A 72,089-nucleotide genomic window follows, 5' to 3' on the forward strand; every position below is an offset into this window, starting at 1 on the left:
AGTAAGTGGAAAGAGTACACTGAAGGCCTTTACAATGGGGAGGAGCTGTCTGATGAGGTGATGGTAAGAGAAACAGGAGACAACAAGGAAGAGATTCGAGATCCGGTATTAAAACCAGTATTTGGATGACATTTGGACAACTTAAGCTCAAATAAGGCAGCGGGGATGGATAATATTGCATCTTAATTTCTAAAATCTTTGGGGAAGTGGCAACAAAACTACCACTTAAGTCCGATATTCCTGGTATGGTCAATGTGGGAGCAATTTGCAGTTTATGGTAACTGAAGAAAATTTCCAAAGCCAAGATCGCTAAAAAGGCATTCTACTGGATGGCAAAGGTATGCTGTCTTCATAAGATCTTATGTTCTGAAAGGTTTACAACATATTGTCTGTCAGTGTTGCAAAAAAATTGTAGCTTTGATTTGCATGAGATCGGCGACAGACCATCAGATTTTCGGAAGGACATCATCCACACAATTCTGAAATTAGCAAGAGGTGACAAGACCGAAAATAATCAAAGAGTCAGTTCGACAACTGATGCATCCAAGTTGCTGACAAGAATTACTGAGTAACAACCAAAAATGAAGAGAATCGAAGCATTTGAGATCTGGTGCTACAAACGAATGTTGAATATCAGTTGGAATGATAACTTATGCAATGAGGAGGTTCTCTGCAGAATCGGCGAGGAAAGGAATATATGGAAAACACTGACGAGAAGAAGGGATATGATGACAGGACATTTGTTGAGATATCAGGGAATACCTTCCATGGCACTAGAGGGGACTGTAGAGGGTAAAAACTATAGAGAAGGACAGAGATTTGAGTGCATCCAGCAAGTAATTAAGGACATAGGTGGCAAATGCTACTCTGGGATGAAAAGGTTAGCGAGTTGCATCAAACCACTGAGATCGCAGACAACAATGAAACCAAATAAAATTTTTTTCTACGGTGTCTATAGCTCTTCCATTTCTTTCTACTTTTGGGACGGTCAAATTAGAATTATCGAATAAAGAGGTAATGTTACGGAAAGGAAAGAAATTAGTGAACATTTTACCACTCGGTGACGCTGTAAGCGTCATAACATAGATGGATTCGGATAGAAACGACACATGAATCGCAACACGAAGGCTTTGGTGTTGGTTGCACATTAAACCAACCGCACTATGCAATGTGCATGACCGAACAAGTTTGGCATTCAACAGTTGCACCACTGTTAGGTAGGTAAGCCCTTCCACCATGGTAAGATCGTACCACATCGGATGGGAAAAATTGGTTTTTAAATGTCTTGAGGCCAAAAACCGCATAAAAAGCAACAACGGAGTCGGTTTTTAACCGTCGTGAGACAGGCGCACGGCGTGTTCCCTATGCTGTCGATCTTTTTATTCCACAAGTTGATGTTGATAAACAGCTTCTTCCACAACAGGTGGGAGAGTCGCCGGCGTCACGTTCGAGGTGCCTCGCGCGTGTGTCTTCAATTCAGCTACGTTTGTGGAAGAGGAGATTAGTGTTTAACGTCCCGTCGACAACATGGTCGTTAGAGACAGAGCACAAGATCGGATTAGGAAAGGATGGGGAAGGAAATCAGCCATGCCCTTTCACAAGAACCATCCCGGCATTCTCCTGAAACAATTTAGAGAAATCACGGAATACCTAAATCCGGATGACCGGAGACGGGATTGAACCATCGTCCTTCCGTATGCGAGTCCAGTTTGCTAATCACTGCGCCACCTCATTAGGCGCTAGTTTTGTAATCGGTGCATTGAACACAGCATCTTTCAGACAATCTCACAGCCAGAAGTCGCACGGATTAAAATTAAGTGACCTGGACTGCCAGGCTGTAGCGAAATAAAGGATGATAATTCCAGCATTTCCAGAATGCCCCTGCAACAGCCACTTCACTGTCCATGGCAATGTGCTGGGAAGCGCTATCTTACACAAAAATGATTGTGCCCATAGATTCACGGTGTTGAAGGGCTGGAACAACTATGGTGCGCAATATACCCTCATAACATTTACCAGTGTTAGTCATCTGAAATCTGGCCACAAAAAAGAGGGGCGGACCATCTAGGTGCTCTGTAGCTCTTGGCAGTAACTGTGCGACTGCGCGCCTTCTGTTTGTGTAAGTGTGCACTACGCTTTCGTGCACTCTTATTACTATCGGCACAAACTAAATTGGAGCGACCACAACGAAATCGCGCGTCTATGGAAATGACCGTCAGACCTCGGTATTTTTCTGTGGCAGTTATCGTATACACTCATAGTTCTTGTTCTCCGGGAATTAACGTGCTACCACTGCACGTAACCTAGAAACTGGTACATGTGTTCCGGACTCCAGTTAAAGGTCGTGAAAGCCGATGGTACTTTCAGAGATGATAGTTATTGAAGTGAACAGTATTTTCATTCTGCTACCTCTGGCCAGAAATCATACAGCTGTGTATAATTTTGTAAGAATATATTGTGTTAATTTTGGACAGTATAGGAAACTCATGTCAGTAATAATACAAGATGTAGCACATCTCCAACCTTCTCAAAAAATGTACTTAATAATTTGTGACGTTACTGAGAGGAAAAACTCCCTGCGTTTTATCTCGTACACAGTATGGAAAGAAACGAAATGTTGTAAAGAGTATGCAACGTGTTAATAATTCTTAGAGATTTTACACTTACTAAATTTTTGTGAGTATGGTAGGCGATCTGAAATGGAAAACTGTTGACAGTCTTCTCGAAGCATACCGTATCCCTAGTGCTTAGTGGCATCATTGATGAAAATGTGCCAGTGCTGTATCACAGATCAATCTCATCAAGGGTATCTTACGAAATTACGAGTACAAAAAGTTAAAAAAGTTGTGTAATTTGGCGGTACTTAGCTTTGTGACATTTTTAAGTGAAAAAAGGGATTCCTCAAATTTCAAACCTGCATATTTTTTGTTTTTAATTGGTCTTTGGCCACTGACTTGGAAAAATTTTCTCCGACGTATTGGGCACATCAGTTTTATACAGGAAAATTGTACAATGGAATATTTACACTTCAGACAAGTATGGAAAATTAAGCATTTGGAATGAATACAGGTTTTTACAATAATAATATGGTCAGATACTTGTCAGTGGTATTTAAATAAAACTGTAGATTAACTCACTTTAGGGCCTACTAGTACTTGTGCATACTACATCGACATATTTGAATGATATATCCCTTTTTGTTTTCAAGGAGCTCAAGTCAGCTCGAAAATCTTTCTGCCTGATTCACGCATTATCGTGTTTTGGTTTAGTTGTACACAAAAATTATCCCTTCATTATGAGTAGTTATCTGTCTCATACATGACGTATCCTGTTATGTATTTAGACACTTACTATCAGGATATTAAAATGTAAAAAGAAAGAAAAATATCATAGCAGGCAGGTGACATTGCCGAAGTGTACCGGAAAGGGTGCATATTATTGCCTCACATATTTGACGAACTATGTACGCTATCATCACATTTAAGATTTAAAAAAAAAGGCAAAACGTGGAATCGACAACTAAGTATTCCCCAGGACAGGAAATTTTGTTATTGAGAAATTTCTGAAAACTCTGCATATTCGTATTCCCCCACACCAATACTATAAATTCAGAATCTTACAATGTGGATACCCAAAGAAGAATTAAATCAACAGAGCAAAAAGTTGTGGTAATGACATCTGAGGCGTTTATATCTGTTACTCTTACAAGGTTAACACAGTCAGCCATCCACTGGAATTCTGCGTACAATAACGCAAAATAGAAGAGATACGTAACAAATTGAAGACTTGGAGATACTTATTTAGCCGCTCTCTCAACAAAAAAGTAAGACCCTCTCGATAGCAGAAGAAATCGAGCAGTTTTCCAGAACTGACATAGAACTTCGCTCAGATGGGCTCTCTTGTACAGGAGTAAGAGAATCTATCACGTTGCATATATTTTTGTGTTGTATTACAAGGCCCTGCACTTTTTCCATTAAGCGAACAGCATCTCAAATTAAGCTTCGAATTTTACCTACAGTATTCAGCTTACATATTAGTTCCTACATGAAAAAGCGCGTTTATAACATTTCACTCTAACAGTGCTGTAGCAAAGTTCCGTGTATTTCCTGTTGCAGCTCCGAGGGTAATATTTCTAATAGCGACCGATAACCTATATACGTACTATATGAAACACCAATAATCGTTTAGTCATCAACTGATATGTACTGGACCGTTAATTTTCTATAGATGCTTCCACACGATGCCGAGCCGGCCGCGGTGGTCTAGCGGTTCTAGGCGCTCAGTCTGGAACCGCGCGACTGCTACGGTCGCAGGTTCGAATCCTGCCTCGAGTGTGGATATGTGTGACGTCCTTAGGTTAGTTAGGTTTAAGTAGTTCTAAGTTCTAGGGGACTGATGACCACAGATGTTAAGTCCCATAGTGCTCAGAGTCATTTGAACCATTTGAACCACGATGCCGTTTTTGTGTTCAATTTTGCGACTGTCCATAAATTTCCAACAGTGGAGATATGCACACGCATTTGTACATGCGTCATTTCCTGGAAATGGAAAAAATGAACAAATGTGTGTGAATTCCTAAGGGACCAAACTGCTGAGGTCATCGGTCCCTAGACTTACACACTACTTAAACTAACTTATGCTAAGAACAACACACACACCCATGCCCGAGGCAGTAGTCGATCCTCCGGCGGAAGGGGCCGCGCAATCCGTGACATGGCGCATCAAACCACGCGGCCATTTCGCGAGGCCCTGGAAGTGGAGGCCGTGTGTAAAGAGCATTGCTGCCCGCCTTCGGTGGGAATCTTTGCGCTTTTCAGCAGACGACAAGCAGCTGGGGCCCATAGGTGTTTGATTGTGAAGTGTGTTGTGGTTATACTGTGAACCGATTTATGTGCAATAATGTCTGTTGACTTCAAAGGAAGTACGTTTAAGTTTGTAGATGATTTCAGACAAAGAAAAAAGTCGTATGGAGTGCCGCTTCTGAAGAGTATTTGAATGAAAATTCGAGATGTGTTGCCCTGTACTTCACGTATTAGATAAAATGTCTCCGATTATATTTCTGTAAAGAATAAGATACTAGAAGTATCTATACGTTGTAAGTAAAGCGTACTGTAAATTTTGTGTATGAAAAGTATATACGAAAAATGGACGAATATTCATGCGATTTAAAAGCACAGCAACTGACGAGTCTGACATTTGAAAAGAAGAAGTGTTGGGAAATGTGTAGCTATTCAACAAACTACTAAAAGAGAAATGAAGCACACTGATGATGCAAAAAATATGAAACTGAAAAACGTAACCGTTTTTTTTGGATTCTGTATTATATGAAATTTCCAAATTTGTCGAGTCCGAGAATGTAATCACCATATCATATTTCATCATTACATACAAAAGACGTGCTGAAATTTATTAACCTTCACATAACGACTATGAACCTTCCTTAAGTATTTCACTGTTACTTTCATTTATTGTGCCTGTTCCGTTGATCCAGTATGCAAGATAATTGCATGGTAATGGAACGAGTCATAATTATACATGAGATCAGTACTTACAGATCCTAATAGCCAAGAGCCAATGAAAGTGGTACATCTGCCCAGTTTCGTGTGTGGCCCCCGCAAGCACGCAGGAGTGCCGCAGTACAATGTGGAATGGACTCGACTAATGTCTGAAGTAGTGCTGGAGGGAATTGACACCATGAATCCTGCACGGCTGTCCATAAATCCGTAAGAGTACGAGGTTGTGGAGATCTCTTCTGCAGGCATCCCAGATATACTCAATAACATTCATGGTTGGGGAGTTCGGTGACCAGCGGAAGTGTTTAAATTCATAAGAGTGTTCCTTGAGCCGCTCTGTAGCAATTCTGGACGTGTAGGGTACTGCTGTAATTGCCCAAGGCCGTCGGAATGCACAATGGACACGAATTGATGCAGGTGATCAGACTCGATGTTTACGTGTCACCTCTCAGAGTCGTATCTAGACGCATCAGGGGTCCCATATATCTCCAACTGCACACGCCCCACACCATTAAAGAGCCCCCACCAGCTTGAACAGTCCCCTGCTGACATCTAGGACCCATGAATTCATGAGGTTGTCCCCATACCCGTACACGTCCAGCCGCGCGACCCAATTTCAAACGTGACTCGTCCGACCGGGCAACATGTTTCCAGTCATCAACCGTAAAATGTCAGTGTTGACGGTCCCGAGCGAGGCGTAAAGGTTTGTGTCGCGCAGTAATCAATGGTACGAAAGTGGGCCTTTGACTCCAAAAGCCCATATCGATGATGTTTCGTTAAATTGTTCGCTTTTTAATGGTCCAGCAACGAAATCTGCAGCAATTCGTGGAAGGGTTGCACTTCTGTCACATTGAACGACTCTCTTCAATCATCGTTGGTCCCGTTCTTGCAGGCTCTTTTTCCGGTCACAGCAATGTCGCTGATTTGTCGTTTTACCGGATTCTTGATATTCACGGTACACTCGTGAAATGGTCATACGGAAAAATCCGTATTTCATCCCTACGTCGGAGATGCTGTGTCCCATCGCTCGTGCCCCGACTATAACGCTACGTTCAGGCTCACTTAAAGCTTGGTAACCTGCCATTGTAGCACCAGTAACCGATCTAACAACTGCGGCAGACGCTTGTTGTCTTATATAGGCGTTACCGACCGCAGCGCCGTATTCTGCCTGTTCACATGTCTCTGTATTTCAATATGCATGCCTGTACTAGTTTCTTTGGCGCTTCAGTGTAAATACAATTTGTAATATGTGTATAAGAACAAAATATGCTAATAATTACAAGCTTAGGCATTTCCTAAAGGGAAAAGAGGTACAAAAAATTTAAATAATAAATTACAATTATTCCACTTTACACGTTACAAACTTGATAGAACTGAAATGCTTTGCCCTAAAATGAGGAATAAATGATTCAAACTAGTATGTAAGCCGCCAGTTGCTAGCTAACAACATTTTTTGCCAGCCTTATCGCTGCAGTTTCCCGAGCACAAAATCTAAAATCTCGTTATGACCTCGCTCTGAAATACAAACACAAAACTTTGTCATCACTTTGTAGTTCTCTTACCTCTGTTGTTTACATACTTTTTTACCCACAGTCGCATATTCGTTTTCTTATTCTGTCATCTTTTCATCACAATAAACATCATTTCTGGAAACCAAGAATCTACTCTGTAGGAATCAACATGGATTCCGGAAACAGCGATCGTGAGAGACCCAACTTGCTTTATTTGTTTATGAGACCCAGAAAATATGAGATACAGGCTCCCAGGTAGATGCCATTTTCCTTGACTTCCGGAAGGCGTTCGATACAGTACCGCACTGTCGCCTGATAAACAAAGAGCCTGGGGACTATCAGACCAGCTGTGTGGCTGGATTGAATAGTTGCAGCATTAGAAAATTGCAGCGAAATGCACGAAGATCTGTAGCGGATAGGCACTTGGTGCAGGGAGTGGCAACTGACCCGTAACATAGACAAATGTAATGTACTGCGAATACATAGAAAGAAGGATCCTTTATTATATGATTATATGGTAGCGAAACAAATACTGTTAGCAGTTACTTCTGTAAAATATCTGGGAGTATGCGTACGGAACGATTTAAAGTGGAATGATCATGTAAAATTAATTGTTGGTAAGGCGGGTGCCATTTTGAGATTCATTGGGAGAGTCCTTAGAAAATGTTGTTCATCAACAAAGGAGGTGGCTTACAAAACACTCGTTCGACCTATACTTGAGTATTGCTCATCAGTGTGGGATCCGTACCAGTTCGGGTTGACGGAGGAGATAGAGAAGATCCAAAGAAGAGCAGCGCGTTTCGTCACAAGGTTATTTGGTAAGCGTGATGGCGTTACGGAGATGTTTAGCAAACTCAAGTGGCAGACTCTGCAAGAGAGGCGCTCTGCATCGCGGTGTAGCTTGCTGTCCAGGTTTCGAGAGGGTGCGTTTCTGGATGAGGTATTGAGTATATTGCTTCCTCCTACTTATACCTCCCGAGGAGATCACGAATGTAAAATTAGAGAGATTCGAGCGCGCACAAAGGCTTTCCGGCAGTCGTTCTTCCCGCGAACCATACGCGACTGGAACAGGAAAGGGAGGTAATGCAGTGGCACGTAAAGTGCCTTCTGCCACACACCGTTGGATCGCTTGCGGTGTATAAATGTAGATGTAGATGTAGAAGACAAGCTCCCAAGCAAAGAAGGGGACTCATACCAAACTGCTCGCGCATTGAGCAAACGTGTTGACACGAGAACATCCATGCGTACATGCGTTCTTTCCACAAAGTTTTGTTTGTGCCCTTTTATTCCCGTTGTAGCCACTCACTATTCTCCGAAGTAACTGGATTAATAGACGTGTCGAACCAAAAAAAGACTGAACTATCGTCCCTGGACTACTGTCACTGTGATACGTCCCCCCCCCCCCACCTTTTTTTATTTGGGGCATACGGGTAACAATTTGTGTCGTGTGTCGACTCTCTGGAGAATGTGGTTGCTGTTTCATCTCTTCCGACTGTAAAAATGTTCCGGAACCCTGGTGCGCGTGGACCTCTGGACGCGTAGGATAAATGCGACGTGCAGGTCGGGAGAACACTTCACTGCGCTGTCCAGTTGTTGATCGAGGTGTCTCAGTAGGGACTGCAGCCGGTGCCCATGGCCTTCTTTGCTGTTCCTGAGTCTGCGGCTGACTTGCTGGCGAGGCGTCTGGAGTGTAGGAAGCCGAGGTACGACTTTTCTTCCTGCCCGCGTTCTATGTTCCTCTCGGACTGCGTGTCCAACTGGCTGCTCGTCCTCTTCCTTCTGACATGTCTGTGAACTTTTCTCCTCTCGTGAAGACCACTGTATTATGAGGTGATAATGTTTCTCCACCTTGTCGATTGTTTGTGGTTCCTGATTTTGCAGGCTGCACTGTGTCCTCCTACTCTGCCACATACTCTGGTTTTAGTTTCGCTATAGATACTGCCGTGGTCTTGCCTTCTTGCTCTATGACAAAAGTATGTGTCTTACGCTTCAAGACTCGGCATGGTCCCTCATATGGCGGGCATAATGGTGGTTTGACTGCAACTCCTAGTCGTAACCACACAACAGAACATTGATGAAGATGTTTATGAATAAATACAGGTATTATACAGTGACGCAGAGGAGCCTATGGGGGAAGTTTTTGGATTGAACGCTAGCTGAAGGTATCATTGTATTATGAAGCTCAATTAAATCCGCGGGAATACAAATCTGTTTGCCGAGAACCATTTGACTTGGTGCTAGGTCGATATCTGCTTTAACAGCTGTTCTTAACCCAAGCAGCACTACAGGGAAAGCTTCGATCCATGTCTCCTGGTGACACATGAATGCAGCTTTACGAGTTCTATGCAGTCTTTATACCATGCCATTGTTGGCAGGATGATAGCTTGTAGTCCGCAAACGGGAAATTCGACCTAATCCCTTAAGCTCTGAAAACCGTTCACACTCGAACTGACGTCTCCGGTCAGTCGACACCGTGGACGGACTCCAATATAGGGGCGAATTTGACCACGAGCTGTCTCGCACCACGATGTCATATGCCTCCCGCCGGAGGTTCGAGTCCACCCTCAGGCATGGGTGTGTGTGTTGTTCTTAGCACAAGTTAGTTTAAGTTAGTTTAAGGAGTGTGTAAGTCTAGGGACCGACGACCTGTGGAATTTGGTCCCTTAGGAATTCACACACACACAGTTTTGATGTCGTATGCGCGGCCGGTACGTAAGTTTCTTTCAATTGATAACTCGAATTTTTTTTCTTCCTTTAATCTCTGCAGTTCATCGTCTACTTTTTGTGCCGGGGCTATAGCTGGCCATGAAATTCCTTGAATCGCTGTACACGTTTTTGATATACAGCCCGCCACAATATCGACATAACCACTGATGTGATGAACGTCCTATGAATTCCAGATGTCTGATGAGACGTGAGGTACTCTCCTGGTGAATCCTCTCAAGGCGTTGACCAGTGGGCGGTAGAGAAGGGTCTTGCCTCTAAATCTGTACTGACATATTTTGCATCTTTGTATATTGCCAATAACTCGCTATTGATAGCTGACCACAGAGTTTGAGCTGGTAAGAGCTTTCTTGAAAACAACACCAATGGCTGCCATATCGCTGCCACCCGCTGCTGCATTGCTGCACAAACGTCGCTCTGCCTTGCGTCAGCCATTAGAGCCAGCTCTGCAGTATGAGTTGGATGATATAACAGTAGCCAACACTAAGGAATCCTTGAGTTTAGAGAAGGCTCTTGTTATCTGCTGTAACCACGGCACCTGACATTTGCCACTGGTATGTTCCCCTGCTAGATTTGTATAAAGAGGCTCTAGAATCTCAGCTACATGTGGTAAGTGACGTCTGTAAAAATTTATCAGTCCCAATAAACGACGTAACTCTTCGTATGTTTCTGGTTGTCGCACGTTTACTATTGCATTTACTCGATCTGGAAGGGGCTTATACCTTCTGCTGTAGCCTCGTACCCCAGAAATTTGATCTTCCTTTTTCCTAATCTACGTTTATCAGGGTTTAAAAGGACGTCAGATTTTTGCAAACGATCAAACAACTGTCGTAAATGTCTCTTGTGTTCTTCCTCGTTTCGTGAATTATTCCAAGTGCATTGTGGCATTTGTTTACGAGAATATGTTTGGTTCGCTTCTCTTGCGTGTTTTTGAAGTTAGACAACAGTCAAAAAATCTGACAAAATGAAGGTGCGGACTACAACAGAAATTAGATCAGACCTTAAACAATGAAAATCAGGAATATACAAAATAGCATATAAAACTTGCTCAAGCTACTGCATTGGACGAACTAGCAGAATTTTCAAATTAGATACAATGAACATATCAACTGCTACACGCATGACCAATTTACAAAATCAGCAATAGCAAAACAGATTAAAAAACACTGATAAACGCTGTACACACATTCGAAAACATAGAAGATTTTAAAACACTTCACCTCTTCCAAAAACCTCATGCAATGGATTTGATAGAGGAGCTTGAAATTTTTGTACATCATAAAAAGCGAGGAGACTACATTCTCAAAGACAAACTATATGGTGAATCACTCTACAAATGTTTCTCTTGTATATGATAAGTCCAACAATTTTGATAAATATGTACTTTTCGTCATCAGATGAAAGAGTCGATAATTTAGGGCAACAGTGCTAAAAGTATGTTTTGTAATGTACAACCCAATAACCCTAATAACTGCGACTGAGTACAAACCTTTTGTGAAGTCATATCATCGTAATATCTTTGTGGCATGTTTTGTAGACAAACAGTGTAAGTGTTAACTTACATCTGTGTAGTGGAGTAGACACCCAAAGATTGAGTTTGTCCGATTTTCCGATTGCAGTCTAACTTCAGAAACGCGTAAGAAAGGTAGAAAATCACACATGCAAACATCACCAAATATATTCATGTTATTTAATGCACTTTAAAACGAGAATAAGTTCTCACGACGCGTTGTGCTAAGCAAAAAAATTAAGTAACTGGTGCAGTTATCGTTATTTAAACCAAGAATGACACAAATACAGACTTATCTGAATCATATAATATGATGAACGATATAAAAACGATTGATTGTCTTGCAAGCCAGATCTTCCGCGTATGACACACAACCAATATTGATTTAAACAGCATCGTTATTGCGAAACATGGCGCTTTATGTACTCGAAGAACTGAATGTTACCGACAGGGGATCGCAAGTTCAATTTATATTTCTAGACTTCCAGAAGGCTTTTGGCGCCTTTTCCCACAACCGGCTTCAAATCAAACTGCGTACCTCGATTACAGTCTCAGTTGTGCGACAGAATTTTTATTTTCCTGGCAGAAAGATCAAAGTTCGTTCCTGGGGTTCCCCAAGGAAGTGTTACAGGCCATCCGCTATTCTTAGGCGATGCAACCGATTTAGGTGTCAATCTGAGCAGCCGTCTTACAGTGTTTGCAAATGATGCTGTCGTCTACAGTCTGGTAAAGTCATCAAAAGAACAAAACCAATTGCAAAATGATTTATGGTGCGAAGAGTGGCAATGATCCCAAGCTATAAAAAGTGTGAGGTTCTCCACAATTGAAATACTGCCGATTAAACTGTAAGGGGCGATCAAGAAGTTTCCGTTTGAGGTCGTTGTTGCAGATTATATACAACAGAGCGCGACTCCGATGCTGGTATATAAGCACCGACATGTAGGCAAGGGATTAGTGTGGCTTTAGTGTCTTTCCTCCATGTGTTCACTGAAACCGGTATTACCTCGGCGCATCATAAAACTCCCAAATGACTAAGCAGGGCAGGGGAGCATTCACCTATTATCGTTCACAATATTTATTAACGTCAATGAACAGAAATAAGAATTGTCATGAAGCCCATCAGTTGGCTTCAGTACCCAACCAAATATAACAACTCTTCAAATGAGAGACACAATACCTTTAAAGAAGGATAACTTTACACATGAACGGTGAATAATTGTATTTTGTATTAAGAAATAGTGAAGAAACAACATTTATAATAATCTCCCAATCAGAGAACATTTATATGTAAAGCCCATGAGTTTGCTTTAGTTACTAACAAACGTATAACAACTTGTCAAATGAGAAATTTAATACCTTTCTATAGAAAATAGAAAACATTGCACGTCCAAAGGGCTACCGTAAGTGCAGTTACAGAGAGTTGTAAAACCTTGCCCAAATATGTTCATTTAAAAAAAAGAGTAACCTTACATACGGCCTCTCAATCTGACAGGCAATAATCTATATTAGACACTTCTCTTACAAGTAGTTCCCAGCTCACGGCATCCGCCAAGTGCGGCCACGAACATCCTGAGGAGCGGCCAACACGGTCCACACCTGGTTGTGCCGCTCTGACCCGATTTATCCGCCCGACCGATGGCGCGAAGTACAGTAGTTGTATCCGACTTCACTTCCCGGTTGCGCCTCTTCCTCAACCGGTTAATTCAGGGGCCTGAATTGGGTGCATCTGGGTCTTAACGGAACGTTCAATTGCCGGCCGGGGTGGCCGTGCGGTTGTAGGCGCTACAATGTGGAACCGAGCGACCGCTACGGTCGCAGGTTCGAATCCTGCCTCGGGCATCTATGTGTGTGATGTCCTTAGGGTAGTTAGGTATAAGTAGTTCTAAGTTCTAGGCGACTGATGACCTCAGAAGTTAAGTTGCATAGTGTTCAGAGCCATTTGAACCATTTTTGAACGTTCAATTCCGTAAGTTTCAAGAACAAGCGTGGACCCGAAGGTGTAGCCCAGACCCGTCCGCAGCTCGTGGTCGTGCGGTAGCGTTCTCGCTTCCGACGCCCGGGTTCCCGGGTCCGATTCCCGGCGGGGTCAGGGATTTTCTCTGCCTCGTGATGACTGGGTGTTGTGTGTTGTCCTTGGGTTCGTTAGGTTTAAGTAGTTCTAAGTTCTAGGGGACTGATGACCATAGCTGTTAAGTCATCAACAACACGATACAATCAAATGTCTCAAACAGTACGATGTTAGTAAAAGCAAAATCAGTCACTTAAAACAACTTTAAATAAAAAGGCATAGCAACAGTATCGCAAGATTTAAAACAAATTGGGACTGCTAATTTTAGCTTAAAAGTAACCTTTAAACTCAGGGTTGTGATATTTTAAGTAACCGATTGAGCTCACTTCCACATGTGAGACCCCCCAGCCCCCCCCCCAAAAAAGAAAAAAACACCAAATGATATTTTATGCTTAAGATAATCGACTCCTTGGTGGACGCCGACATTCAAACCTCCGCACAAGTGTCTCACGGAGTTAGCGTACCTTCGTGCATCATACAGTTCAAGATCCACCAGTTGGGATGGTAAGGCATAACGCCGACGTTACCAGACACCAAGCAACAAGTGTTCCATCAAAATGGTGCAACAAACTGCGTACAGTCCGACCACAACATGAATTACTAACAGATTCCCATAGCTCAGCACTCGCTAATAGTTTGTCTCAGGTGAGGTACACTTGCAATTCGTGAGGCAGAAGGTGCATGGCCAGTGAAAAACATGAATAGAAAGACGTCACCTTATCAGTCCAGCGAAATAATCATCCAACAGCATCAGAGAAGCAGGTCGCCACTACAATCTCCCAGTAACATGTCATCGGTGAACGTCCACCAACTGCTTGGCTGCACAGACCATCTCATGACACAGCCGTTACAACTGGCGCCTGTACAACGCCTTTTCAAAAACACCTCTTCACCGACCGGGTTACCTCCCCTCCTTGGGCAATCGCACCATCTCCTCTCTCCTCCCAACTCAAACTCACGTCTTTCCGCTGACCGCCGCGCCACCTGGCGACCGACCCACCAGCGCCGAAAGATAGCATCTCTGAACAAGTATCGATAGCCGCAAAACCGGCATGGCTCGTGCACTAAATCCGTAAATGTCAACTATGGCGACGTTATTGCCAAATGTGTTCAAATAGGACCAACGTGCTGTTATACTTTTCTAAGCTGGCGAAGGACCATCTACGATAGCTATTCGTCGGAGAATGAAGAATGTGTATGGGGCAGTATGACTGTAGAAAACCACCATTGTGGATATCGCAAATGTCATAACGCAAAAGTTACGCCAACTCACAGAGGGAGGCGCCGAGCACTCGTCCTATTGTCGTTATCCCTGCCCATGCGTTTAGAACGCTTTCAGTCCCTTAGAAAAGGTCTTGAATGGTCGTCATTTCCTGTAGGACGAAGATGTGCAGCAGGCACTTACGACCTTCTTCATGTACTAGGATCCTCAACGTGGTGCGTCGGTGGGACGATGTCCTCAATGCTCACGGCAGTTTTGCCTGATTGGCATACCGATTCTATACTGTGCGGCCTACGAACGGAAATTTTTTGATAGCCGTTAGAAGTATCTAGGAATTACTGTCACTACCAACTTAATTTGGAGCTGTCACTAGGAAACGTTCGGGGGAGACGATTTTTTTTCTTTTTTTTTGCGTAACATTTACAAGATGCAACGTGTCTACAAAAAAGACTGACCACACTGGACTTGTGCGTCCTCTTTGGAATACTGCTGCGCATTATGAAATTCTTAGCAGATGGGACTGACGGAGGACACCGAAAAACTTCAATTTCAGAGAAGGGCAGCTCGTTCTGTACATCACGAAGCAGGTGACTGAGTAACATCGATATGATAGTCGAATTCTGGATGCCACTCATTAAGAGAAAGCTGTTTTTTCGTTCTGCCGAGAGCCCTTTCCAGGAACTTCAGTCACACATTTTCTCTTCCGAAACCATCTACGTAGGGAGAAATGACAATCGCTATGAAAGAAAGGAAATCAGAGCTTGCACGGGAGGACTGAGGAGTGCTTTCTCCCTATGTGATATTCGAGAGCGGAATGCTCGAAAAATAGTGTAAAGGTTGTGCTATGAAGCGTCTGCCAAACATGTAAGTATGAAATGCAGAGTAATCACGCAGATGTTGATGTAAAATGAATTATACCGCTGCAGGGGTTTTTAAAGGGTTCCCAGGCTGGCATCTACTGTTCCCTCAAGTCGCTTTAAATCATCGCTCACTTCAGGTCACTCCTAGCTGTCTTACATTTTTTGCTGCTTCCAGGGATTTCTCGCTGATAGTCTAATCGAATGGTAATCCATCTCATCGTCGCAATGCCTTTCGTTCATTTATGTTGAGCGTCAGCTGCTCATCACTGCATCAAACATCGATCATCGACCCTCTACAGTTCTTACTGCAATTGGCTACAGTCTTCTGATCTTGCAACTTCCCTACGGTCGACAGCACCATCTGCGGACATCCTCATCATGCTTACTATGTTTGTCACCTTATCATTTATATGAATTATGAACTGTATTCTTTACGATCTATCAGGTTTTCTCTGCATAATAAATTAATGGTGCAGCTCTAGTACAGTCAGCCAATGACTCAGTAGATGAGTTTCAACCGTTAACTAACATCAGGTGAGACCAGTGCGTTGACTTATCGATGGGGCCATCGGTAAAATTTTGCTTTCAAAGTAGATTGAAAACTTTAAGAGACAACACTCTCGTAATGGCTTAAAAATGCAGTTTATTGCAGTTTCTTTTCAGAAGGAAAGGTATGAGAGAAATAATACTTATGATAGATACTGAGCATATATTTAAGTACATGATGATTATAATTAAAGTTTAGCTTTCAAGCCCGCATCTCGTTGTCGTGCGGTAGCGTTCTCGCTTCCCACGCCCGGGTTCCCGGGTTCCATTCCCGGCGGGATCAGGGATTTTCTCTGCCTCGTGATGTGTTGTGTGCTGTCCTTAGGTTAGTTAGGTTTTAGTAGTTCTAAGTTCTAGGGGACTGATGGCCATAGATGTTAAATCCCATAGTGCTCAGAGCCATTTGAACCATTTTTTTAAACTTTCAAACCGCTGTAGAAATAACACCATTGGTCAGAATGACGTCAAATTGCAACGAAAGATTATCGGAGAAAGGGGAAATGGTATGGCAGAATAAAAAAAAAGGTACAAAATATACGAATAGATGGCGCTGTAAGCGTCATAATTTAATAGTGACAAATGAATCATACAACAATACCTATGGTGTACGTTTGACGTTAAACAAACTGTAGTACTCAGTGTGCCTGGGTGTACAGGTGTGATATTGTTAGTTACGTTAGCCCATCCACGATTGCAAGGTCATATCAAATTGGATGGGAAAAATCGGTTTTTAATTTTCCTGACGCAAAAAAAAGTGCTTCAAATGACTCTGAGCACTGTGGGACTTCACATCTGAGGTCATCAGTCCCTCAGAACTTAGAACTACTTAAACCTCACTAACCTAAGGACATCATACACATCCATGCCCGAGGCCGGATTTGAACCTGCGACCGTAGCGGTGGCGCGGCTCCGAACTGAAGTGCCAGGAACTGCTTGACCACATGGGCCGTCTGAGGTCAAAAAAACCACATCAAAAGCATCAATCGCATTTTAACTCTCCTGAAGCAAAAAACCACATAAAAAAGATAAAACACATCTGTTTTTAATTCTCCTGAGGCCAAAAACCGCATAAAAAGCATCAATTGAAATCAAATTGGATTATTAATTTCCGTGTGATTGGCGCAGAACATGTTCTGTATGCCGTCCGGCGTTATCTGCAACAAGCTCAAATCGAGAAACAGCATGTTTCACAACTTACCGAAGTGTTTCCGGAAGGACGTTCGAAATATGTTGCGCAATTCGTCCCTCCGATGTAGCTAGATGTGATATTCTTGACTGAACAGTACGCTTGTTAATTTAGTGACGACAAAGAAGTCCATCACGGAAAATTCTGTACATTTTGGAGCACGTCCGTCTAACTACATAATATTGCTATTATTTTGCCATGTTGAGTTATACGTACTCGTGTGTGTAAGCCATACAAAAGGGGTCATACACAAGAAATGATAACGAAGCAAACCTTTATTAGGCCTGCTCAGATATCTCATTAGGGGTTCAAATAATGATCACTGTATCAACTAGGAACAATTTATTTTCGAATCACCTAAGGCGGCTACGGGATAAAGCGCCTTGTGATCAACAATACGCAGAAGGTATACTGTGTATGTGGGTTTCTGAGAACACTTTAGTTTAATGAGAAACAGGCAGCTTGGTGTAGGCCTGTTTAAATTAAACTTAAGAGCACCGTGAAGGAAAAGTGCTACAGCGCCACGCCTGTGGTACCAGTTGGAGCCAAAAAGAATCCGTGAATCGTCAGTGAGCGTCTCTTTCGGTGCCACCACGGCTGTACTTTCTCCTGCACGACGCTTTGCAGCGACCATTTGAATAGTTAGCTCACAGTGAAAGAAATACATGCCCCTAGTTCGCTATTCATTATCGGTCTCTGTAAGGTGGTGAGTGGCAATGATAAGCAGTTTTACATTGTCTTGTTTCCATAAATAATACATGCTGTGCGGCAACAAATTTGAAGCATTAGTGTATTTGTTTAAATATCGATTTCAGATGTTGACACTTTTAAATTACTTACGTTTAGTATTTCTACGTGTATTTAGACGTAATACAGTGAAAAATAGTTACTAAAAGAAGTACTGAGCTCCAGCTTCCTTGAGACGTGCCCTGTTTTAGACCATCAACATAAATATGTATTCAAATAGATATATTGGCATACACTACAAATGTTTAGTATGGCAAATCTCTATATACAAAAGACAATGTCCTGAGTGACTGACACATCACCGCCATGCCCAAACCTGTAAGGACAGAAACTTGAAATTTGGTGAGGGTGATAATCTTATACTATGGGCAACGCAGATGAAGGAATGTATCGAAATTCCACCTCTAAGAGATGAAATAGGAGACTAAAGGTTTTTCTTGAAAATACGTCTCTATTAATCTAATTTTGAACGTAGAACGATGGAAATTGGTATTTGGTTTCTCGGTCATAAATAAAGAAACACTTATTTCCATATTTTTTCAATTTTAACCCCTATTGGGGGGGGGGAATAGTTGGTGAAAGATTTTTGGCAACGAATCATTATTGAAGAACTACTGAAGAATTTTTGAAAGGCACATTTACAAAATGTGTATTTGACTTCTAGGCCAGAAATGAAAAGTACGTGTTTCAGTGTTTTTGGAGTTTCAACCCCTGCAGGATTGAAATAGCACCTGAGTGAGTCATTGAATCATCATCACCCAGCCTAAACTGCTAAGGACAAAAACTTTAAATTTCGATAGGGTGTTGATTTTATATTGTAGGCATCATTTAGTAAGGGGCTATTTGTAATTCCACCCCTAAAGGGATGAAGTAGAGGATGACAGGATTCTTGAAAATATGTCGGTATTAAGACAATTTTGTGGTTAGATATACGAAAACTGGAGTTTATCTTATCGGTCAAAATCAAAAAAATGAAAGATGCGTACTTCAGGATTTTTGGATAGTCAACAAATAAGAGGGTAAAATATTAGGTGAAAGATTTTTAGAAAATAAATAATTGTTAACGTTTTCTTGTAGAAACATTTAACAGCTAATCAGGTGCAAACTGGAAGGTTTATTAAAACCGCTTTACCATGGTTTCAACTTTTATATACACGTCTTCTCCACAAGGAGATATAGACAACTGGATTACATGTTGTGGCAAAGGTATTTTAGAACACAGCCGAAAGGCATCAGTTAAATATATAACTTCACATCCATAATAAATTAAAACCTGCATATCATGGTAGTTGTTATGTCGTGCTTCCTCGCCAAAGTACAGCTGGTGCACACGTTGAAACCATGGTAAAGCCATTTCAATAAACTTTCCAATATGTTGCTGACTGGCTGTTTACTATTTCTCCAAGGAGATTTCATTTTATGGTTGCTGCTCCAACCATGTACAAAATTTTGAAACATTGTTAAAGTACCAATGAAGCATTTTCAAAGCTACATCAATGAAAATTGGTATTGAACATCCCAGTTAGATTTTAAAAAATCGTGTTTTCACTGTTTTTGGAATTTTTATGAGAATAATTCGTTATATTTAAATATTTTTGAAGTTAATTCTACGAAAATTTGTATTTGAAAACTAAAGAAATATATATTAAGGGATGAAAGTTGTTACAGAAATATCACTACAAAAACTCAAAAGAGAGGACTAACTAAGGCTTCATACTCTAGCTGCGAGAATCCCATTTTGGTCGGAAGTACACTCGGAAAATACAATGCTTCTATGGCCTTATTTAGAGCGCAAAGTTTAGTGGATCCTGCAAATTGTGAACATAAAAATTCGATTAAAGGAAAAATAAAAAAAAAAACCAACATTGTCCAGAGTGTACAGTCGTCACAAGCAAAGCAGTGGGCGCTAAGCTAGTTTTTGTTTTGTTGTTGTGGTCTTCAGTCCAGAGACTGGTTTGATGCAGCTCTCCATGCTACTCTATCCTATGCAAGCTTCTTCATCTCCCAGTACGTACAGCAGTCTACATCCTTCTGAATCTGCGTAGTGTATTCATCACTAGGTCCCCTCTACGATTTTTACCCTCCACACTGCCCTCCAATACTAAACTGATGATCCCTTGATGCCTCAGAACATGCCCTACCAACAGATCCCTTCTTCTAGTCAAGTTATGCCACAATTTTCTCTTCTCTTCAATTCTATTCATTACCTCCTCATTAGTTATGTGATCTACCCACCTAATCTTCAGTATTCTTCTGTAGCACCACATTTCGAAACTTTCTATTCTCTTTTGTCCAAACTATTTATCGCCCATTATTCACTTCCATACATGGCTACACTCCATTCAAATACTTTCAGAAACGACTTCCTGACACTTAAATCTATACTCGATGTTAACAAATTTCTCTTCTTCAGAAACGCTTTCCTTGCCATTGCCAGTCTACATTTTATATCCTTTCTACTTCGACCATCATCAGTTATTTTGCTCCCCAAATAGCAAAACTCCTTTACTACTTTAAGTGTCTCATTTCCTAATCTAATTCCCTCAGCATCACCCGACTACATTCCATTATCCTTCTTTTGCTTTTGTTGATGTTCATCTTATATCCTCCTTTCATGACACTATCCTTTCCGTTCAACTGCTCTTCCAAGTCCTTTGCTGTCTCTGACATAATTACAATGTCATCGGCGAACCTTAAAGTTTTTATTTCTTCCCCATGGATTTTAATACCTACTCCGAACTTTTCTTTCGTTTCCTTTACTGCTTGCTCAATATACAGATTGAATAACATCGGGGAGAGGCTACAAACCTGTCTCACTCCCTTCCGAACCACTGCTTCCCTTTCGTGTCCCTCGACTGTTATAACTGCCATCTGGTTTCTGTACAAATTGTAAACAGCCTTTCGCTCCCTGTATTTTACCCCTGCCGCCTTCAGAATTTGAAAGAGAGTATTCCAGTCAACATTGTCACAAGCTTTCTCTAAGTCTATAAATCCTAGAAACGTAGGTTTGCCTTTCCTCGATCTATTTTCTAAGGTACGTTGTAGGGTCAGTATTGCCTCACGTGTCCCAACTTTTCTATGGAATCCAAACTGATCTTCCCTGAGGTCGTGTTCTATCAGTTTTTCTATTCGTCTGTAAAGAATTCGTGTTAGTATTTTGCAGCCGTGGCTTGTTAAACTGATAGTTCGGTAATTTTCACATCTGTCAACACCTGCTTTCTTTGGGATTGCAATTATTATATTTTTCTTAAGTTTGGGGTATTTCGCGCGTCTCATACATCTTGCTCACTAGATCGTAGTGTTTTGTTATACCTAGTTCTCCCAAGACTGACAGTAGTTCTAATGGAATTTTGTCTACTCCCGGGGCCTTGTTTCGACTTAGGTCTTTCAGTGCTCTGCCAAACTCTTCATGCAGTATCGTATCTCCTATTACATCTTCATCTACATTCTCTTCCATTTCTATAATATTGGCTCTGAGCACTATGGGACTCAACTGCTGTGGTCATAAGTCCCCTAGAACTTACAACTACTTAAACCTAACTAACCTAAGGACATCACACACATCCATGCCCGAGTAAGGATTCGAACCTGCGACCGTAGTGGTCGTGCGGTTCCAGACTGTAGCGCCTTTAACCGCTCGGCCAATCCGGCCGGCTCTATAATATTGTCCTCAAGAATATCGCCCTTGTATAGACCCCCTATATACTCCTTCCACCTTTCTGCATTCCCTTCTTTGCTTAGAACTGGGTTTCCATCTGAGCTCTTGATATTCATGCAAGTGGTTCTCTTTTCTCCAAAGGTCTCTCTAATTTTCCTGTAGGCAGTATCTATCTTACCCCTAGTGATATGCGCCTAACGTCCTTACATTTGTCCTCTAGCCATCCCTGCTTAGCCATTTTGCAGTTCCTGCCGATTTCATTTTTGAGACGTTTGTATTCCTTTTTGCCTGCTTTATTTGCTGCATTTTTATATTTTCTCCTTTCATCAATTAAATTAAATATCTCTTTTGTTACCCAAGGATTTCTATTAACCCTCGTCTTTTTACCTACTTGATACTCTGATACCTTCACTATTTCGTCTCTCAAAGCTACACATTCTTCCTCTACTGTATTTCTTTCCCCAATTCTTGTCAATCGTTCCCTAATGCTCTCCCGGAAGCTCTCTACAACCTCTGGTTCTTTCAGTTTATCCAGGTCCCATCTCCTCAAATTCCCATCTTTTTGCAGTTTCTTCAGTTTTAATCTACAGTTCATAACCAATAGATTGTGGTCAGAGTCCACATCTGCCCCTGGAAATGTCTTACAGTTTAAAACCTGGTTCCTGAATCTCTGTCTTACCATTATATAATCTATCTGAGACCTTCCAGTATCTCCAGGGTTCTTCCATGTATACAGCCTTCTTTTATGATTCTTGAACCAAGTGTTAGCTATGTTGATCTCACAATATTGCTCCAGAAGTTGGACCATTACGGAATAAGGGGAATAGCTCAGAATTGGTTCACCTCTTATTTCAGCAACAGGCAGCAAAAGGTCATTATTCACAATGTTGATAACGGCTGTGATGTGCGATATGAGTGGGGTACTGTCAAGTGGGGGGTGCCCCAGGGATCAGTGTTGGGGCCGCTCCTGTTCCTTATTTATATAAATGATATGCCCTCTAGTATTATGGGTAACTCTAAAATACTTCTGTTTGCTGATGACACTAGCTTGGTAGTAAAGGATGTTGTGTCCAACATTGACTCGGTTTCAAGTAGTGCAGTACATGACCTCAGCTCATGGCTTGTAGAAAATAAACTAACGTTAAATCACAGTAAGACTCAGTTTTTACAGTTTCTAACACACGATTCAAAAACACCTGATGTTTTGATCTCACAGAACGGGCATATGAATAGTGAAACTGAACAGTTCAAATTCCTAGGTGTTCAGATAGATAGTAAGCTGTCGCGGAAAGCCCACATTCAGGATCTTGTTCAAAGACTTAATACTGCCATTTTCACTATTCGAACGGTATCGAAAGTGAGTGATACTTCGACACGTAAATTAGTCTGTTTTTGAAACTTCCTGGCAGATTAAAACTGTGTGCCCGACCGAGACTCGAACTCGGGACCTTTGCCTTTCGCGGGCAAGTGCTCTACCAACTGAGCTACCGAAGCACGACTCACGCCCGGTACTCACAGCTTTACTTCTGCCAGTACCTCGTCTCCTACCTTCCAAACTTTACAGAAGCTCTCCTGCAAACCTTGCAGAACTAGCACTCCTGAAAGAAAGGATAATGCGGAGACATGGCTTAGCCACAGCCTGGGGGATGTTTCCAGAATGAGATTTTCACTCTGCAGCGGAGTGTGCGCTGATATGAAACTTCCTGGCAGATTAAAACTGTGTGCCCGACCGAGACTCGAACTCGGGACCTGTTTTTGCTTATTTTCATTCACTTATGTCGTATGGTACTATGTTTTGGGGTAACTCTTCCCATTCTAGAAGGATATTTTTGGCTCAGAAACGGGCGGTTCGAGCAATAAGTGGTGTGAGTTCACGAACCTCTTGTCAGCCTCTGTTCACGAGTCTGGGTATTTTGACATTGACCTCTCAATATGTATATTCCTTATTGTCGTTTCTTGTTACCAATATTAGTTTATTTCCAACAATAAGCAGCTTTCACTCAGTTAATACTCGGCAGAAATCAAACCTCCATTTGGATCGGACTTCCTTAACTCTTGTGCAAAAAGGTGTGTAGTATACTGCTGCATCCATTTTCAATAAGCTGCCTGCCACTCGAATTCAAAAATCTTAGCAGTAATCCACGCGCTTTCAAATCGAAACTGAAGAGTTTCCTCATGGGTCATTCCTTCTATTCTGTCGAGGAGTTCCTTGAAAAATTAAGCTGATTCTCATTGTACTGCTGATAGCGTTTGCTTAAACTTATGGACTGATTTTCTTTCTGGTTCATGAACATTTATTTTTATCTGTTATTACTTTTATGTTGTAAGTTCATGTACTGACACGTTCCATGACCTTGGAGATTTGCTCCTCAATTTGGTCCTACGGAACTTGACTTGTCAATAAATAAATAAATTAATTAAGTTATGCTCTGTGCAAAATTCTATCAGGCGGCTTCCTCTTTCATTCCTTACTCCCATTCCATATTCATCTACTACGTTTACTTCTCTTCCTTTTCCTACTATCGAGTTCCAGTCATCCATGAGTATTAAATTTTCGTCTCCCTTCACTATCTGAATAATTTCTTTTATCTCCTCATACGTTTTACCAATCTCTTCGTCATGTGCTGAGCTAGTTGGCATATAAACTTGTACTACTGTGGTAGGCGTGGGCTTCGTGTCTATCTAGGCCACAATAATGCGTTTACTAAGCTGTTTGTAGTAGCTTATCCGCATGCCCATTTTCCTATTCATTATTAAACCTACTCCTGCATTACCCTGTATTCACCTGACCAGAAGTCTTGTTCCTCCTGCCACCGAACTTCATTAATTACTGCTATATGTAACTTTAACCTATCCATTACCCTTTTTAAATTTTCTAATCTACCTGCCCGATTAAGGGATCTCACATTCCACGCTCCGATCCGTAGAACGCCAGTTTTCTTTCTCCTGATAACAACGTCCTCCTGATTAGTCTTGGCCCGGACATCCGAATGGGGGACTATTTTACCTCCGGAATATTTTACCCAAGAGGACGCAATCACCATTTAACGATATAGTAAAGCTGCAAGGCCTCAGGAAAAATTACGGCTGTAGTTTCCCCTTGCTGTCAGCCGTTCGCAGTACCAGAACAGCAAGACCGTTTTGGTTAGTGTTACAAGGCCTGATCAGCCAATCGTCCAGACTGTTGCCCCTGAAACTACTGAAAAGGCTGCTGCCCCTCTTCAGGAATCACACGTTTGTCTGGCCTCTCCACAGATACCCCTCCGTTGTGGTTGCATCTACGGTACGGCTATCTGTATCGCTGAGGCATGCAAGCCACGCCACCAACGGCAAGGTCCATGGTTCAGGGGGGGGGGGGGAGGGGGGAATTTCTTAATAATTGTGAATCTATGAGTTGAAGAATCACTCTAACCATATGAAACACTTGTATTGACGACATTCAATAGGCGTCAACATAGAAAATTACAAGCGAAAAGAAACTGTGGTGCAGATTGCTCGGTCATCAGGATAAAAAGGATTGAGCGATTGATTGAGGTTAAGCCTCATATTTTACATAAAACATTTATCGAAAGTCTTATTAGATATAACATTAACCAATTCATCAAGATAGCTTTAGTCTAATAGCCTTTCAAATATTTAAAAATGTTTGCCAGTAATAGTGAATTCCGAAAACTGTTACAATAATAGAAGAAAGAAAGGCTGGCACCTAGTGCAACTGTCGAAAATTCTTATGTGAAGAACGAATTAATAGCCTTCCGGAAATAGTCTTTAGTCAAGACTGGCCAGCAGGTGGGGCTTAATTTTAAAAGATTAAAGCAGGCAGTACACACATGCAACCACAATTACCAAAGGTAGTTATGGTTCTCTTCGGCACATCATTACGCAAACGTAGAGAATGGAGCTGCTTAGAGACTGTTAAAGCAATCTTTCAATACATTCAAGTAAGATTAGAAAATGCTGTTATAATAGATACGGTACATTCATTGTAATAGAAGGCACAAACAACATTAGCTTCACTTATTCAATGCGTGTTGCACCAGCGTCACTCTCCTTCCTACATGTGACAGACCATTCGGCGCATCGTTTCTTTCAAGTAATGGCTGTAAAGGGAATCTAACCAGCAACAGACTATAATTAATAACCACTAATCACTGTTCTTAAAGTCAAGGCTGTTTAGCACTTCTTCGTTTCACTACAAATGCCGGCCAACGTAAATATCAGTACACATCCCACTAACTTACAGTTAATCACGTGAGCTAACCGGCATTCAGCAAACAGCACGCAGAAATGTCGGCGCCCAAAGAAACACTATGTGGTGAAACGTTCCAATAAATAATTTTGGTGCCAGCTGGAATATTATGGTCTCTGTAGAAATACTATAGATATGTTAAGGTTGATCTTGTTTTGGTCACAATCTTTAATTTTTCAACGTTGAATAGATTTTGGGGAGAGGGGAGTAAGTTTGGTCATTATTAAATAATAACCATTCAAGTGAATAAACCGGTGTACACAAACATTATTACAGTCCGGTGACAACTATGAGTGTAGAGAAGCGAAGGAGTTTAGCAGATTTTCGAGGTAGTAAAAGGTCAGCTCATCCGAGAAGCCCTCTGCTTCCTGCATACCGATCTACAGCGAGGCAGGTGTTCTTTTTCTAGATCGTAAAACTAACCATAATCATGAAATATGGCACTAGGAAATAACCCGTTCGTACCTCTCTCGGTAATGTTAATCCCTTTTGTGTGGTGCGACTAACGATTTCATAGAGAATCATCCTCAAATTGCGTGCGTATCTCATTTTCAAAATTATGAAGATATGAGTCTCTCACTAAGCAGTCAACAATGTTTCTATCGTTTCGATACTTGTCAGTAAATGCAAGTCACACAAAGGGAGGCTTTACAGTGTGCTTTAATACAGGAACGCAATCTGCCGGTGGACTCAAGTAAACTTACTGCCATCCAAAATGGAACTCAGAAAATATGACAGTACCTTTAAACACGAAGAGCAAGCGCAGCCCAGGTACGCTACACACACCACAGATACAAACCCTTCCACAGAAGGGGCCCAGCAGGATACAGACGTCCGATGTACAGGGAGCGGCGCTTAAATCCAGACAAATTTCAATTTGAATTTCCCGCCATATCGTAATTCCGCCGGAGGTCACGATTGGCGTTCTTGAAAGCCATAGGCATCTAGTGAACAGTCATGGCCTCAAAATGACCGAGATGTGACGGACAAGCGCGGCGTACAACCGAAGAGCCGCGATTATCGAATGTCTTCGCGCTGGGCGTCCGTCCACTGAAATAGTTAGATTCTTCGGGTAGCCGAGATCAACTGTTTACGATATTCTGGCCAAGTATAATGGTTTGGGGAAGTGAGGGGAACGTTCTGCTAACGCGGCGAGGAAACGCCATTCGAGGAAACGCGTGTGACGAACTGTGGCAGTGTTAGAAAAGGCTCAGGCGCTGATTTCGGAGCACCTGGGGCCATCGTTGAGGAATCTGGCGTCAGTAGTGAATGTCAGCAAGCGAACAATGCCTCGAATGGCAGAGGAGGACCTCATACGAGCCGTTTAGTTCAAAACTGGCTCTCGAATAACGTTGACATGCTTTCTGGTCAAAGAAGTTCTGCCCCCCCCCCCCCCCCCCCCCCCAACAGCCGGGATCTGAACCCTTTCGACTATTATGTTTGGAGCGTAGTCGAAAGAGTTATCAATAACGCGAGACATCCTAACGTCGCATCTCTACGCACCGCTATCGAAGCAGCATTCGTGAATATGGAGAGCAATGTTATTAGAGTGCTCGTGTGATGGCTTCAGGACAAGACCGGTGGCGGTCATTTCGACTGTAGCAGATCATTTCAACTAGTATCATACGATTATAGTTGGTGGTGGCTTCAATGTACCCTCAATATGTTGGCGAAAATACACGTTTAGTTCTGGAGGTACGCATAAAACATCATCCGAAATTGTGCTAAACGCATTCTCTGAAAATTATTTGTAGCAGTTAGTTCATAAGCCCATGCGAATAGTAAACAGTTGTGAAAACACACTTGACCTCTTAGCAACAAATAATCGTGAGTTAATAACAAGCATCAAAACGGATACAGGGATTAGTGAACACTGGGTTGTCATAGCGAGACTGAATATTGTAAGCCCCAAATCCTCCAAAAATAAACGAAAAATATACCTATTCAAAAAGCAGATAAAAATTCACTTAACGCCTTCCTGAGAGACAATCTCCACTCCTCCCAAACTAATAGTATAAGTGTAGACCAGATGTAACTCGAATTCAGAAAAATAGTATCGGCAGCAGTTGAGAGATTTATACCAAATAAATTAACAAACGACGGAGCCGATCCTCTTTGGTACAAAAAACGGGTCAGAACACTGATACAGAAACAACGAAACAAACACGCCAAATTTAAACAGACGCAAAATCCCCAAGTTTGGCGATCTTTTACAAAAGCTCGAAATTTAGCGCGGATTTCAATGCGAGATGCTTATAACAGTTTCCACAACGAAACATTGTCTCGAAAAATAGCAGAAAATCCAAAGAGATTCTGGTCGTATGGGAAGTACGTTATCGGCAAGAACCAATCAATGCCTTCTCTGCACGATAGCAATAGAGATACTATCGAAGACAGTGCTGACAAAGGAGAGCTACTAAACGCAGCCTTCCGAAATGCCTTCACAAAAGAAGACGAAGGAAATATTTCAGAATTCGAATGAAGAACAGCTGCCAACATGAGTAACGTAGAAGTAAATATCCTCGGAGTAGTGAAGCAACTTAAATCACTTAATAAAATCAAGCCTTCTGGTCCAGACTGTATACAAATTAGGTTCCTTTCAGAGTAAGCTGATGCATTAGCTCCATACTCAACGATCATATACTACCGTTTTCTAGACGAAAGATCCGTACCCAATGACTGGACAGTTGCACAGATCACACGAATATTCAAGAAAGGTAGTTGGAGTAACCAACTTAATTACAGGTCCATATCATTAACGTCGATATGCAGCAGGATTTTGGAATATATACTGTGTTCGAACATTAGGAATTACCTCGAAGAAAACGGTCTATTGACACACAGTCAACATGGGTGTAGAAAACATAGTTCTTGTGAAACGCAACCAGCTCTTTATTCGTATGAATTGTTGAGTGCTATTGATAAGGGATTTCAGATCGATTCCGTATTACTGGATTTCCAGAAGGCTTTTGACACTGTGCCACGCAAGCGGATAGTAGTGAAATTGCGTGCTTATGGAATATCGTCTCAGTTATGTGACTGGATTTGTGATTTCCTGTCAGAGAGGTCACAGTTCATAGTAATTGCCGGAAAGTCATCGACTAAAACGGAAGTGATTTCTGGCGTTCGTCAAAGTAGTTTTATAGGCTCTTTGTTGTTCCTTATCAATATAAACGATTTGGGAGACAATCTAAGAAGCCGTCTTAGGTTGTTTGCAGATGACGCTGTCGTTTATCAACTAATAAAGTCATCAGAAGATCAAAAGAAATTGCAAAACGATTTAGAAAAGATATCTGAATGGTGCGAAAATTTTCAGTTCAACCTAAATAACGAAAAGTGTGTGGTCATTCATTTCAGTGCTAAAAGGAATCCGTTAAACTTCGGTTGCACGATAAATCAGTCAAATCTAAAGGTCGTAAATTCAACTACATACCTAGAAATTACAATTACGAACAACTTAAATTGGGAGGAACACATAAAAAATGTTTTGGCGGAAGGCTAAGAAAAAACTGCGTCTTATTGGCAGAACACTTAGAAAATGTAACAGACCTACTAAGGAGACTGCCTACACTAGGCTTGTCCGTCCTGTTTTAGAATACTACTGCGCAGTGCGGGATCCGTATCAGATAGGACTGATGGGGTACATCGAAAAAGTTCAAAGAAGGGCAACATGTTTTGTATTATTGCTAAATATGGGAGAGGTTGTCTCTAAAATGATACAGGATTTGTGCTGGACATAATTAAAAGAAAGGCGTTTTCGTGCGACGAAATCTTTTCACGAAATTCCAATCACCAACTTTCTGCTCCGAATGCGAAAATATTTTTTGACACAGATCTACATAGGGAGAAACGATCACCACGATGAAACAAAGGAAATCAAAGCTCACACGGAAAGACATACGTGTTCCTTCTTTCCTCGCGCTATACGAGATTGGAATAATAGAGATTTGTGTAGATGATTCGATGAACCCTTTGACAGGCAATTAAATGTGATCTGTTGAGTATCCATGTAGAAGCAAATGTAGAATGTTACTCTTGAAGGATACCACTAATTATAAGAATTTCCTTTTTCATTTGTATTTTGTTTCATAAAATTGCTTTAAAGAGTTCCATTTGTCCGGATTTAAGCACCGAACCCTGTACAATGTCTCAGAGGATAAACTTAAGGACATACACCAGACCAGCTGCGGATGTCTGTTTGCCGGCCGAAGTGGCCGTGCGGTACTAGGCGCTGCAGTCTGGAACCGCGAGACCGCTACGGTCGCAGGTTCGAATCCTGCCTCGGGCATGGATGTGTGTGATGTCCTTAGGTTAGTTGGGTTTAAGTAGTTCTAAGTTCTAGGGGACTAATGAGCTCAGAAGTTGAGTCCCATAGTGCTCAGAGCCATTTTTGACGTCTGTTTACGAGGAAAGCCGTCACAACTGTTCGCTTCCTCCTTTTCCGTGCTGTCATTATCGACTTCTTCCATCGTGCCCCGCAGGTAAACACTCTTTCTGGCAGCCATCTCGTAAAACGCAGACGGTGGAAGTATTGCCAACTTGGGTCATACTTTGGAACAGTGCCAACTACGGCACTGCTGAAGAATATTCCCTACATTTTTTTTACAGTTTCTTATAGATATTACCTAACATACGCAAACAATACTCTAATCTATATTCCACACATATTACGAAAATGGATATACGAGTATGTATGTGTGATGTATTTTGTATGCATATGAGTGTGTGTATGTATGTTCCACACCTCCTCCTAAACCACGGAACCGATTTCAACCAAACTTGGTACAAATGTACCTTACTGTCAGACAACAATCGCTATGGGGGTGAGAACCACCGGCCTTGCCAAAAGGGTAGTAGCAGCGTAGCCTGTGACGTGTGAATTCTCAGAATCTATTCATCAAGTATTTGAGAATGATAGCACTTAGCGACTTGGAACAAACTTCGCATATAATTTCAAATCTTTACCAGATTTTTTATCTTTGACAACTCCTGCAAAATGATGACAGGAAAAAAGTTTATCCCTTGCCACTTTTCCGTTATTCATGCAGTAAACGTACCGTATGAGGCATGACGTCATGATTCGTTACTCCTTTACTACTAACTGTTTCGCATCACATTTTTCAGACAGTATGTACATACAGCACTCAATGTAACAGCAAAATTATATTATTGTGTGACTCGTAGTTCAGGAGCATGACGTCATAAACAATGAGATGCTTGAAAACTGTCACATCGTGCATAACGTTTAAATTTATTACTTCGTTACTATTAAATCCATTTGCAATACATTTTTCTGACACGTACGTATTTAAAAGTACCCAGAAAATTATATCATTGTACGAGACATGGTTCAAAATATATGAAGTCATAAAAAATGTTTCAAATGGCTCTGAGCACTATGCGACTTAACTTCTGAGGTCATCAGTCGCCTAGAACTTAGACCTAATTAAAGCTAACTAACCTAAGAACATCACACACATTCATGCCCGAGGCAGGATTCGAACCTGCGTCCGTAGCGGTCGCTCGGCTGCAGACTGTAGCGCCTAGAACCGCACGGCCACTCCGGCCGGCTATGAAGTCATAAACGTTAAGCACAAGGCGAGGCGCTGCGCGGTACGGGCGTGGACACACAGCGTCAAAGAAATATCTGGGCCATGCAATGTTTCTCTCCTAGTGAATCAATAAAATAGCGGCAGATGGCACCGAAAAGTATAATTTTAGAAGTGTAAACACTTTTGCCATCGTCAGTGTCGTGATGTAACATTTAGAAGAATTTTTGATCACACTATAAACCAGCGGCGGATTTCTGCTTGCCTTATCGCTTATTAGTTACAGCTAGAGCATCTCTAACAATAGTCCAACAGGGGTCTGTCAAAATACCAGTAGGCCACTTCCCTGCACACCATACCCCTTCTCAGTGACTGCAGTAACTTATCACTCGCAGCGTTCGTCAGGAAGAGTTCTGCAATATTCAGGGTAGAAGTCGAGGTCGGTACGAGGGAAGTGTCTTTCAGAGACATGTTACAGCCAAGGTTTTCGTATTTTCGTACCATGACATCATTTCACTCCCAAGTTACTTATAATTATGTGCTCTCTTATTACCTAAGTAACTGAAGCAAACGTTATTAAATCTTTCCTAGGCAGCGTCCTTCTCTCAACTAACGTTTCCTCAAACTGCTTGCCTCTGGAAAGGTCCGGAATCTACGGGTCAACGAAGATACGCTCTTTCACTTTTGATTTGTTCAGTTGTGGCAGCTTTTTCTTCGTTTGCGTATAGACCTCACATTCGTGGTTCATTTTCCTCATAAAATTTTTCATGAAAGATATAAAAATCAGTTTAGAAGAAAACATAACGATAAATTATTGTAACTACCATTTACAGTACTAACTGCCTTAATATACTGAAGTAATATAATCTGAGCGCTGAATAATGTTTGCAGTACATTGTGTGATGACCTCAACCCACAGGACAAATAATTATCAAAATCTGAACTGTGAAGTCATCCAAAATTCTACTTGGAAAACCACACTCTTTGTTATATTTCTCAATTGGTCACGATCCCACTTTGTTTGTGAACTGAAAACTCTAATATTCACGAGAAACGTCTCTGAAATTAACCTGAACCGACAAAATTGTGTATATATTCTCTGAAACTTCAAAGATATCTAAGACAATATCTGAAAGGAATTAGAAAAAGTGACAAAATTTCGTGAATCACACACAATCCTGCTAATAATCGCATGAACACTGGGGGGTTTCACCATACATCTACCCACTTTTGAGTATAACCAGTGTCTCTTCATACTACGACTCGTAGCAATACAGTATCAAAAACTTTTATTATTGGGTAAACAGTCCCTACATGATTTGACAACTGACACTTATAATTCCCGCTCACGTCAGGAAATGCACCAATACGGGAATAGCAGCTTTTACGTTATTGGTCAGAACGCAAGCAATTATGGCGGTCGCCGTAACTTTCGCGCGTAGCCATAATTCGCGACAAAATACTCTTATTAGTCACTGTCATATATCTAGTCTCATAACAATACATAAAACTACATAAAATAATTACAATAATTTTGACATGCAAGGAGAATTAGTCCTAATGAGAGGAAGAATTTTATGTTTACTGGTGTTTCAACAATGACTACCAGGTAGCTTTTAATTCACTGATTGTAATTTTATTTTCGTTAGCAGAAAGCAAACATAAACTAAACAAAGAATTTATTTAAATAGCGTCCGTCATTCTTATACTTTTAATAGAGAAAGAAAGTTTCTAGGTCAGGGGATAGCGTTCGGCGAAATCTCTTTACTTTTTGTTGCATACGAAGCGTTGCGTTGGGCAGCACGATGTCGGCGGGTTACGATGTTGAGAGCAGGATACAGGCAGTTCCGCTGGTTAATCTTCTCCGGCGAAACGCAAATAAAGTTCCGGCACAGCTGTATCATTAACCCCGTGGTGATTAACAAACCACAAGACGCCAGTATACGACCGTTGTTGACATGTCCTCTCTTTCAAAGTACATGATGTAGACATCGCTCGTTTTTACACTTTATGCACTGTCCGTGACGCTATTGTCCATAAATACACAGTCACATTCATATAGTCTTAGCCAAAAATACACAGTTCATAGAATTGTTCTTGTGTGTCAAGAACACCGTAAACAATGTACACTCGGTTCTCGCATTTCAAACTTCGACAACGTCACTGAAAGTCATTTATATTGCGCAGTTAATTAAAGTCTTCACCTTCACGGCTTGATAGAATGTGATGTACAACAGTTCCACCACCTAAAACCAATACCAGCACAGTTCATTCGAATAAAGGCACAGTTCGTGTCGGCCACAACAAAGTAATGTTAGCGGCACTTTCACAGTCCGGTTTATTTGCTCTTAAAGTCTGCTGGCGATGGCATTACATACCGCAGTGGTAAAGAGAATTATCAATCTGATAGTTCGGTATCACTGTCCATACAATTACGTATGCTTTTCATAAAACACAGTACTATTTTCCCGCGCTCGCTTCACAGACACACTATCCACCATCCCCTCCACTACACAAGAACCTTTCGACTACCGATATCACTACCGCTGTCCCTTGTCTATAGATGTAATATCGTTATCGTAAAATACATAAATCTTTATAAATGTTATTGACTGCATTTTTCACAATTAATAGTATTCCAAAAGTGAACTTTACAAATTTTACCATAGGTACAGAGCAAGAAACATACTTACCCATTGGCAAACGAAAGAATCACAATTACATCTTTACATCTAAAAACCAAAGTAGAATGTTACATAATCACAGTTAGAAACGTCCGCAGCTCGTGGTCGTGTGGTAGCGTTCCCGCTTCCCGCGACCGGGTTCCCGGGCTCGATTCCCGGCGGGGTCAGGGATGTTTCTCTGCCTCGTGATGACTGGGTGTTGTGTGATGTCCTTAGATTAGTTAGGTTTAAGTAGTTCTAAGTTCTAGGGGACTGATGACCATAGATGTTAAGTCCCATAGTGCTCAGAGCCATTTGAACCACAATTAGAAATGCCCATATGAACAAGAGAAAAAGAACAGAAATCTAAAGAAAATCACAAAAAAAAAATTTATATGCGTAATTAGCAGATCTTTCACAGTAGTTTCATTTTTTACGTATGTAGCAGTTATACGTGCATTGGCAATAAATTTCTTCTAGTTTCCTTTGTAAACTGAATGCTTCAGCTAAGTTTCGTTTTTCTTTGTTATATTCGTTGTTAGCATTATGAAACCGATAAAAATTATGTATTTCATGCAAATTTGAATTTTCACTGTAGTACGGTGCTACCTAAATCCTTTTGTCTCTAGACTTCGCGTCATGGTGTCACGAATATTATATGAGCTTGCATCATTGTGCGTTGCCATATCTTTTAATTGCAGCTGAATTTCTCAATTACAGCGGAAGTGCTTCTGTCCGCAAGGATGTGGCGGAATCTCCGTCGCTGGTTTTCGTGCTGTGTGAGGGGAGAGGAGGAGGAAGAGGAGAGGAGTGTCCAGCTGGAGAAGGAGGAGGAGGAGAAGGAGGAGGCGTCCTGTCCAATTCCTATGGGGGAGAGTGTGCAGGTGAGCATCGCCGTGGTTCGTCACTCTAGAGGCGTTAAAACACAGCACTGCTTCGAAGCAGCCACATTGTGTTTAGCATGTCCACAGCATTATACGGTATCCTGATTTACTGTTACTGCTTCTGGACAATAGCAAGATTACTTAGCGAAACATAGTTTTAAACATTGTATGGTCGAATTCCAATTTTTATGCCACTACTCATGAACGTAGCCCTCTGTATTCATGTTTATAATAACAGGAATGAAATGTCATTCGAGTTACGAGAACCGTTCTCTGTACTTTTGTAAGGGACAGTCAGATGGAAACAAGGGGGTTGGAACAAAAATAAGTAAACTCTTTATTATTTCAAAAGTAATCACTGCACCTGGTAATACAATTATACCATGGTTAGAAAAGCCAGCCAATACTTTCATGGAAAAATGTTTGGGGTTGTCGACGAAAACATGATTTTTCCCAGACATGCACCTCTTCCTTCGGAGCAAATCAGCAGCCACGAACCTCTTTCTTCAGGACTCCAAAAATATGAAAATCGCATGGGGAGAGATTGGGACTTAGATGACGACGTGTAAGCACTTTTCTGCGAAACTTGTGCAGCGTGGTCGAAACAACCGTGGCAACATTCAGGCGGGCCCTCTACATCCTATGCTAATGGTCTGAAGTAACACAGAAAAAGACATCACGTAAGCAAATCTTCCGCTTGTTATGAAGAAGCCTACAGTCGACAATACCGACACCATAATAAACCTACACAGAATGGTCCATGTATTGCGAGAAGTATAATACTTTCGCAACGTTTGCGGATAACCTGGTGCGGGTATAACGAAGCAATAGAATATAAAGATGCAGCTAATTTTTTCCAGTTAAAATGCAAAGCATTTTTTTCCTGAGATATAAAACCAAGTATATTCTTGCTAACGGCAACGAATATAAAGCAAACTATATTTTTTACTGCGATACAAAACCAAGTATATTCCTCTTAACGGCAACTAATGTATTACCAGTTGATAAAAAAGAATACAATTATACAGCTTTACACGGTAAAGGTCATAGTGCAGTATTTCACAAAAATATTCAAATGGTTCAAATGGCTCTGAGCACTATGGGACTCAACTGCTGTGGACATAAGTCCCCTAGAACTTAGAACTACTTAAACCTAACTAACCTAAGGACATCACACACATCCATGCCCGAGGCAGGATTCGAACCTGCGACCGTAGCGGTCGTGCGGTTCCAGACTGTAGCGCCTTTAACCGCTCGGCCACTCTGGCCGGCCACAAAAATATTCTTGAAGCTGTCTAAAAGTTTGATCAAGTTTGTCAACAGAGAGTAGTTTCTCAGGATCTGTTTACAAAGAAGTGGATCTGACAGGGTAATGTGTTAGGAGATTTCGCATATGTCTAATCGAACAAATACATAATTCCTCAAGTCGATATTTTCTAATTTCACTGAAGCTTGATAACTTTTATTGTGTCTTTAAACGTATTCGTGTTAAATCAGAAAGTACAGTTAGATTTTGGCTACCATGCAGCTTATCAGTCGTTTTGTTTACAGGATAGTCCCATCTACCTAGGGGATTTCTGCGGGCTGTACGGTGGGCTGCTCGTGAGGCTCACGTTGAAGTCGTCTGGGGTGAGTAGCATCAGCTCTGTAGACTCCGTTCGTAGCATAAGGCAGCAGGCTGTGGCTATAAATCCACTTGTTACCTTCCGTTCATAACCGACTACAGACGTTTAGCCATTAATTACTTCGTTCCTCAGTTATTTTTAACAGTTAAGGCTGCCATTATGATCAGATGACACTGAGATTTTCTCACGTTTCTGAGTCCGTATCCCGACAAGTAATACACTTTGTGGCAGAGTGGACTATGTACAGAGATGGAAAGAGCTGTCTACTGCTTGCCAGGAGCGATATGCAGTTCACTTACACACTTCTTCGTGTAGTGTCAGAAGGGTAGTACATGTAGCCGCGATGTTAAACATCAGTGTATCTTAATTCAATACATGTGGCTGAAAAGCTACAAGTATATGCTAACGGACCAAGGAAGTGCGACAACAGCCCACAACGGGACTGAATGCGACGCGGTAAAGAAAGCGTGTGAGCGGAGCAGCGGCGAACGGGAAGTCATTCTAGCGACATCACGCGCCAAGAACAGGGATATCCACAGACATAAGCGACTCTGGCAAAGCGCGGATTATTACCGCCCGACGCCTGTGAACAAGCATTTCGGCACCAGCGAAGCTGGTCAGCTGTAGGCACGCTACTGTCTACTGCCGTGAGCGTCTATGGAAAGTGGCTTGAAGGACGGCGAAACCCCTAGTAGCCGATAAGGTGTTCGACGTCAGAGCCTGATCACAGAACATGGAGGTTGGGTGCTTTCCCGCTCTGTAAAAGCAGAATAGGCTAAAACGATACCTGGTTCAACATAGGTTGTCGAAACAGGTGAAAGAAAACGCTGAGCGAAAGATCTGCCAGGTTACAGAAAGTCAGTGGGTTTTGGGAAGAAAACATAAATCAGTCTCACTCCCTAATGCGATCCAGCGTACTAACCACTGCACCACATCTCTCGGTAATTTGATTTTAGGAAGGACAAATGGACCATAGACTCTGCATTGTGTTGCGTCTGATAGTGGTACCAACACTTTAGAAGGAATTTTCATAGCTAGATTGATCACCTAAGGATGTCTGCAACTGCGTGTTACACTTGCCTGTCAAACTGAACATAATTTGTGTAAGGATCATATTTCAACGGTCAGGCAACATTGTTGTTGTTGTTATTGTGGTTTTCAGTCTGAAGTCTGGTCTGATGCAGCTGCCCATGCTAGTCTATCCTGTGCAAGCCACTGTATCTCTGAACAGACATTACAACTTTCGTCCATTTAAATTTTCTCAGAGTATTCCTTCCTTGTCTACCCCTACCCCTCCCTAAATTTCCTCCTGACGTTTCTTGATACCTCAGGATGCACCCTGTCAACCGAACCGTTCTTTTAGTCAAGTTGTACCACAAATTTCTGTTTTGCCCAGACAGATTCAGTACCTCTTCATTACTTATCCGATTTAGCCATCAAATCATCAGCCATCTTCTGAAGTATCATATTTCAAAATATTTTATTCTCTTTTTGTCTGAGGTGTTCATTATGCGCGTTTCACTTCTGTATACGGCTATATCCCTGACGCAAGTCTTCAGAAAACATTTTCTAACGTATAAGTTTTAAATTAGATGCGAACAAATCCATTTTTCTTCCCAAAATGCTTTTCTTATTATAAGTAATCTAATCTCCATTTGATCTCCTCCCTACTTCACGCATTGTCAGTTATTTTGTTTGTCAAACATCAAAACTCATCCAACATTTTTAAGTGTATTATTTCCTAATCTTGTAGCCTCAACATTGTCTGACTAATTCTAGTCCCTTTCATATCCCTCATTTTACTTTTGTTGACGTTCATCTCATAACCACTTCTCAAGGTACTATCCTCTTCGCTGAACAGTTTTTCGAATACCGAAAGAGGTGGAGCAATGGTTAGCACACTGGACTAGCATTCGGGAGGACGACGGTTCAATCCCGCGTCCGGCCATCGTGATTTAGGCTTTCCCCGATTCCTCTAAATCGCTCCAGGCAAATGCTGGGATGGATTCTTTAAAAAGGGCAAAGGTGACTTTCTTCCCCCTCCTTCCTTAATCTGCTGAGACCGAAGATTTCGCTGTTTGGTCTCCTCCCCCAAACAACTCAACCCAAGCTCTTCGAAGGACCTTGCTGTCTCTGACATAATTGCAATGTCATCGGCAAACCTCGAAGTTGTTTTTTTGCCCGATCATCAATTCCTTTCCAAATTTCAGCTTGCTTTCCTTTACTGCCTGCTTATGTACACACTTAGTAACAACGTCCTTGGAATCTCAAAACGGCAGCAGGTTTCTGTGCAAGCTGTATACAATCTTTCATTCTCTGTATTTTATGACCGTTACCGTAAAATTGCAAAGAATAGATTCCGGCCACTATAGTCAGCAGTTTTCCTTAAAGCAGGGTTTCCCAAATTCTGTTCCGTGGAACACTGGTGTTAAACAAAAGCTCTGGAAGAAACTTGTCAATAACATGGTTGTTTTTTCCGATTTGTTGGCAGTACTAATAGCTTTTTTCAAATCTTATTATGGTTTTTGTGCTAGTAGTTATGGTTTAAAACTGAAGTAATCACTGAATAAAACAAGTTTCTCTGATTTAAAAAAAAGTAATAACCATCAAAATAAAGGTATTCCATCGAAGCACCAGGATTCTCAAAGTTTTCCATCAGAGCAGAAGTTTGGAAGCCTGTTTCCTAAATCAACATATGCTATAAACGTAGGTTGTCATAACTGCAACGAAATTCCCTGCTGTTTACCAGAAATTTGCCAGTCTCGCCAGTGCCCCCTCGGTGTCAGCAGTTGACGCGACCCCGCTAAGTGTTGACCCCGTCGTGCAGGACACGTCGGCCCCAGCCCTCGCCGCCTACTACTCCGACAGCCGTCGGGAGTTGCCGCACCGGAGGCGGAAGCGCCGCGAGGATCTTCGTTGCCACTCGCCGACGCCCAGCAGTTCGACCTGCAGCAGTGAGGAGAGGCGGCACATGTCGCGGAGGCGGAGCCGCCGCTGCCGCCCCTGCGACCGCAACGCAGCCGCCGCGCGCCAGCCGGGCCGCGTCAGCACGCGATGTAACTACAGGCTGTGTCCGCGCAGCCAGCGATATCAATAAATGGCTCTGTCTGAGCCGCATGTGTACTCAGCTGTTTTTTTCTTCCTTTATTGAATTTCAGTTCTCCCCGAAGGGGGCGGGCTGGCAGCAGCTTAGTACGCTGCTCTACAGCCTACAGACTTTTTTAAAAACAGAAGAAGAAAAGAAACAAGAAAAACAGGCGAGAAAACGGTGACTTAAAGTGTAAAATGGCGGAAAATTGTGGAAAGTTAAAACAGAAAGCAAACGGATTGGCAATGTTAATAAAATACACAGCAATCAGACAAGTAACATAGTAGACACACAATTAAAAAAAACATGGCGATAGTCTGGTTCCTGTTCGCAAGAGATAAAAAATCACACCCAGCGACAGTATGATGGCTGTTCGCAACACTTCCCAAAAGAGACACAACAAGGAACACTCACTATAAAACACTGCACAAAAATGTCGGCACAAAGATGACACTCCCTAGGCGAGAGCAGATGGGGGGGGGGGGACCTAGAGGAGGGGGAAAACAAGGAGGGAGGAGAGGAAAAAACGAAAAGGGGGGGGGACCAAAGGAGGGAGAGGACTCATAAGGGGGGAGTGAGGCAGGGCAGATGCGAGAGGGAATGGGAAAAGGCAGAGGAGGGAAATGCAAAAGGACTCGGCGGAGAGAAAGGGGCAGAGAGAGAGAGAGAGTAGGTGGGGAAAAAAGAGGATTGAAGGGGGGGAGAGGGAGCCCAGGAAAAGGACAGAGGAAAGGAGGGGGAGTGAGGATCAGAGTTGATAGGAGGGATAAATGGAGGGAGAGAGGGCATCATTCAGGAGGGGGAGTTGATGGAAGCCACCTTGGGAAAGGAGATGAAGGGTGTAGAGATGGAGGGTAGGGGGGACACAACAGTGAAGACATGGCAGGGGGTGGGGATGGGAGAGGAGAGGAGCAACCAGGGGGTGAGAGGGATCAAGGCTGCAGGAGGTGTAGAGTATGCGGATATGTTCAAGGATTTGGAGCAGATGGGGGAAAGGAATGTCATAGAGGATCCACGTGGGGGACGGAAGGCGTATATGGAAGGTGAGGCGGAGTGCATGACGCTCAAGGATCTGGAGGGACTTATAGAATTTGAGGAGGGGGGTAGATATCAAGGCGGAACTTGCATAACAGAGGATGGGACGGATTAAGGATTTGTAGGTGTGGAGGATGGTAGAGGGGTGCAACTCCCATGTCCGGCCAGAGAGGAGTTTGAGGAGTCGGAGGCGGTTGTGGGCTTTGGATTGGATGGCGCGGAGATGAGGGATCCAGGTGAGGTAACAGTCAATGGTGAGGCCAAGGTAGGTGAGGGCGGGGGTGAGGTGGACAGGACGGGCGCAGACGGTATGGGAGAAATCCAGGGTACTCAGCTGTTGTTCTTGTAGTCTCACTTAAGGGTAATAGATGCGCACCAATCACCTGACCGATCAACTCTGTGTGCAACTTTCACACGACCCGACCGACTCTACTCAGCCATTACAATGACGCAATGACAAACTTTTGTGGGGCGGTTGGAACGACAGCGCTACACACGGCACTGTTATTTTTAGTGAAAGGGGAAGGGGGAGCGAGTGAAGTCGTTGGCGGGTCGCCTGTCGAGTGGTCGAACGCAACAGATAACTGACAAGGATGGTTGGTCGGTCGGTTGGCCAAAGTGCCTGCAGACATCCAGTTTGTTGGTCAGTCGGTCGGTTGGTACGCGTGTATGGCCAGAAACATTCTCAGAGTTATGAATTCATTGATAAAATCATTGAGCCAACTTCGATACCGCGCGTCAGCTCTGAGCTGCGACGTAGTGGTGTTCTGCGGGTTAAGTCATACATGTGTGGAGCGCTGTTTTTCTCTAGGGCGTTATTAGTGTGAGTTAATGCTGCATTTGCAGTTTGTTCTCTGTGTCACGTGGCCTTACTCGCACACTACGGAACAACCGTAAGTTGGTTTAATGAACAGATTTTTGTAAACCCTTGTCGCCAGTTTTCTAAAGGCCTTCTCGCAACTCCTGTGGAGGTCGAGTTGCCACTGTTACGGTAGGCCGAGTTTGTGAGTTCGTGTAACGGCTCCTCGTGCAGCAAACCACTAAGACAATTTCTTCATGCCACTACATAACAGTTATGTCCCAGGATCAGTTAACAGTATATGAGAACGAAGGTTCTACAACACTCCAACAAATTAGTTACAAAGTCACGCAAATGAGTTAAGGGTTTACTCTCTTTGTGAGTAGTTGAATATGGGAGTTCTGAACACTACATGTAATACAACACAAAAAGGCTCTCATTGGCTAAGTGCAAGTAATCGTAGGTAGACATCACAGTACACAGCAAATGGAATTTACAGCAACTGTCTGTTCACTTCAAAGAGTTCACTAACGACGTTCCGTATCTAAGTCAGCTCTGGGCAGTGATCTACAATCAAGTGCGAGAGCTGCTCTTCTGTCTGTCGAGTAGGCTTCTGTGCGTTGTCGCCCGGTCATTGGCGGATTGTACTCGGGCGGCAATTGGCCGAGTTGAAATCGATGGCTTCATCCCCAGTGCCGACCTGCAGCACTACTTCAGACTAGTCGAGTCCACGCCACGTCGTGCTGCGACACTTCTGCGTGCTCGCGGGGACCCTAAACGATATTAGGCAGGTGTACCAGTTTCTTTGCCTCTTCAATGTAGAAGCGAGCACAATTCGTGACTTCAGCTGAAGCAGTAAACATCATAGACTAGGACTAAAGAGTTATTTAGGTGAGCAGGTTGCCTACTCTTTCCAGAGCATAGTAGGAAATCTCTCTGCGACGTACAATCGGCTACTTTGTAACCAAGTTCTTTCTGCCATCTTAGTTTAAATGAAAAGCCGGGCCGGCCGGTGTGGCCGTGCGGTTCTAGGCGCTTCAGTCTGGAACCGCGCGACCGCTATGGTCGCAGGTTCGAATCCTGCCTCGGGCATGGATGTGTGTGATGTCCTTAGATTAGTTAGGTTTAAGTAGTTCTAAGTTCTAGGGGACTGATGACTTCCGCAGTTAAGTCCCATAGTGCTCATAGCCATTTGAACCATTTTTTCATAAACCCACTGATTGCAGAGCGTGAAATAAGGCGGTGAAATTTTTTCAAATGTTCCTGGCGGGAATGCCCTGTGACCAAGATGTCATCCAGATAATTCATGCAGGTGGGGACAGGCTGTGTAAGCTGTTCCAGGAAACGCTGGAAAATGGCCAGCGCCGAAGAGCCACCAAAGGGAAGGTGCTTGTACTCGTACAATCCAAAAGGTGTGTTGTTAACCATGATGTTCTGAGATTCGGCATCCAAGGGTAACTGGTGGTATGCCTTAGCCAGGTCGACATTCGAAAAATACTCTCCCTCGGCAAGTTTGGCCAGAAGGTCTTCCTGTTGGGGAATGGGGTAAGTGTCGATGAGGGACTGGGCATTGACAGTAGCGCCGAAGTCCCCACACAGCCGAAGGGTCCCATTGGGTTTCCGTATGACCACCAGTGGTGTCGCCCAGGCACTGTAAGTCACAGGTTCCAGAACGCCAGCAGATTGGAGCCGATCAAGTTCCTGCTTCACTGCCATCCATAAGGCCACCGTAAGGGGCTAGGCCCGGAAAAAGCGAGACTGCGCATCGGGCCAAAGGGTGATGTGCACCAGAAAATCGTAAGCACATCCGAGATCCGTTGCAAACAACGACGTAAAAGCGGAGCACAGATCGTCCAAGTCCTGAAAATGAACAGCCGTGAAAATGATCTTAACTTTGTCGGAAATTGTAAAGCCAAACAGTTGAAACGCATCGGGGCCAAAAATATTCGAAGCCGACGGCTGGTCGACGAAAAAGAGGGTAAGGAGCCAGGGAACACCCTAGTACATCGCCTGGGCGATGAACTGCTCACGGAGGGGAATGGAACCGTCTCCGTAGGCGACCAAACAGCGCGAGGGCGGTGACAACTCATGAGAGCCAAGCCAGGTATATGGCGCCATATTAATCAGGGAGACGGTGGCCCCAGTGTCGATCTGAAAACTGACATGCTCAGTGAAAAGGCGGAGCGTGAGGAAAAGCTTCTGCGACGACGGGTCGTCCTGTGGGACGACCGATTGCACTGCATGGATGGTACCTTGAGGCCAAGGAGGGGCAGGACTGGAGCGAGTCGAGCGACTACGACAAACGAATTGAATGTGGCCCTCCTTGTTACACAGCATGCAGGTTTTCCAGCGATGGGGACAATCAGCTTGAGAATGTGCAGTAAAGCACTGTGGGCAAGATGGAAGTGGGTGGCGCGACCTGCGACGAGGGGCGACTGGAGGCAGTGATGCCATAGAGACGTCGAACAACGAGGAGTCCCAACGGCGCTGGCCTCTGTCGGCCGGGCCATGTCGACGTCGCAATGGGTGAACCCGCCGTGAGCCCTCTATCGCCACCACCTGCGACCGTGTCATAAGATGCTTGTTAGCCGCCTGAGCAATTTCAAAGGAGTGGGCAATGCGGAGGATATCTTCCAAGGAGGGGTTATCGAATTTCAACGCTGCAAGGCGGATCTCAGGATCGGGAGCCACCCGAACCATCACATCCCGGATCAGGGAGTCTGCATACGAAGCCTTAAACTGCTGATTGGCGCATGTAAAATCGCATCGACGGCTGAGACCCTGCAAGTCGGTGACCCAGGCACAATACGATTGACCAGGTTGTTTATGGTACTGGTGGAACTCCAGCCGAAAGGTGACCGCACGGTAGTGTTGGGAATAATAGTTTGTAAGCAAAAGGCATATCTTCTGGAAAGCGAGAGCCAAAGGATCGGACCACGGTGCCAACTTGCAGAGAAGAAAGAACGTGTCTGGGGAGGCCCAAGAAAAAACAACGAATGCTGCAAGGAGTCGTCTGTGACTTGAAAAGCCGTGGAATGTGGTTTCAGTCTTTTTAAGTCCGTCTTCCAGTCTTCTGTAGCGTCATTAAATATTAAATGGTGGGAACGACACTGGACGTGGGAACGCATCGGACACCCGAGGACTCTGAAGCTGTTGTGGTAATACGCCCCGGGCATCAACGTTGTCCGTTAGCAATTGCAGTGACTGCTGTAAGATGTCTAACTGGAGCGGCTGCTGCTATACGAACTGCTGCTGTTGCTCCAGCAGACAGACCAACTTCGCCTCCATGCTAACAACGACCACCATTTACCTCATCGCCAAAATGTTGTAACTGCGACCGGAACGGTCGCGGGGTTGACGTGGCGGGAAGCGCGGCAGGACCCACGGAGCGACCTGTGAACAACAACACAAACGGGAGAGGACGGACACGACCAACAAAGGACCTTACGAACAACAACAAGATCGAAACAACAGAGTCACAAGAAAACCTAACTAGACAACCACATCCACTTGTACACAGAACAACAAAGTAAACACGCTGTCTAAGGCGAGGCGATATGTCCAGAGACGTACGCAAGATTGGACTGGCTGGATGAGCTTCTTCTTTGTTGAGTTTCGATTCCCCCCGAAGGGGGCGGGCTGGCAGCAGCTTAGTACGTCGCTCTTCAGCCTACAGAATTTGTTGTAAAAAGATGAAAATAATAAATAATAAAAACAGGTGATAAAATCGGAGACTTAAATGGTAACATGGCGGAAGATCGTGGAACTTAAAACATAGAAGAAAGGGTTAATAATGCTAATAAATTACATATGAAGGAGACAGGGAAAATAATAGACCATGCCACAGGAAAAAGACACAGCGACAGTCTGGTTACTGTTTGCAGGAGATACAAAATTTCCACCCAGCGACAGCATGGTTTCTGTTCACAACACTTTGGAAAGACGATCAACACTGAACAGTCACTTGACACTGCACTAAAAAATTGGTACAAATATGATATGCCACAGCAGAGGGCAGATGGCAGTCGAGCTGTATTGTCAGAAGGGATCAAATTCCGCGATAAGGGTGGTTTGAGTTGCATTCCCAGTTCAGAACCAATTTTATCGACTTACAGAAGCTCAAAGAAAAGATGGAATAAGTGTCCTGTGACCCTACATAGCGTTTGTTTCGTCTCTAGAAATAAATAACTAGTATAATAAAGGTTATGGTGATAGAGTTTCTACATGTCGCCACTCCTGACTTTGTTGTGGTTCAACCAATGTCTACGTGGTAGGGAAGGAATATTATGTTTAATGTGAATTTCAGACCACAATGCCATTATACCTTCTTCGCTTGGCGTTGCCAGAAGAGAATAGAATCTGTTTCTCCCTATCAAAGATCATCGGCAGAAGCTGGAATCGAACCCAGACCATAAGCATATGAACCCGCCATCAATCCAACAGACCATAAAATCCGCTTCTCTGTGGCACATTTTTGTATTGTACCACCGTTTCGCCACACTGGGTGAGAATTCTGACACACAAGCTCCCTGTAGCTGTTTGCTGCATGTTCAGTGTGGTGTCACCGCCAGACACCACACTTGCTAGGTGGTAGCCCTTAGATCGGCCGCGGTCCTTTAGTATACGTCGGACCCGCGTGTCGCCACTGTCAGTGATTGCAGACTGAGCGCCGCCACACAGCAGGTCTAGAGAGACTTCCTAGCACTCGCCCAGTTGTACAGCCGACTTTGCTAGCGATGGTTCACTGACAAATTACGCTCTCATTTGCCGAGACGATAGTTAGCATAGCCTTCAGCTACGTCATTAGCTACGACCTAGCAAGGCGCCATTATCAATTGCTATTTATCTTGTGATGCATGTACCATCAGACCGATGTTCACCAATGATGGATTAAAGTTAAGTATTCCAACAGCTACGTACTTTATTTGCTAGACTCAAATCCTTTAACTGTTCCAGACCTCACGCCAGCCTGCGTGAGCTTAAACGCGTGCCTTTCGGCCTCACCTCCTAGTGGCTTGGCTGTCTTGGCAAGTCACAACATTCAGTACATTCATTTACTTGGTTGACCGAATCACCAAGAACTAACTGAATCGGCAACCCAGTGCATACATTAGACTCTATTTTGTAATCACCGAAATAAAATCACGTAACTGCCACCTACACAGAACTGCCAACAGTGTAGGATGCAGAAATTGAAATAGGAAGTATTCCTTTCCACTTGAGGTACTTTATTGTGCAATCTGTTTGTTGAAAACGTCGTGAAGCCCAAAAGAAAAGCTGCAAGTGTCTTTCTCTCAGAAGTCTACATCCAGCCTTATGCATTATCTCACAACATTATGGAAGGCGGAAGTTCTGGAGCTGCTGTAGCTACGTTTCAGGTAGTAGCGTAATGGTAAGAATAGCGCACCGTAGACAAAACGTCGCGAATTCAAATACATTCAGTGCTACATTTTTGAAAACGCAAATCTGCTGTCTGCTGAAGTTATCAGTCTAATGGAACTTCGAACATAATTCCCTTCACTTCTCAACTCAAAATAGTCGCATGTAGGAAAAGGGCCACCTACTGCGACATTTTGTTCTTTTTAGGTTTAAAAGACGGCCAGGCAGAAGATGCATCTCAAAACTTTTGTATTGTGTGTGGGGAGAGCGCATCCTGCCAAAATACGTCAGAAAAGTATTTTCTACATTAGCTGTCGTGTGGTAGTAGCATTGTATTCTTCTTCAAACCTTGTTTGACAGCTTTAACTCAGAAATAGTTTTCTACACGCATGTAATCAATAAAGTGCACGTCCATTGTAAGACTGTTATAGATAACATGAGAGAATTCGCATACATCGTTGATGATTAATTTCTCTCTTATGTTTACTATTGTTTAAACAACAATAAAAGATACCCTACGAAAAATCGTGCACTGTATTATAAGAAATGAAATAAAACTACCAATGACACGAAAAAGTTTGTTTTAATAAAGCTCAGTATCTCTACACAAGCTTGCCTCTATCGAACCGTATTAGAAAATACTACTCACTTAGATTTCCATTGGGTCTTTGTTTCATTGGTATACTGTGTCATACTCTAGAGGTATGCAAATATAGCATTTCATAAATAAAGTTGTATTCCCAGACACCCAAAATTTGTTTGTCAGCAACGGAAAGACGCATTACCTGTTGTGCAGCATTGAAAATTTTTCACCATTGCACTATGAGCCGAAAGTATTTTCTTGCGTTTTCCTTATCGATGTTTGATCTAACTTCTTGTAGCTCTTTCTCAGAGGGGATAAAAACGTCACAGTCAGCGAGACTTGAACCGCGAAGCAGAACAGACGCTTTTTTACAGGTCAGCATGTTGCCACAGAGCCAACGAAGAGGCTGATAGTGGCTAGAACTCGTAAATCGCTACTTACAGGACAAGATTAGTTGCGATTTCCACGTGCAACGACTTTCCTGGGCTGAATACCGTAAATTTACAATCTTTTGTTGCACCTCAAGCGATATTTACTCAGATTATTCAATGGAAATGACAGGAAAAATGAAGTGAAATTTGAGGCTTAATTCCGTGCACACCAGGAAGTAACTCGTCGATCACAGTGTTGCCAAACATACCTTGCCTTGTTTCCAAATCTCAGTTACAGTACCAGCAGGAAGAAGAGGAGCCGATGTGTTCCTACAGAGGGCTAGGAAGTGACCATAGCTGGCATCTCAAAGACGCGGCTGGTATGGCCTGGAATACGTAATGCGCCTGATTCGCATTTCTGTAACTAGGTATAGGAACTAGCGCGTAGTTACTAATATTATTCAGAACTGACTGTAAACTATACATCATAAATTAGTATCTCTCGTAGTTGTTTTTAAATTTCTTTCGTAAGTGTACTCGAAACTAAGAAACTCGTTCATCAACATTTTAGTGCCTGGCCGACAATCGAGCACAACAAACAAATAAAAATAAGAAACAATGTGTGTGTGTGTGTGTGTGTGTGTGTGTGTGTGTGTGTGTGTGTGTGTGTGTGTGTGAGAAGAGACAGAGAGAGAGAGAGAGAGAGAGAGAGAGAGAGAGAGAGAAGAGAGAGATAGACATCAACATAAAAAGGGCTGATAGAGTAAAAAAAAGAATTGCACCATGTCGTATTCATGATGTATGGAACAAATATTAATTGAATCAAATCAAATCCAATCTAATATAATCATATTGCTGACTAGCCATGAATAGTAATGAATTACTGAAATTTTCGCCAATATCAGTAACGAAATCTAAACTTAAAAATAAAAGACCACAGTTTTTGTAATAAGCTGGGACTCCTATCAAGACCTTTTCGTCCCTGTTAACTAACCTCGAAAGATGTCTGATGTGCCTCCATTCAGAAGTAACAAAGTGAGCATGCATTTAAATATAAAGTGCATGATGTGAAGTTCTGTGATGGAGATAGGCAGCCAACACGGAATCAGATTGTTGACTAATTAAAATCAAATGTTATGTTTCGATTTTTCTTACCAGCTGCTAGGTGTTTGAATCTAAAATAAGGATACAAAATTTTGTGCCTAAGCGACAATCGAACCGCAAACCTACCGTCCTTCTTTATCATCCACAAATATAGCTTAAGTATCATTTGGCTACTCACCAACAGTAAGATGTGTGCGTGTTTGACCAGAAATAACGACACCTATTGCGAATGTTGGCAACACATGAACAGACATTAAAAATGCATGTTAATTTTCACTAGCGGGCCGGTGTGCATGAAGGAGGGCTTGAAATGAAATTATGAATATTTTTGTACTCGATCAGTATTCGGACCCACATACTTACCTTTGGAGGAGACCTAGAGAAGATTGCATTCTTGGGAAAAGGTTCAAATCAAATGGCTCTGAGCACTATGGGATTTAACTTCTGAGGTCTTCAGAGCTTAGAACTGCTTAAACCTAACTAACCTAAGGACATCACAAACATCCAAGCCCGAGGCAGGATTCGAACCTGCGACCGTAGAGGTCGCGCGTTTCCAGACTATAGTGCCTAGAACCTCTCGGCCACTTCGGCCGGCTTGGGAAAAGGAACGAAATGACTGTTTCGAGACATTAAGATCCTCAAAAGAGGAGATACGAATTCAAATCGCATTCCAGCACCAAATTTTTCAGCGTCTGTAGTTCAATCAAGTACAAGTAAAATAAGAGCCCCGTTCCTTTAAATGGCCATCGGTTCATCAAATAAAATAAAATTTTCTAACGTAATTAAGTTTAGTGACGACAGTATTTCTGTTTACCATGACTTCTGCCTATGTCATTTCCCATCGTAAACCGGCTCTGGCCAGTTGGTAATGAAGGTACGTGATGTTTAATGCGGATTCTGAATTATAGCGTCTTTCTCTTGAGGTTACCAGAGGTAAAGTAAATCTGTTTGTGCCTCTTAAAGTAAATGCCTTAATCCACGCATTGAACCTGTGATAGTTCGTTCCAACAGACCATTGTGGCCACATTTCCAGCCCCAGGAGTTTGCTGCAACGGATGATATGCTTAGCTTACTAAATTACCCACGGTGTAAAAAATGAGAATCTATTGAATGGTTAAGTAGAAGCAAGCTTCTGACATGGAGATTATGCTATTCTTATGTCTCCTGGATGTAAAGACTCTTCTGTGCATCATAGCCTCGATGTGAAGCCATTTTGAAATTTTCACTAATAAAGCAAATTTCTTAGTTCGAGAAAATCCACTGTGAAGTGTGAAGTTACCGGATAATTCGATTATTACCGTCATTGTTACTATCATTTTCTTCATACCGTTGTTGGAACACATGTGCTTGAACATCGTTTAACGCCTTTTGGTCATTATAGAAGTATTTGCTCAACAACAGATTCTTTCCCTGTCTACGGAATTCTTTTCATGCTAATATCCAACATCATCAATTACTCGTAGTTTTCATTAAAACTGAAGTAATTGATGAAGACGTCACTTGATAACTTAAACGCGCTGTCTTTCTTCATTTACTTGCGCCTAGAAATGGCTCTCGAATACTCCCAAGCCAGAAGCCAAGGTATCTTACTGCATTCCGATATACGTCGCTGTCAGTTCTTCCATATGATTTGGTCGCCGTAACCTGTTTCAAGTTGTGTATGACAGAGAATGCTTTATAAAATCAATTGTTTTCCTTTGCACGAAATAGAAAGATATTCATTCTAAGCTATCCAAGTTCAAAATTTTCGCAATATTAGTTCAAGTTTAATATTCGCTTCTGTAATGTGGGAAAGTATTTCACAGTTGCAAAACGCACATCCGACCCATTGACCTTACGCTTAGTCGCTGACCATAAATTCTAGTTCTAAGTGACACCAATTTAAGTGACCTAATGTAGCGAAGACTGTTTGCCAGTGCTCTTTCTCACCGGAAAATACGCAATTAATCCATTGGGATCAATAAGTACACTGTAACAGTAATTTTTGCGTGTATGCAATGCAATCGGATTGTAGAAATTAGTGGTGCTCTCTTTTGCACTTCTGTATACAACATGCCTGATCTAAACGGGCCCTTTATCATTACAGGCCCTGACAACAGTAATGTGCTTTTACTGACTACCTCACTGTTCGTTTTACCTAATTTTGTAGTCATTTAAATAAAACAACGTGACCTTCCAGTGGGAGACATTTCGTCCCCCTTTTACTTAAAAAGAAAAAGGTTCAAATTGCTCGGAGCACTATGGGACTTAACATCTTAGGTCATCAGTCCCCTAGAACTTAGAACTACTTAAACCTTACTAACCTAAGGACATCACAGACATCCATGCCCGAGGCAGGATTCGGACCTGCGACCGTAGCAGTCACGCGATTCTGGACTGTAGCGCCTAGAACCGCACGGCCCCGCAGCCGGCTCCCCCCCCCCCCCTCCCCCCTCTTTTTACTTCTGTGAAATCTGTCAGTAAGCTTTTTACTTCCAACCAGAGAAATGCGGCAGAATACGGCTGGTAAACGATTCACAAACCACGATATAGTGCGTTTAAGACGATTTCTTTAAACACTGTCGTAGCTGAAGAAATTTAGTTTCTTCTTAAATCGTCTTATGCAGCAACGTTCACAGATATCGCAAATAGGAAAAGCTCTTTATCCAGGTACGAAAGTTGTAAAACAAACTTCCCACAGTTTCTGTCAGGTTGATATTTTCCTCTGATCGCACTGCGTAAGTATTTTGTCTAAGAGGTATCACAAGTAGTGTTCCTGTAGCTGTGGGAATCATTGGTTGAAAACGAGTTTAACACCAATGGGTACAGTACTGCTATATGTTCAATATGATTCTCAATCTAAGACTGAGTTCATTCACAAACTGAGGCGTATTTACAATATTGAAGCTAGACTGTGTATCCTTGTCTTCGTTGAGTGGGCATTGGAAGGCGTTTACACACACATATACAATACTATGAATACCTCGAACGCTCTAGTTAACGTTGCTTTCATAAACTAATTTTGTTCTTTTTTTAAATTCTTCTAGGTCTTCAGCGTGCAATATGTGTTGTAGATACAGTCTTAGACAAAAAAATTGACTGCATAATCGTTCACTTACGGTGGACAGTGCACTCGTGCTCCCCTCAGAGTACTATGTCCGGCAATATACTCGATCTGGCAACATTGTAGACTACGGTACTTCCCGGAGGAAGTCTTGACTGCAGTCTGAGTACATCAGTCTTGACTACGACCGTAGTCTTGAAGTAAAACACGAGACTAGCTAATACGATATCTGGCAACAGAAAGCACACGTTGACAAAACTTTTATCGCCCCCTTCCTCTTGGTGCTGAAGCTACGAGTGTAATTCAAGCGAATTACAATATATTTCACTTTCTGTCACATTGGTAATAACAGTTTGGTTCACCACTATTTTAGGGAGAGATTTCTTGGCCGGCCATCTGCTTCTGAACACTGCATGCGTCTGAGTTCTCTGGCCCATTTGCTGCCTACCGGCAAGGGCTGAGACGCTGCGCCGCCTCGCCTTCTGGTGACAACATCTGCTCCACTCCTCACTCTCATCGGTGTAACATGTTTTAATGTTGTTGAGTGGTGACCCATAAAATCTGTCTACGATTTGTGTTTCACACTCGATAGCAATCGAGGCACAAAACCGTTTTCATTTGATGAGTATTTTATTACACTAATATGCAATACATCAATGTGGCTCAGAATTAATTTCATTGTTCCTGATCCAGTGTGCTATAACTAAAGTGTCACATCCTGCTCTTTTTCCTTTCAGAGGAGATTCTTCAAATAATTAATTTTTGTCATGGATTAATATATGTTAGTCAAGGCACAGAGAGTAAATCCAATGTAATGTGTTTGGTTCCTTTCTTTGATTCCCTATGCTAAATGGATGCGAAACCTTTCAGAACCCGCTCTATAGCTACTCAGGCAGATTGCTTGTTTTGAGATCCATACATTAATTATTGGAGAAGTGAACACTGTTCAAAAGTGATATTTAAATTACTCAATTGGATTTAAGGCGACATAATTGCCCATATTTGAAGGTATCCAGAAAAAAGTAACTTGCTAGAGCCACTGATAGCAAATGTCCGCAGAGAGTTCCTAATTGCTATTGTGGAAATTTAGCATAGAGGCTCTATAGTAATCAACAGGTTCATTTCCATCATACTTATCTCCCTGGCATGTGAGTCTTCAGTGAAGAACAGTACTGAAATTCGTATTGTTGAGCCGGCCAGAGTGGCCGAGCTGTTCTAGGAACTACAGTCGGGAACTGCGCAACCGCTACAGTCGCGGGTTCGAATGTTGCCTCGGGCATGGATGTGTGTGATGTTCTTAGGTTAGTTAGGTTTTAAGTAGTTCTAAGTTCGAGCGAACTGATGACCTCAGAAGTTAAGTCCCATGGTGCTCAGAGCGATTTGAACCGTATTGTTGACGATCGATTCGAATTTCTTCAGACACACTCGTATTGTGAAGCAGCTTGGCAGTCAGAAATCCGAGATCTGTGACCATTAACAAAACTTGCTGTGTCGAGCTACCAAGAGGAATTTATGTGTAAAGGTTTTCTTCCGATTTCATTACAGAATTTTTTTCTGGAAATTCGCGGCTCCATAAAATAAATCAGAAAAAAAGGTCACACACTCTGATCCCTGGCATGGTTAGATTTGATGACTCATTGAGCCGATGTGACATGAGATACGGGCGGGGGCACGGGGCTACGGACACACTGCAGCCAGCACGCCACTCTCATCATGATATTGGTCGCTGAGCCTCATAACGCGTCGTGAACGATAATAGAAGTTGTCACTTACGTGAAGAATAGCATTACTTTAGCCAAAAATTTGTATTTTCTGTCTCTGTATCTAGGGGTTATATAGCACGAGTCATTCAAATGGAAAGGGAATATCAAGTGAATTTAGCGAGTCAGTTCAGTACCATACATGGAAGTGATTGCACTGTAAAAGTTTTGCCAAATTTATGTGACGATGTTGCCAATTCTCAGTTGTGCTAGGAACAGCTCTGTAGTGGTATGCGAGGAGAATCCAGTGCTCTTGTCATAGGAGGATTCGGAGAGGAGGCGCGGAGTTTGGTTAATATGCAGCGTTTTCTGCTTCCAGTTGTGTCAGACATTCAGGTATATAAACTTCCATCACGATTACAATTTCCCACAAAATATATACGAATGGAACACTTACCCTGTTACTTTGTGACAAAAGATTATTTCAGTACAATAAAACGTCTTTGGGAATCAACTTTGCCCACCTGTCACGAAAAATAAGATAACAAACACTTTGCACCTCGAAATCGATTGCATCTATGTGCAGTCCTGTGATCATACAAGTAGAATTTCATGAATTCCACGAGAATGTAGAAAAATGCTGTTGGGAATGGAAGATATAAGAAACACAGTTAACTCATTATTCTATGCCACATAATAATCAACACATTTGAAAATTCACAAGAGAAGAAACTAAAAATTAGGCCCATGAAGACAGTAACTAAAGTGCAGATGCGGGCACTGTGCTGATCTGCGTTTTTTCATCTTCAGATCTATACAAATAATGTATACTAACCAGCGTATTCATTGCTTTCGTAATGTTTCACTCTTGTATAGTCTTCTAATGATGAACTGGATCCACACTCATGAGTCTGATTCTTTCTTTGTATCCTTCCATCTATTGTCTTTGTGTGTTATTGCTGTGTTCAAAAAGCAAAATGTTATGCCTGCTCCCATGAGGTATTGGAACAAGGTCGCAAGAAGGCTAACGAAGTATAATCAAAATACATTGAGACGCCAATCTGTCTGTCGTCTTGGTGTTAAGTCGACAGAAATAGTTGGGTATTATTGTCTGCCTTACCGGCATCACATTGTTGTCTTCTGAGATTTTCGTATTGCCCTGAACACAAGACGCCGAGATAAATGTGTATATTCTCTGTGACGAAACATCCCACATTCCATTCATCCTGATCCATTCGTTACGTGCGTTGGCAGCAATGACTGATAGGAAAGTTGTTGCGAGGTGACGAATAAAAATAACAAAGGTAGTAGTAACAAATCTGTAGTCAAGGATGTTTACTACATTACAGACAATTGTTAACGATTAAGAAAATAACCAAGAAAGGCTGAGTGTTTAATTGGCGCACTGTGTAGGTGTTCCTACCACTTTGTTACTGAATTCTGTTCTGGTTGTTTGCAGAGGGAAAAGAGAGAACCCAGTTGCCATACATATCGCTAGTGCAACGAGATATTACCTATCAACTATGCTTGCTTTACATCACGAGACGAACATGGCGTGAGTAATAAGCAAGTAGGCATATAATCTATTTACAGTTACTTTCATCGCGTTATATAATGCAAAAATACACATTTTTAGTGTATTATTGCGTAATTCCAATTATTGATAGTCTATTTGTGAGATTGCGCGCTTTCAGTGGGGTGAAACCTATCACAGAAGCAAGCAAAACACAAATATTTCTTGCACAATGCGCAACACACAAACGAAATCTCGCTGCACTGACGTATTGTCTGATATATTGCTCGGAAAACATATCTGATTCATGTTGCTTAATACACCTCTATCAGCTATCAATGTGGATGCGTCCCAAGTGTATAAAAGTATAACATGAAGTACACAGAAAAAAGGGGTATCGACTGAAACATAGCCATGAACAAGATTATAACTGAGGTCGACAGCATCGTCGTCCACCACCTTGACAACTCGAACGGTGACAGTGCTCGGCTGATTACTTACGTTTACTGGCTTCAAAGCTACAGCCTGAAAACACAAAAACGTTAATAACCTGAAGATCATTAACTTTGGAACCCATAGTAAAGCAAAGCAGTCATCAGTTAGAAGACTGGTTTGAACACCATAGTGCTTTAATAGGCACGTTCGTGTTGGAGTTGGTATGCCGTTTCTTTCCTCCAACCTTTGAGTTGACTTGCCTAGACAGTTAATAGGGGAACCTACAGTTTAACGCGGCTTTCGGACCACAGGGTATGCCGTTGCTTTCCTCCAACCTTTGAGTTGAATTACTTAGACAGTTAATAGGCGAACCTACAGTTTAACGTGGCTTTTGGACCACAGTGCAACTCGGCATTTTTCACATCAACAAACACTGCCTGAGTGGAAATGGGCGATAAAATTCGTGGGACTGCCCATGGATCGAACCCGAGACCTTCGTACTCTTAGTCTTGCTATTTATCAATTTGTTGCCATGTAGCCACCAGTGTAGCTTCTGCTTAGCATTAAAATTAAGGATCTCTTGTTTGTGCCTGGATTGGCACTTCCACAACCCTGCACCAAATTATAGAGAACTGAATCGAATGTAGTGCCTTCAAGTTGACATATACAGAAAAGGAGAAAAATTAAACAACATAATTGGCCTCTCTTTGATGCCTCATTCTTCACTGCCATTATGCGTCTTATGAGAAAAAACGTACGCTGGAAGGTCATGTTGTTTTATTTAAATGATCACGAAATCAGGTAAAACGGACAGTGAAGTTGTCAGTAAAAGCACATTACTGTTGTCAGTATGATGTTGCACTGCCCAGGACCTGTAATGATAAAGGGCCCGTTTAGGTCAGGCATATTGTATACAGAAGTGCAAGAGAGAGCACTACTAAATTCTACAATCCGTATGCATTGCATACACGCATAAATTACTGTTGCTGTGTACTTATTGAGCCCAGTGGGTTAATTGCGTATTTTCTGGTGGGAAAGAGCACTGGCAAACAGTCTTCCCTACATTAGGTTCCTTAAACTGGTGTCGCTTTGAACTAGAATTTATGGTCAGTGACTAAATGTAAGGTCAATTGGTCGAATGTGGGTTTTGCAACTGTGAAATACTTTCCCACATTACAGAAGCGAATCTTAAACTTGAACTAATATTGCGAAAATTTTGGACTTGGGTAGCTTAGAATGAAAACCTTTCTGTTCCTTGCAAAGGAAAACAATTGATTTTCTAAGACATTCTCTGTCATACACAACCTGAAACAGGTCACGGCGACCAAACCATATGGAGGAACTGACAGCGACGTATACCGGAAGGCAGTAAGATCCCATTTCTAGGCGCAAGTAAATGAAGAAAGACAGCGCGTCTTCATCAATTACTTCAGTTTTAATGTAAAAAACTGCTGATGTTTGATATTAACATGAAAAGAATTCCGTAGACAGGGAAAGAACCTGTTCTTGGGCAAATACTTCTACAATGACCAAAAGGCATTAAATGATGTTCAAGCACATGTGTTCTAGGAACGGTATGAAGAAAATGATAGTAATAATGAAGGTAATAATCGAATTATCCGGTAACTTCACACTTCACAATGGATTCTCTCGAACTAAGAACTTTGCTGAATTAGTGAAAATTTAAAAATGGCTTCACATCGAGGCTATGTTGCACAGAAGAGTCTTTACATCCTGCAGACATGAGAATAGCATATCAGAAGCTTCCTTCTACTTAACAATTCAATAGACTCACATTTTTTCCACCGTGGCTAATTTTGTAAGCTAAGCATATGATTCGTAACAGCACACTCCTGGGGCTGGGAAATGTGGCCAGAATGGTCTAGTGGAACGAAGTATCACAGGTACAATGCGTGGGATCAGGCATTTACTTTTAAGAGGCACAAACAGATTTACTTTACCTCTGGTAAAGACGTTATAATTCAGAATCCGCATTAAACATCACGTTCCTTCATTACCAACTGGGCAGGGCCGGTTTACGTTGGGAAATGACATAGGCAGAAGTCATGGTAAACAGAAATACTGTCGCCAGTAAAATTAATTACATTAGAAAATTTTATTTTATTTGATGAACCGATAGGCATTTAAAGGAACATGGCTCTTATTTTACTTGTACTTGATTGAAATACAGACGCTGAAAAATTTGGTGCTGGACTGTGATTTGAATTCGTATCTCCCATTTCGATGATCTGAATCTCTCTGAACAGTATAGTTCAGTCATTTCGTTCCTTATCCCAAGACTGCAATCTTCTCTAGGTCTCCTCCAAAGGTAAGTATGGGGGTCCGAATACTGATCCAGTACAAAAATATTCATAATTTCAATTTCAAGCCCTCCCACATGCACACAGGCCCGCTAGTAAAAATTAACATGCATTTTTAATGTATGTTCATGTGTTGCCAACATTCGCAATAGGTGTCGTTATTTCTGGTCAAACACGCACACATCTTACTGTTGGTGAGTAACCAACTGATACTGAAGCTATATTCTTGGATGATAAAGAAAGACGGTAGGTGTGCGGTTCGATTGTCGCTCACGCAAAAAATTTGTATCCTTACTTTAGTTTCAAACACCTAGCAGCTGGTAAGAAAAACCAATACATAACATTTGATTTTACTTAGTTAACAATCCGATTACGTGTTGGGTATGTATCTCCATCACATAACTTCACATCCTGCACTTCATCTTTAAATGCATGCACACTTTGTTACTTCTGACTTCGTGGTTAGTTAACAGTGACGACTTGATAGGAGTCCCAGGTTATTACAAAAACTGTGGTCTTTTATTTTCAAGTTAAGATTTGGTTACTGATATTCGCGAGAATTTCAGTAATTCATGACTCTTCACGGCTAGTCAGCAATATGATTAGATTAGATTAGATTTGATTTGATTCGATTAATATTTGTTCCATAGATCATAAATGCGACATGTCGTAATGATGTGGAACGTGTCATTTTAATGAAAGATTTCTTTACATACCATGGAGCAATTTTTTTTTACAATTATTTACTCTCTCAGTATTTTTAATATTTATGTCTATCTCTCTCTTCTCTCTCTGTCTGTCTGTCTCTCTCTCTCTCTCTCTCTCTCTCTCTCTCTCTCTCCCTCTTTCTCTCTCTCTCTCTCACACACACACACAGAAACATATTGTTTTTTAATTTTTATTTGTTTGTTGTGCTCGACTATCGGCCAGGCACGAAACCGTTGATGAACGAGTTTCTTTGTTTTCAGTATACTTACGAGAGAAGTATTAAAACAACTATGAGGGATACAGATTTATGATGCTTAGTTTACAGTCAGTTCTGAGTAATATTAGAATCTCCGCGCCAGCCCCTATACCTAGTTACAGAAATGCGAATCATGCGCATTACGTATTACAGGCCGTGCCAGCCGCGTCTTTGAGGTGCCAGCATTGGTCACTTCCCAGCCCTCTGTAGGAACACATCGGTTCGTCTTCTTCCTGCTGGTACTATAATTGAGATTTGGCAAGAAGGCAAGGTATGTTTGGCAACTCTGTGATCGCCTATTTACTTCCTGGTGTGCACGGAATTAAGCCTCAAATTTCACTTGATTTTTCCTGTCATTTCCATTGAATAATCTGAGTTATTACCGCTTGAGGTGTAACAAAAGATTGTAAATTTACGGTATTCAGCCCAGGAAAGTCGTTGCACGTGGAAATCTCAACTAGTCTTGTCCTTTAAGTAGCGATTTACGAGTTCTAGCCACTATCAGCCTCGTAATAGAAATCTATCACACACACCTCTTCGCTGGCTCAGTGGTAACATGCTGACATGTAAAAATAAGCGTCTCTTCTGGTTCGCGGTTCCAGTCTGGCTGACTGTGACATTTGTATCCCCTCTGTGAAAGAGCTACAAGCAGTCAGATCAAACATCGATAAGGAAAACGTAAGAAAATACTTTCGGCTCATAGTGCAATGGCGAAAAACTTACAACGCTGCACAACAGGTAAAGCCTCTTTCCGTTGCTGACAAGCAAATTTTGGGTTTCTGGGAATACTTAACTTTATTTATGAAATGCTATATTTGCATAGCTCTTGAGTATGACACAGGATACCAATGAAACACAGACCCAATGGAAATCTATGTGAGTAGTAGTTTACTAATTCGGTTCGATACAGGCAAGCTTGTGTGCAGATACTCAGTTTTGTTAAAACAGTCTTTCTTGTAAGGTTATCGTGGGTAGTTTTATTTCATTTCTTATAATACAGTGCACAATTTTCGTAGGGTATGTTTTATTGTTGTTTAAACCATAGTAAACATAAGAGAGAAATTAAACGTCAACGATGTCTGTGAATTCTCTGATGTTATCTATAACAGTCTGACAAGGACGTGCACTTTATTTATTACGTGCATGTAGAATACTTTTTCTGGGTTAAAGCTGTCAAACAAGCTTTGTAGAAGAATAAAATGCAAATACCACATGACAGCTACTGTAGAAAATACTTTTCTGACGTATTTTGGCTCGATGCGCTCTCCCCATACATAATACAAAAGTTTTGAGATGCATCTTCTGTCTGGCTGTCTATTAAACCCGAAAAGAATAAAATGTCGCAGTAGTCCTATTTCTACATGCGACTATTTTGGGTTGAGAAGTGAAGTGAATTATGTTCAAAGTTCCATTAGATTGATAAGTTCAGCAGACAGCAGAATTGCGTTTAAAAATATGTAGCAGTGAATGTTTTCGAATTCGCGACATTATGTCTACGGTGCGCTATTCTTACCGTTACGCTACTACCTGAAACGTAGCTACAGCAGCTCCAGAACTTCCGCCTTCCATAATGTTGTGAGATAATGCATAAGGCTGGATGTAGACTTCTGAGAAACAGACAGTTACAGCTTTTCTTTTGCACTGCATGACGTTTTCAACAAACAGATAGCGCAATAGAATAGCTCAAGTGGAAAGGAACACTACCTATTTAAATTTCTGCATTCTACACTGTTGGCAGTTCTGTGTATATGGCACTTACGTAACTTTATTTCGGTGATTAAAAAATAGAGTCTAATTTATGCACTGGGTAGCCGATTCAGTTAGTTCATGGCGATTCGGTCAACCAAGTAAATGAATTTACTGAACATGCTGCAAACCACTATAGGAAGCCTGTGTGTCAGAATTCTCATCCAGTGTGGCGAAACGGCGTTACAATAGAAAAATATGTCACACAGAAGCGGATTTGGTGGTCTGTTGGATTGCTGACAGATTCGCATACGCACTGTTCGGGTTCGATCCCAGCTTCTGTCCACGATTTTTGATAGTGAGGGACAGATTCTATTCTCTTCTGGCTACCCCAAGTGAAGAAGTTATAATGGCATTGTGATCTGAAATTTACATTGAACATGATATTCCTTCTCTGTCAAGTAGGCATTAGGTTTAACCACAATAAAGTCAGGAGTGGCGATATGTAGAGACTCAATCACCCGTAACCTGTATTATACTAGTTTTTTATTTCTAGTGACGCAACAAACGCTATGTAGGGTCACAAGACACTTATTCCATTTTTTCTTGGAGCTTCTGTACGTCGATAAAATTGGTTCTGAACTGGGAATGCAACTCAGACCGCCCTTAACGCGGAATTTGATCCATTCGTGGCATTACAGCTCGACTGCAATTTGTTGTTTGTTCAGAACTGCAGATTCCTCAACATCTCCACATATTGCGTGTTAATTGGTTCGAATTCTGGCCCCGGCACTAAAGTTTTCAGTATGTATTATCAAGCTATAGCATGAGAAACCTATCTGCTGGTGGATAATAATTTTGATTTTTAGTATATTTTCATTCGTTGTCAACACTAACGATATCTGACGTTTTTGACTCCTAGTGAGACACAGAACTATTTGCGAGATCACTTTAAGTTCAAGGACGTTCAGTCCGAGGTGCAGGTGCAGAAAAATTCGGTAGCTGACGTTTCTTTGTGTGTAGTCGACAAGGATATGTGTGGGGTTCGATTACCAGTCAGTATTGAACTCTTCGTCATATTATTTCTAATTCAAAGATGCTCACATGTCGCTGCTGGTGTAACAAACGCATAGAATATAGCAGCGATAGGTGCTGGGTTGGAGTCCTGGGTAGGAAAAAAATAATGTTTCGTGTCGTCATTTCAGTTAAGACATCTTGCTACTGCCGAGAAAATCCGATATGTCACCATTAATTGTGCTTCGATAACAATCCGATTAGGTTCTGGGTTCGAATCCCTGTCCAACCCAAAGCTTTACCTCACGGCATTTCAAGTAAGATACTTGTGAAGAAGCAATATTTTACATCTCTCGTAGTTTGTTAACAGGGACAATAGATGCTGGGTAGGAATTCGCGTCCGTTAAAAAGTGTAAATTTTGTAATTTAAAGTTGATATTTCCTAACTGATACTGTCTTAAATCGAGGTATATCACCCTCTGCATGCCTAGTCAGGAGTGACTGTCAGTTTCCGTCAGTCACGAAATCTTTGCTTAGTCCGCATGACCTGGGTTTGAATCCATATGCAGAACGAGACGGTTCGTCGTGTCATTTGAAGTTCATACATATTCTCATCTAGCAGCTCGTGAAAAACTTAAATTTTTAATGTCATTTTGTGTTTAATAATAAGTACGGTATGTTACTTTGGGGAGGAAATCATGAATACGACGAACGTACTACGTAATAATGAGAGTGGTAACATTTCAGGTATGTCATTGATTGTAATAAATGTGAGCTTATAACCTTAAGGGCACTCTTATATGTGATAAGGTGTTCCCTGATATTTGTAGTATCGTGGTATTACTTTATATCTCGAGTTATTGCGATACAGAGCAGTGTTTTTTAGTGGTGATTTGTTGGAACCATTTTCAATAGCCAAACGACTGTACCGAGGAGCGATTAGAGGACCTGCTAGACAGCTGCGTTATGAGGGTTGTATGCGAAACAGGCGAAATGCAATTCAGGTCGTTCGGATACTTTTGAGGACGACTCTACATTAAATGAACAGAGAAAATCTGTACCTATAAAAAGGCAAACACTTTTTGAAAAATGTGCTTCTGTACACTTCGAATACTGTTTGTTTTACGTACGTGTAACCTTGTTACCTCTGTAAAAAGCGACTCGACTTTGTCTGCTTCTCCCTTTGGCAGCGGCACGATGCAGATGTGTCTTCGTTGTAGCTCTCTGCCAAAAATGATTGGAACATTTTGTTTCAAAAATGAATTTTTATTTTGTGAGGTGAATAATAGGTGTGTTAAATTTTGAATCAAATTATTTCTGATCGTCCATTTTACGCTGCAAGCTATTTGCTTTGTGACACAACGATTGACCGTTAATAACCGCTCTATCTGTGGTTCCCTCATCTATTCAAAGTCGAGCCTGCATTTCTCTCCGAGCCCGATTAACATTTTACCAAGTAATTTCCTTGAATGAATATTAACTACATACACGGTTATGCGTCATCAGGTGCACCGCTAACCTAAAATGACCATTTTGCCGTGAATTTAATTTTCTTTCTTTTGGCGGTAAATTCAGTCAGATATTACTGAAACTGATAGTAATCAGTATTTGAAAAATTTTCATTAAAAAAGAAAGCATGTGTACCTTCCCCTCTTTTTACCGCTTTTGATATGGATTCCCTTTCTTTAAGACTTTACGATGAACACGAACAAAAATGTCATCAATTTGTGTTCAGGGAAGCCACTTCAACATCACAAAAGGAAAGACTGAGTCTCTAGCTACTGTATGTTGCAAGTCGCAAAACCAGCCACCAGGTAGCTCCACTAACGGAGAGCGCCCACACTGCAGGGAACAGGATTTTAAAACCTTCGAAATAAAGCTAGAACCATTCCGCTCAACATCGGTGCCGTCCTCCAACCGCCCCCCCCCCCCCCAATCCTCTCCTGCCGTATTCCAATCAGTCTTGGACTATTTCTCAAGCTGAAAATGGTAGTACAGATTAACATAGAAATCGACAAGCTGGCGGCTCTGGGGAACATTCACTTGGACATTCATGGGTCCATTGGAGCTCGTGCAAGGCACCGTGAGGGCCAAGGAATACCATGTGCACTGGTTACAGACCAAGTACACTCATGACTTCTATGTTTACCGACGGTAGTGGCATTTTTCAACAACATAATGCTCCATATCACAAGGCTAGGAGTATGATGGGGTGGCTCGAGGCACACAGTTGGAATTTACAGTTGATGTACTGGCCTCCCAACTGGCCAGATCTGAACCCGATCAAATGCATCTGGAATATCACTGAACGTGGCGTGAGAGTTCATCGCACCCTCTCCGGATTTTATGCGAATTAGGTGACGTGTATGTGTGTGTGTGTGTGTGTCTGTGCGCAGATATGGTGCCAACTCCCACAAGCAACCTATCAAGGCCTCATTACTTTCATGCCACAACGCGCCGCCGCTGTTATCCGTGCCAGAGGTGGACATACCGGCTGTTACGTATGTGGTCATAATTTTCTGGCTGAGCAATGTACGTCACAAATGCGTTTTCCTTGGACATTTCTGAAGCGTTTCACTGCTACACTTAAAATTTGTACGCATAGGTTCAAACTTTGCACGAAGGTAGATAAATGGATAAAATCAAAACCACTTTTTTAATCTGATAGTTTTTATCCGTTGCTCTTAAAATGAATCAGATAAAGAAATTGAAAACTGGCTTGAAAAAATATACCTTCATTCGGATTTACTTGCAAGAAAATCGTCTCTTCTATGACTAAAACTGTTGCGAATCGGCTCTTATTTTGTAATAATTTAGAAAAATATATGTAATTAACACTAGTTCTGTTGCTTTGTGAAATCTTTACCCGTTGCCGTGATATAAGGAACATGGTTCGCGGGACAACCTATACTGTACCAGTCGTGGACCAAGTCAACAAAAATCTACATCAGCTGCCAAGTTATGGCAGTCTCATGTCAAAATTATGGTAGAACAAAAGTTGAGAACCGAAATGAAAAATACTCAAGATACAGCACAAAACAGGTGAATGTGTCCTGGGAAGAATTAGGACTGCGTAAGAAGGGAACTAGCTCTTCGATTTATCTGATAGCTTCAAAGACATTTAAGTCAAAAGGTACTGACATGTTGGCGCTCTTTTACGTCTTACCCCTACTTGTTCAGCGCAGTGAAATCTCTTAACTGAAAGGTGCTGCCACACATGCTTCTTGCAACTTATAAGCTAAATCCATGATCCTGTGTCCAAAATCCAGAAGATCATAAACAATACATTTTATCGTATGGCTCAAGACAGTATATGTCAAGTGTGGAAAAGTTTTTCCTGAAGGATGAATTATCTAGGGGCGGGTTTCTTCCAGGGGGCAAGAGTTGGGGGAGTGGGAGCGGGGAGGGAGGGGGAGGGGGACGCTAAAACAATCTTTTGATTTCTGGGTTGGGGGGGAGGGGGGTTGAAGTTTGATTTTGTTCCTGAGCAGACCATTTCTCGACCAAACCCACCCACTGTTACATACATGGTGAAGGGTGTAGAAACCGCTAGGCACAAATTTATGTGCTTCTAGAGATTGGGATGCATCAAGACCCCGAGAGTGGGGTGGATGTGTTACGAGAATTATTTCAGAGTGGTGATGCATGCACCCCAAACTTTAATGAAACGTTGTCTTATATTCATGACATGACAAATGTTAATAGGACGTATCACATGTACCATGTTACTTCACTTGGCACGATGCATTGTACTATACGACGTTAGTACTAATACTAACAAGTAAAAAAACGGGAAATTTTCAAGGTGCTTTGATTTAAATGTCTTCGAGGCTGCCATATAAACCTAAAAGCTAGTTTCCATGTTTCACATTCCTAGTTCTGCCGATGACATAGTTGCCTACTTTTATGCTATAATAGGTGCATTCTTCATTTTGGTATACCATATGTAGAAGACCCAAGAGGGAACAATAAGACTGGAAGACCAAGAACGAAGCGCTAGGATTGAAAAGGGTGGAGGACTGGGACGTAGTCTTTCGCCCCTGTTGTTCAGTCTGTACGTCGAAGAAGCAATGACGGAAATAATAGGAAGGTTCAAGAGTGGGATTAAAATTCAAGGTGAAAGGACATGACTGATAAGATTCCCTGATAACACTGCTTATCCTTAGTGAAAATGAACTGGATCTGTTGAATGGAATGGCCAGTCTAATGGATATAGAATATCGTTTGAGAGTAAATCGAAGAAAGAGATGAGAAGTAGCAGAAATGAGGCCAGTGAGAGACAGCTTAAAATTAGGATCGGTGATCAAGATGAAGATAAAGTTACGGAATGCAGATGTGTATACAGCAAAATAACTCATGATGGCTAGAGCAAGGAGATCATAAAAACCAGTCTAGCACTGACAAAAAGGGTATTCCTGGCCAAGAGAAGTTTAGTTTTATCAAACATACGTCATAATCTGAGGAAGAAATTTCTGAGACTGTACTTGTGGAGCACAGAATTCTATGGTAGAGAATGATGATTGTGGGAAAACTAAAAAAAAAAAAGAAAATCGGAGAGTCAGAGCTATGGTGTTAAGGAAGGATATTGGAAGTTTGGTGGACGAGTAAGACAAAAAAGAGAAGATTCTTCGTAGAATCGGCGACGGGAGGAAAAAAATGGTTCAAATGGCTCTGAGCACTATGGGACTTAACAGCTGAGGTCATCAGTCCCCTAGAACTTAGAACTACTTAAAACTAACTAACCTACGAACATCACACACATCCATGCCCGAGGCAGGATTCGAACCCGCGACCGTAGCTTTTGCGCGGTTCCAGACTGAAGCGCCTGAACCGCACGACCACACCGGCCGGCGACGGGAGGAACGTATGGAAGACACCAACAAGAATATGGGACAGGATGGTCAGACATGTGTGGCGACCAAAGGGAGCAACGTCCGTGGTACTAGAGGGAGCTAAACATACATATCGACATTCATGCATATCTAGCCATCACAGGCCTTGCTAACTACGCGCTGCTTCTACAAAACTCCTCCATTTCTTTGTGTTTTTGTGGTCGAGTCCACCAGACGTCTTCAGTCATCATGGCTGCATTCAACTAATAACTGGGGCTGTAGTCTGCCAGTGCTGTGTGCTCTAATATGAACAGGCAGAGGCCTGCTCACCCAAATCATCTGACCTAACGTGCCTGGATTTCTTGCACTGGAGGTATATGAAGCAGCTGGTATATGAAACCGTTGTCACAACGGAAGACGACCTCGTAGCGAGAACTCCCTTCCGCGCCGATAGCACTGCGGACATGCCACAAAACTGCGAATAGACACACTAGCCAAACGTCCGACGATGTACTGCGCGCTTACCGGCTAGTGGTCGCGCATTCGAGCAGTTCGTATGATTACCACTGCTGTACTTTGCATGCTACACTACCTTCTGTGTAAATTTCCCCTTGCCTCAGTAACTGCCGCCAGGGACCATATGTACTACAATCAATATAATTGTTTTAACGTTCTCTGTCTCCTGTATTAAACTGAACGAACAGTTTGAATCACCCTGCAATATCACCCATATATGACAATCGTGTGCGTACCTCTTGACCGCGAATACCCTCATGTCTACTATTAAAAATCTGAGGCTAACATGGAATGAGTATATTCCTTACTGCTTCATCCAGTAATCTTTAACCTTGTTATATTTCACTTAACCACAAACAATTGTTCAAGTCTTATCCATTTGCACTGGTCCCATGCAGTTAAAAACAAAAAGTCAACATTTGCCTGTTTCATGTAGAAGCCGGTTTCGTCTGTGGAAATTCTTTCCGTGTTATCTCGCGTACAATATTTCATATTTCGTTGCTGTCGAATAAAAATATACCCAATTAGCCTCATACTTCCTTTCAAGCTGATGACAACTATTAAAATCCTACTCCATACAAGAATCTCTGATTAACAGAAAACGTTCATTATAAGATTTAATGAAGTTTCTATTTCCAATACTCTCAAACATAACTGCTTCTAAAAATTCAAATAGTGAATTACATAACACGTAGGATTTAAGTGATTTAATGATAGATTTTTAGCCAGGCTTGTTCATAATATCTAGTAGTAGTGTTAATTCTCAGCGGTGTAGTATTTCACCCTTATATCATTATTCTTAACTGTTTCGATTGTAGCAACACATCAACAGTAAGGCAATAAGGAGTGGACTGAAGCTATCGGAACAGCGGCTTGTCATCGAACCACGACAGGATCCCAACAATACAGTATGGTTTGAAGCTGCGTCGGCTGTTGCGTAGCATCAGTTCGATTTTGATTCGAATACCCCTTTGTTCGATATCGTTTCGAGCGTTCTGATACGTGGTGAGAAAGATTGTTATTTGATAGAGGAGTGACTAACAGCTTAGTATTTCGTCTTGAGAAGCAGCAGGCGCCAGTATCTGTAGACGGGGAGTTGATTCGCCTGATATCAGGTAGGTGACCAGCGATCATATCTGTCCTCGCTCACGACTGAAAGACACGCGAGTTCTAACCCCGGTCGTTCTGGGTCAAGTGCACGGTCCGAGTTCACCAGCCTCCTTTGACCTGTGACGTCCTTTGTGACGTCATTACTCTACGATCCAAAGGATGTACGCGGCCCATTATTAAATATTAACAGTGGTTGTCTTAGTGAGTGGTATAAACTACGCAGTTTATTCCAAATATGTCGTGCTTTACGAGGGTGTGGTAGAGTAAGAACTCTAAATTGTTGCTAGAGAAATGAGTAGCCATTATTTTTATAATTTTGGTTCTCACAACTATTACGTTGTTACTTTCCGTATGCGGCAATATTTCCGTGACTAAGGTCAGGCAGGAATCTACGAGTACTGCTTAAATTGTCTGCGGGTGAAACGATTAACGATTATACTTATAATTTTATTTGTCACAAATCTGGCTGTCTCTCATATGTGGTATGTGTTCCGAGGGGGAGGTTAGGCAGAAACGTATTAGAACAAATGAAACTGTTGCGACTGAAACAATTACTAACCATAAATACAATCTTGGTTCTTAAAAATATTTGGTCGTGTTCTTCCCTAGAGTGACGTCGTGGATGTGCGGCGTATTTGGGAGTGGACTGTTTGTGTAGGGGGCTTGTTGTCAAGTTAAATTTACGATACTGAATATTACAGTTTTGTGGCGGGCGGGGAAAGAGGAGTCTGGTATCGCGTCTCCATTTAAACCAGGCTGAGAGAAACATTGAAACACTTAAAAATAATTCATATAGTGTAATGAAATTTCGGAAATACATTTGTCTAGATAATGTATTTAAGAGATTAACAATGCAAGATCACAGGTTAATGTAAGTGGGAGATAAGCCATTCCAAATGGTTCAAATGGCTCTGAGCACTATGGGACTTAACATCTGAGGTCATCAGTCCCCTAGAACTTAGAACTACTTAAACCGAACTAACCTAAGGACATCACACACATCCATGCCCGAGGCAGGATTCGAACCTACGACCGTAGCGGTAGCGCGGTTCCAGACTGAAGCGCCTAGCCGTTGCAAATGTGAAATACTGGTACAATTAACGGGTGTAACTGCAAGAAAGCTGAAAGCAAACGTGCCTGAATTCTGTTATACAAGTTCTGGATGTCATGCCTGTTACACTTGGTCGGTGAATACAGAGACGGTTAACGCTGTTTGTTATGACGCAGGGGTTGGTGTGATGACGTGCTCGGTTGGAGACAGATCTGGTGATCGAGCAGACCAAGGCAACATGTCTACACACTGGAGAACATGTAGGGTTGCAACAGCGATATGTGGGCGAGCGCTATCCTGTTGGACAACGCACCATGAAATACCGTTCATGAATGACAGCACAACAGGCCGAATCACTAGATTAAGGAACATATTTGCAGTCAGTGTTTGTGAGATAACCGAGACTGCTCTTGCTGTCATACGAAATCGCACGTCACACTATAGCTCCCCGTGTAGGTCCAGTGTGTCTAGCACGCAAACATGTTATTTGCAGGCGCTCACCTGTCCTCCTTTCGAATACATAGCCATAACGTGTGCCGAGAAAGAACCATCTTTCATCAGAAAACTCAAAAGACATCCATCCTGGCTTCGGATGATCGCTCGCTTGACACCACTGTTGTGCCAGACGGCGTTCGTTTGAGGTCAGTGTAGCGCGCGCTACAGTGGACCGGGCTCGAAACTGTCGCTGAAGTAATCGATTTGTAACAGTTCGTTGCGGCACTGTGGTGACAGCTGCTTCAGCAGATAACATGGCCGTCTGGAGTCTGGTCTTCTCGCTACGGTACATTCCTTGCCAGCAATTATGTAGAATGGCTGTATGCATGCCAGGTTTTTCTGCAGTATAACAGGAGGAACATCCAGCTACTTTTAGCACTATTACACCACCTTTCTCAAAGTCAGTGAGATGCCGATACTGGTGGCTTTGTCGCCTTAAATTATTCTCCATTAACGTAAGTTCACCACATTCAATCTCAAAGGTAACACCCGCTCACAAGTCTTACGCGACTGGCTCGAAGTTATCACAGACACTATGTCTCAGATGTAGAAAGGCGCCAACCAGCTCTCGTTTAACTCGCAGAAATCCTTCTCGTTTTACTTTTCCTCGTCGATGTCTATAGGTCAAATGAAATATTCGATTCCGGTTAGTGTTAGTGTTGTGCGGCCAGCCTTGGTGGCCGAGCGGTTCTAGGCGCTACAGTCTGGAACTGCGCGACCGCTACGGTCGTAGGTTTGAATCCTACCTCGGGCATGGGTGTGTGTGTCATGTCCTTAGTTCAGTTAGGTTTAATTAGTTCTAGTTGAGTCCCTTAGAGGTCATAGCCATTTGATCCATTTTGTGTGTGTGTGTGTGTGTGTGCGTGTGTGTGTGAGAGTGAGTGTGTGTTGTTGTTGTTGTTGTTGTGTATTCGAGCTCTGATCACCTGCCATTTAAATGCGTCATATGATGAACACTGCGAATCAGAACGTCTTTTGAGCAGCGTGTAGCTTCATCCATCAGTGCTTTTATCCCAGTTGTATGTTACTTAAGGATACAATCGTTGAGAAGCACATACTGCTCTCATACGTACAGTCTTAGACATGAAACCCTACCGCCGCCCGGCCGCCGCAGAGACTAAGTAGGAGTCGCTCACTTACGGCAGCCATTATTACAGGCCGCCCTTCAGAATCCTAAGTCCGGGAATATGCACAGTCTGCCACAACTGCAGGATGCTTAAGTGTATGGAGCCAGTGCCATCACCATTCACGAGGCGAGATCCACGAAAACGACAGGCCGTGGTGTGTACGTCACAGTACGTGAAACTGCAGCCAGCAGCCGTCTGCGACGAGGAGCGAGTAACTGTTTTAGACGATTTAATACACTCATGAAAAAAGTTTTGTATCATCTCGGTTCCGAGGGTTCCGGAACCTGTTCAGAACATTGCAATAGAGATAAACATAAACATCATTTCCGCCCTTTTTATTGCTCATGAAAACCACACATTGCACGTTGTACCACCATACATTGAGACCTTTACAGGTGGTGGCCTAGATTGTTGTACGCATTGGCACCTCTAATATCGAGTAGCACGTCCTCTTGCCTTGATACATGCCTGTATTCGTCGTGGCATACTATCCACAAGTTCATCAAGGCACTGTTGGTCCAGATTGTCCCGCTGCTGAACGGCCATTCGGCGTTGATCATTCAGAGTGGTTGGTGGGTCACGTCATCCATAAACAGCTCTTTTCAATCTATACCGGGCTTGTTCGATAAGGTTAGTGTCTGGAGAACATAATGGCCACTCTAGTTGACTGATGTACTTATCCTGAAGGAAGTCATTCACAAGATGTGCACGATGGGGGCGCGAATCGTAGTCGAAGAAGACGAATTACTCGCCAATATCCTGCCGATATGGTTGCACTATGGGTAGGACGATGGCATTCACTTATCGTACAGCCGGTACGGCGCCTTCCACGACCACCAGCGACGTACGTCGGCCCCATCTAATGCCACCCCAAAACAGCAGGGAACATCGACCTTGCTGCACTGGCTGGACAGTGTGTCTAAGGCGTTCAGCCTGACCGCGTTGCCTCCAAACACGTGACCGACGATTGTCTGATTGAAGGCATATGCGACACTCATCGGTGATGCCAATCCTAAGCGTCCAATTCGGCATGTTGTTGGGCCCATCGGTACCGCGGTACATGTTGTCGTGGTTCCAAAAATGGTCCTCGTCCTGGACGTCGGGACTGAAGTTGCGCATCATGCAGCCTATTGCGCACAGTTTGATTCGTAATGCGACGTCCAGTGCCTGCACGAAAAGCTTTATTCAACATTGTGGCGTTGCTGTCAGGGTTCCTCCGAGACATTATTTGTAGGTAGCGGCCATACACTGCTGTAGTAGCCATAGGGCGGCCTGAGCGAGGCATGTCATAGACAGTTTCTGTCTCTCTGTATCTCCTCCATATCCGAACAACATCGCTCTAGTTCACTCTGAGACGCCTGGACACATCCCTTGTTGAAAGCCCTTCCTGTCACAAACTAACAATGCA

The sequence above is a fragment of the Schistocerca piceifrons genome, chromosome 6 (genome assembly GCF_021461385.2).
Source record: "Schistocerca piceifrons isolate TAMUIC-IGC-003096 chromosome 6, iqSchPice1.1, whole genome shotgun sequence".
Taxonomy (NCBI): domain Eukaryota; kingdom Metazoa; phylum Arthropoda; class Insecta; order Orthoptera; family Acrididae; genus Schistocerca; species Schistocerca piceifrons.